Consider the following 61506-nt stretch of genomic DNA (forward strand, 5'->3'; position numbering starts at 1 on the left):
AAACAACAACAAACATTTTAAGCTTTTATCAGTAGAGCTTTATAAAGCTGCCTTGCAGTTAGTGGCAAAAAATGACAATATAATTTACTAGGCAGGAAACAGCAGGCATTTTTTCTACGAGAACTGTAACATGCGAAGCATTTAAGGAACACATTGGGCTATAATAATACTAAGTCAAATCTGTTTTCTCTTCGAAAATTTTATGAAACTTTTATTGTAACATAATTATAAAAAATCTGAACCTAAACCTTGTTCTCTTTCCACCATTTCCTTTGTTTTTAGACTTGCTGAGGATTTTCCATCAGGGCTTTTTCATTGAAATATGTGGTTTCCGCAAAGTCAACATTTTCCGCTGGAAATTGTTGGGATTTGCCTACAACTGTTCAGGTCTTGCATGTGGAAAAGCCAAACACAAATTTCAGATCAGTTAACATCTGAGCTCCATTTGTGCTGTTACTGCATCCCTAGCACTTGAAGGACCTTTTGACTCTGACAGCACCAATGTTCTCCTTTTTTACTCACGTCCTGGGAAACTTTTCTTCTTTTAATGAAATATTCATGCTCACGTACGGTAACACGGTCTGCAGTATTTGTTTGGGAAGCATAATTGACCATAATTTGTAACTATTTACTTGTCAGTGGTCTTTGAGGTTTGCTGGTAGAACTGGCTAAAAGATTTTACTGTAGTGTAGTTTATTAATATGGTGAGCTGGAGCACAATGTACTTCATATGTCAACAGAGAAGTGACCTAATACTCATTTGCAAAATCAGAGGCCAATACTAAATCAGCAAGAATGTGCTTGATTTTGGGTGGTATGCTATGAAATACCATCAGCAAGAAAGAATTGTTCATTTTCCACCTAACCAGTATATTGACATTTCCACAACTGTAAGCAAGGAACACAGCAATGATGATTTGATAACGCTGGTAGCCAGCAGACGTCCTGAGCACACCGACCATGAAGCTGGGAGAGTAGACAGTGCCAGGAAGTCTTTGTTAGGACATGAGTGAGCTCCTTCTACCCAGTATTTCCTGCCTTTATTTGCAAAAGAGGGAGCCAAGGAGAAAGAAGGAGAGCAGGGAGGCTGAGGTGATTTCATATACTTATCTTAAAAGAAATGTCCCTGTTATTTCGATAGACAGATCAAAGGCTATTTTGGTGTGTTTTTTGAAAAAAATAAAAAAAAAAAAAAGAAAGTAGGGAAACCCTCCCTCACACATCTTGGCAACCTCACTAGTGGAAAAATACATTCTATCCCTGATTTTCCAGCTTTAGATCTTGACTTCCTATTTCAATTTCCACTTGTACCTACAGTTTAAATGAGTTTTTCTGTACGAAACTTCTTTGGATGAGAAGCTCTGGGAGGATATGTTGCTATCTATGTTTTTGGAATGTTATTGTTATTAGAATGGAAGAAGTAAAATTGATATGTAATAACAATATTGCCCTTCTAATAACAGCAAAAAAGCACTGATTTTTCATATGAGACAGAAAATTAGAAAGCAGTTGCAGCACACTCTGAATGTGGTAGGAACTGACAGAGTATACATATAACAGTATACAGCATGCCATACAACACAGATGTAAAATGATAGAAGGGAACTGAAATAATACTGCGTGAGTAGATTTAAGTAACAAACAAAACATTATTCTGGAATGGCTCTCAGGTCTGTCTCTCATGTTAACAGATCTGAGGTCAAGTGGAAAGCCTGTGTTGCAATCACCTTAGATGTATGGAAATGAAAATGCTCGTTGGCAGCTAAGGTATAATAAACAAAGTGATAGATAAAATAAACACAAGTGAAGCCAGACAGGTTGGCAGGAGAAAATAATAATTAGAAAAATGTAATGGAAAAGCAAATAAAAAAAATTCCTTGGCTACACATACAGTCTTTACCACACTAATTAATCCTCTGTAACACATGTAAGATTTCTGAATGGTGTATATATAGCATTCACCTACTGCACATAAAAGCTGGCAATGCTACTGAAGCTGGCAATATATGAAGAGGAAAAAATCACTATGGATAATACCACATCCCCTTGAAGTTGCAGTTCTTTTCAGCTAGTGAAAATGGAAAAACTGCACAATGTGAAACAAATAGTGCCTTTGCCAGTGAAAACCAGTTGTCATCTTTTTATGCTGCTTTTTCCTTCAGTTGTGCTTTTTCCTTCCAGTTGCCAGTCCATATTCTATCTGAACTCTCTATACACTAATTAAACAGTCTTCCCACTTCTAGTTCATTGATGAATCTTTTCAACAGTGGTCCAGTACAATGTCACAATTATTTTTTATCATTTTTCTCCCTTTCTGTTTATTGCTGAATTTCCAGTCAGTGGCAAGACTGTACATCTCTTCCCATGATTGCATGGTTTATAGATTTGTTAATCATAAATATTTTGGAAATTCAGGAGAATTTGTCAGCTTTGTTCTTGATACATTGCTGGCCTTTCTAAAGAAGTGTTTAGAAGTCAGGGTTTATACTATTGTACTACATCTACTTTAATATTTTTTAGTTCTTTAATTACAACACTGCTAAGTACTGAAACACTAGTAATGTAAGACCTAGTAATGAAATGGTGAAAATCATTCTGACTGCAGCTTTTCAGCTTTTCAGAACAATGCCTGAATTTAGTGCAACTGATTTGTGGAAAGACTACTTCAAGGTTTTCAATGTGGGAAAATTCCAAAGCAGGCAAGACCAATCATCTTAACAAACTAAACTGGATTAATATTTGTATATTAGGATTCTGTATATATACAAATTCATTTAGCTTCACAGACAGTAGAGGTTTTTGTTTTTTTTTAAGGTTTTAAGCATGCTCTTGTCAAAATAAAAGCTGGGACAGATCTCAAAGACACTTGCTCAGAAAGAGCAACTGCATCCTCCCCTTTTATTTAGTCGATATTTTGACTTGATTTATGTGGGGCATGATCTTCAGGTAGTATCCAGCTAAGAAAAGATTCATGTTACTTCTGCAGACATATATCATAGTAGTCTCATTATAGAATATCCCGAGTCGAAAAGGACCTGCCAGGCTCCACACAGCATCATCCAAATCCAATGTTTGAGAGCAGTGTCCAAAGACTCCTTGAACTTCAGCACTCAGGGCCGTGCCCACAGCCCTGGGCAGCCCGTTCCATGCCCACCGCCCTCTGGTGCAGAACCATTCCCTGACCCCAGCTGCCCCTCCCCTGACACAGCTCCATGCCGTTCCCTCGGGCCCTGTCGCTGTCACACAGAGCAGAGCTCAGCACTGCCCCTCTGCTCCCTGTGAGGAGCTTGTATTCCAGCCTTTCACCGTGTTCGTAGTCCTCTTCTGAATACTCTTTAATGTCTTTCTTAAAATGTGGTGCCCAGACTGTACCCAGTGCTGGAGCTGAGGCCGCACAGAGCAGAGCAGACAACCCCTCCCTGACCTGCTGGCAGTGCTGAGCCTGGTGCACACCAGGGCACGGTTGGCCCTTTGGCTGCCAGGGCACACTGCTGGCTCACATTCACCTTGCCATCATCCAGAGCCCCCAGATCCCTTTCTGCAGGACTGCCCTCCAGCCTCTCGTCCTCCAGTCCATGCATGTAATCTGGGGCTACCCCATTCCTAGTGCCAAATCAAGCACTTGCTCTTGTTAAACTTCAAGTAGTTGGTGGTTCTCCAGCCCACTAATTTGCCAAGCTCTGTCTGCAAGATCTCTCTTTCAAGGGAGTCAATAGCTCCTCCCTGTTTTGTATAATCTGCAAATTCAGTTAGTATGCATTAGACTCTTGCATCCAGATAGTTTATAAAATCATTAAAGAGAACTTGTCCTAAAGTAGAGCCCTGGGAAACTCCACTAATGACTGGCTGCGAGCCTAATATAATCCCATTTACTAAAATCCTTAAAGCCTAAGCAGTCAACCCATTGTTTTAATATGGTCAGGATGCTACCAACTCTTCAAAAAAGGAATTGATGTATCAACATATTGGAAGATGGCTGCTGTCTAGGCATTTTCCTATTTTGTGACCTTGGAAGTTACTAAAATAGGACCTAAGGTGCCAAGAACAGTTTAGCTACAAGAATTGTGTTGTGAATGTAAAAGAGATTTTGTTCAGGTTCTTCAGTATTGGTTTTAAATCACAAGTTATTCTACCATGATCCACAGTCGAAGAAAACATAGGGCTGTCACCTGGAAGAATATTAACACCTTTTCCAGATGACATGGATGATCTGCATGCTTCTGTGATCACTGAGAATAGTTTTACTTTGGAAATATCTCCAGGGGATCCAAACAGTGAGTGAAAGGAAGCAGGAGTCTGAAGATGCCGAAAGTTCAGTTTTCACTTGGCTATTGCTGTCTGACTACCAGCTGCAGGTAAATCCATCAGTTCAGATTGGTGAATTTGAAATTAAGAAACTGCATTTTAAGGCAAGGAAATTATGCTTATGTGAAAGGAAGTTCATATAGTCAGAAATAAAGTCCACGATAGGAAAGAGGAAAAAGTAATATGTACTTACAATTGATCAACTGAGTTGCTGCTATGCTAAGGTCATTAATATATGGTAGATATTAAGAACAGAAAACCACATACGCGTTGTGTGTGTTTTAAATATTTTGAATCACTAAATATTTTGAACTGTGACCCAACTGCATGAAAGTCAAGTTGGAAGAGAAAGGAATTTAATTGCCAGCTGGACAAGCATGAACATTTGGGCAACTTTTTTTTGAGAACAGATGAGACAGTCACACACATGGAATACTTTTTCTATAATATACATACGAACTTCTGTCTTCTCACACAATATATCTTTACTGGGGAATTTGTAGAGGATATATAGGAAAATACAATATTTGAGGTATGGAAAGAAGTAAATTAACCATAGTATTTTTTTTTCTTCTGTATATTAATACATCTGTTGGTTTTCTGGTTGCAAATTGAAAATCACACTTAATTTTTTGTTCATTTTTCTTACCATCACTGTCAAAGCTTTTTTGCTTATGTTGATTAAATAGTGTGTGAAACATGTCATTTCTTTGGAAGTTAAATGATTTCTTTAACATTGTGTACTATGTGTATTTCACTGCACTACAGCTATGCGAAGTCCACCCTATGAACTCCTTAAGAATAGCAAGTTTGAAGACTAGCTCTTCTGCAGAGCAAGAAGAGTTGTTCTCTTTTTTCCTCCTTTCTCTTGCCTAAATTCCTGTTCATTTAGCCCTATCAGTTGTCCTTAATGATACAGCTCGACTCTAACTACTTTATGTTGTTAGTCCTTTCTTCTCTAAACTGTTCTCCAGTCTCATTTCTTTTCTGTGCCCATAACCTGGATGCCATCACCACTGGGTTTCAGCTCTCTGCTGGTTTTATTCTGCTGTATTCTGAATTCTTGCATGTAACTCACTCTTCTGCCTCTTACACTCCTCCTTCTGTTTTGGTACTCAGACACTGTCCTTCAGTGGATTCAATCTCCTCATAAATCAATCTTTCCAGCGTGAAATAATTTTTCTACTGATATTTTCAGCTTGTCTTTCTGTATTTCTCATGTAACCTTATCACAAAGGGAAATAAAATACAGCAACAGCTCCCTAGAGTGAGAGCCCTGCCAGGTGAGCTGAGGGTCACATTGCTGTGCTTGCAAGTGAACTCACTGTTCTCCTCCAGCCTCATTGGAAGTTACAATCACCATAACAAAGCAGAGAGGTGGGAAAATGTCTCAGTCTCACCTGATACAGCTCAGAACTGCCAGGAAATGTGGCCTGTGCCAATGATCCAAACTGTGGTTCAGGGCAGCAAAGTCATGGCCATTCTGTGGTGTTTTGCTGACTGCTGCCAGGACAGCCATCTCCACTATAGGCAAAGTAACAAGCAGAGGGATTGGCAATGGCTTAATCTGCTGCAGCTGTCTGCTTTCCCGAAGGTTAGTTGTAGTCCTCAGCTTTAGAAACAGAGTCTTCACTCTTAATTACTTAATTTTCCAATCTTAGATTTTTTCAAGTAGATAAAGAAAAGTTCTTTTGTTCCTTTATCCATTCTCTCATGTCTTTGTCCAACTTGCTGTTTTCTAAAATGTTTTTATAGAGTTGTAAAGGCAAAATATTTCTGAAAAGCAAAGCCTAAATTGAGATATTTTTAAAATAGTCAGAAATAAAAAACTTACAGGAAGCTGTGCTCACAGCTCATGGTTATTGAAGGTATTTTTATTCGTGTAGATCTCAAAATGTAAACAAAAGAAAAAGTGATATGAAATTTGTCATTGTTTTATAGGAGCAAAAATGTATTCGGTGTACTTAAATGATATTTTTCAAACCGTAGAACTGTTTTCTTCAATAACAATCTCAATTTAAAAAAAAAACATTTAAAGTTTTAGAACAGTTTAAGAGAAAGAACCTCAAATGTTTTCAATGTCAGATTTTCTTTGTGTAAGTTGATAGTGTAAGATTTCAATTTATAAACTGTGAAATGACCAGTGATAGTTGTAATATGAAAAATACAGGACCAGTTATTAGACATTTCAGAGGTCTGATGAAAGTATTCATTTCCAGCTAGATCATGTCTAAGAATTTAGCTGAACATCAATATTTATATTTAGGTAGTGCAGGAGTTTGAATCATACCTTCTTTCAAGTTCTAAATATGGACCGTGTTTACATTAGTGAATCATAAGCATAGGACTTAGAGCTGAAATAAAATCTTTTTTTCCAGTGGTGCTTAAATATGCATGACCCTGATCTTCAGTCATTGTGCATAGTTCTGAAGAGCTGTGCATTTGTAAACAAAAACAACAACAAAATCATCTGCACTTTCTACAGTTTTTTGTCCTGGGCAAACCTGAATATCATGCAGTGTAAAACTGCAGTGAATAAGTTAATCGCTTCTTATGTACAAAAAAGGGAACATTTCTGGCTTCACACTGCCTCATGAATTTACTACACAATTACTCTGTGTAAATCTTCTTCAGGATCTAATCCAAGGCTTATTTCTTGGCGGCTGTAATTTGTTTGCTTTTTTATATAGCCTAGTCTGATGCATAATTTTTTGGACTAAGCATACATTTTATTAAACACACAGTCCCAAGAAGCTGCTGAGGAAATGGCTGTTTGCTCTGAGTACAGTTGTTTTTTCATGTGTATGAAACATGTGGAAGTTCTCCTGAGGACGTACGCTGATCATCTTTGGTTGAAACATTAAGTGAAATCAAAACAACTTTACAAAGTTTTACTTGCAGATTAATCGTTGTGCAATGTCTCTACAACTATTCAGGAGCAACTACTGTGGACAGAGAATAGTGTGTTAAAAGAAGAGATGGAAGATGAGCAGGGAAGAAATTTAGTGTTTTCAGGGGTACGGCATGAAAATGTTTGTGATGACAGAAGCCCTTCTGGAAACTTGATTGAGAAAAAGCATATATTTTCTGGCCTTCATACTCCTACCTGAAGAATGCATCTTTGCTTTGAGATAAAATAACGGCAGAGTTTGGGGGAAAGTATGGTACAATGTGGATCAGTATGTTTTTCAGAAGAAGGAGGGAAGTTGCTGATTAGTTCCAGCTGTGAGTGAAGAAAAAGCTTCATAAGGATCAGACATGGATTGGCGTTGGATTGTAATACTTGTGCTGAGTGGCTCTTTTGCATGCTGTGTCCGAGGGTATGGTCTAGCAGTCAAAGCAGGGAAGCATCTTATTAACACTGATAGCACTGTTCTGTTTGGTATTGGATGGAGCCTGGTTTTCAAGTTTTGTTGTCAAGGGTAGTTTCTTTTGAGCATGTTATAAGTCACTGCCTTTTACTATGGAAATGGTACTTTAGATTAGTTTCCTCTGTTTTCTCTATCTGCTTGATTGATTTTAAACTGTAATATAGAACCTCATTAAGCTGAACCAGTCTGTGAATGTGCCCTAGTTTTATATGGAAAAATGTAGTTGCAGAGTAGAAGTTTTAGAAGTCTTAACTATAAGTAGCTCAAAGTAGAAGCAAACGCTACTTTTGTTTTAGTGTTTCTTTGATGTTTCACATACATCGTCAGAACACTGCATGTGATTGCATGGACTTTACAACTGTAATGCTTCACAGTACACATTTCCACAAGGAACCATAATTGCTAGCCAGAGGTTTTTAGGTGAGACCTGAAGGAAAACTGATCTGTGAGAGAGAGCTAGTAGGTAGCACTGGTACACAGTTCAAGTTGATAACTGTATCTTGGAAGGAAAAATAGAAATATATAGCTACAGCGTTGAAATGTTTTTATCAAATTATACAACATGAATAGAAATCAGTAAAACAATAATAGCAAATTCTCATGAAGCGGGCCTTCTGTTTATTGTGCCGAAGACTTGACTTCACATTGAAACTGCAGAATTTCAGGGTTGCCGTGCACTCTTTCTCATCCGCTTGTGTCAGGATAGCATGTAGCATTGTGTGGAAGTTGTTCACAATCTCCTTTAGTCAGAAAAAAAGTCCTGGAATAGCACAAGGGAGGCGTAGTCTGCTTTTTAAAGTTTGCATTATCCTTGAGAACGTAGTATTTCATATGATTTATATATTCAGTAAAGATGTTATCTTTATAGCAAGTAAACTAGCATCAAAGAAATGTGGCCGTTTTCTGTTCTTATTTATTAAGGTGTTTCTTCTTTATTATTATAATTATTCCTTTAGATTCATTGTAACAGTCACTGATGTGATAGTTTTTCCTGTCATCCATGTCATCAAGGTTGACCTGTTCTACATAATCTTAAACATCACAACATTTTCCAAAACACTTCATTTTTATGGTAGGTAAGGTTATCACTGTTCAAATAACTTTTGGTTTCTGACTATAACTTTAGTAATATTGATTCTTTGGGGAAAAATGTCAGATCAAAATGTAAAATATTCAGGTTCTGATGGGCAAATACTTGAAAACAGGAGCAACTGAAAGCAGTAGCTACAATTCTAAGTGTGGCAGTTGCTGTGATTCCCACTGTATTGCATAGTTTCCATTTCAGAAGAAAAAGCATTATATAACCATTTTTCACCTGTTTAAGAGATGTTACAGATCCTGTAGGCTTTTTGAAATGGAAAAGAACTTAAAGAGCTCTGAATCTAGGAAGAGAAATGAATTTTGGATTATAACAGAGATTTTTTTAAGCCCTAGGAGAATGAACTTTCTAACTTCCTTTGATTTCAAGACTTCAGAGTTTCTGGGAGGGTCATAAATTATTTTGTTGTTAAGATTGAGCCTTTTGTCACAACAAAGTTTAATAAATCTATTGGCCAATCCATGCATGAACTGGAGAAACTACAAAGAGAAGGAAAGGAGGCAAGACGTGACAGGTGGTTGGTAAGCCAAATCGTTTGAGCACTGCGTTCCTCAATCTCGGTCGTGAATTCCACAATAAATTAAACATTCCTAGGATAATTTGGAGCACGTATGAAAGGGAGTAAGCATGAAAGGGATCCAGTAACTAAGTCAGCTTCCAGAGTTCCTCTGAAGGGAATGGCAATAGCTTAATGTCATGCACCTTGAATAGATGTACTGGAAGATGCTTATTTTGCGTATTTGATTCATAGGACTGCTTAGTATACTGAAGAAACTTCTATTGAGGAGGAGTGGAATGATGTTCTTTCTTACTTTAGGCAACTTATTTTTTTTCCTAGCCATAATAATTGTAATTTCAGCTAATGTGCAAAGCAGTCAATATTTTCATGTGTATAACTGCATCCATGGTTTACTAGATGCATATGTTGTGTGTATGAAAAGGTATAGCCTATGGAATTGTTTCATCACCATTTATATATGTTAAAATTATATAGAAAAATTATATTCAATCTATTTGCATCATGCTGATTGAGTCAGGCTATAAATAGTAGCCTCTGCTTTGTCTTTCATGAACTTTTCTGATGCCAGATAACATGACTCCTAATATTTCCAGGCTTTGCTCTCTGTACATGATACTGTTGCTCAGAAGAACTACGATCCTGTCTTGCCTCCCATGCCTGATGATATTGATGAGGAAGAAGATTCAGTTAAAATAATCAGACTTGTCAAAAACAGGGAACCATTGGTAAGTTTTCCTCTGTATTGTTGTTTTTTTTTTCTGTGCGTGCAGAGCGTTCACTTTATAAATGAGTTATAACATTATTAATGTGAATGGACATTGTTCACATTTATTCATGACATTCAGTAGTATACTTGTGAATTCCATTCTCAGTTATAGTAAAGTTACAGTAAAGTACGTGAAATGAATAGTAAGAATTTGCTCATTCATGGTGTTTTAGCATTATATAGGTGTGGGCCAGCCTGAGCCCTTGTATATGTAATATATTCATCCTTTCTCTTGAATTTGAATCATGAACTTGTTTCAAAATGAGAGAGGGAGAATGAATCCCCAAAGAAATCTTGACCTTGGTTATGAACTGTGCCTGTGTTTAAAAAAATAAAAATAAAAATAAATGACCTTTTGATACACTGAAAGGAAAGCATAAAAACATATTTTAAAATGCTTGAATTGAAATCTGGGCAAATTTAAGATGTCTGTTGTTGTACTTTGGATTATGAATACTAGAAAGTTAATATCTTCAAGGGGATATCTGGAAAAATGCAAGGACTAAAACTAGATTGTATTACAAGTATATTAAAATGTTCTACTTATTTGGTTGTTTTTATTTGCTGTAGTGTGGGAGTAATCTTGAATAAAATTTACCTGTGTTCTTGTTTCCTGCAAATCAGAAGGGCTTTGCTTTGTATTATACTGGGTATTTGTTTCAATGGATTGCAATCTTGAAGAGATACCTGCAAAATTACTTTGAGAAAGCCACAATTCTGCTCTTGAAATGATACAGACAGTGATTTCTCTGTTAGATATACAGGGATAGCATGTCAGTAGATCTTACCATCATACCTGATGGATTTCTGGCATCAGTAAAAAAGAAAAAAGTTTTATTTTTGATTGACTGTGGATGCCCGTGGACATAATTAAAAGTTTGACCATATGGAAAGTTTTTGTTTTTTAAACATTTTTGTTTTTTTAACATTTTAAACATTCTTTTTTTCTTTCCCCTCAAAATATTTAAATCATAGCTTCAATAACTTCAAGCATTTTTTTTATCTAAGAAATTATTTGAATAATAATAAACTTGCTTTAGTGTCAGAATATTTATTCTGAAAGATGTGAAGAAATCAGAAAATACAATATGGAATGAGCACATGGGAGAGCTCAGTTCCTCTCTTATCAGATATCCTCTATTCTCATGTTAACATGATAACAGCCTTGTAATGGCATCCGTAACTTCTACTTTGTTATGTCTGTAGAAAGAAGCTAATTGTAGCCCACAGCTACTTGAGAGTAAGAAGTATTCGAGAGCATTAGAGCCAAACTCTTCTTACCTGTGAAAGATGCCAGGACATGAGGCAGCGACCACAAGATGCATCCCTGGGATGTTTACTGAGTATTACGAAAAATTCCTAAATTTCTTTCAGTGGGAAATGCAGCACTGGAGGAGGCTGGCCAGAGACTTTGTAGCATCTTCAGCCTGTTGTCATAAGGCAATGGCTGACCTCATCTTGCATTGACAGTAGTAGTCCTGCTCTGAGCAGGAGGTTTGCAGGAAGCTGGCCTGAACGACTTCTAAAGCTTCCTTTCAGTTAATGTTTCTAAAGTTGAACATTAACTGCATGAGAAAGGAGCACTTCTGAACTCTCCAAATCCCTAACCTATCTTGCTGTTTTATTTTTGTTGGAGAACAGCTTGTGGTGAGTTCTGTTTTACATGTCCTTATTCTCCAAGAAGACTTCTAAGAGGATACTGTCCTCCTCCTCCTCTTCAATAATTCCCCTTCGTTCCATTTTTATATTAATGTTGATGTCTGATGCTAATTTATGTGATGCAGATTTATGCTCATTTATTGTTTTGATAGCGTTACATACAATACATACCAAACTTGTTTGTTGTTTTGGTCTTCACCAGATTATTATTTTTTTCTTAAGTATGGGTGAGAAGCAATATGTTGCGATTAAGGTTTTAACAGAATATGGCATGGCAGAATAATTGAATACAGGTTTTTACTAGGTGTATTAGAACCACTGCATTTATGTTTCCTGTAGTTGCTTTACTAAAGAATGGATATGCCATGATATGCCCTTATTAGACTATTTAAAATTTTGTTTTCTATTTAATTGCTATTTTTAATTGCTTTTCCTTCAGAGCTTGTTTTGAAGTCTTGCGCATTCCTGGCTGAGTACAGATCAATGAGTCTCTGCTTCTTCAATTTAGCTAGTCACACTTTTCCAGTCATGAAGGCAACTTTCACTTGCATAAATATATCAGAATTCTTGCTGCTGAACTTGAGTGCGACCATACAATATTTTTTCTGGGATGGAAATTACCTGATTTCTTGATTAGGAGATACTGAGCTCTTTGAACTTACTTTCACCTCGGATACATTCTCATTCTCTGTTTGTAAGCAAGTTGCAGAGATTGTTTTTCTGCAATGGAGTAAGCTTTACATCAGCTGCAAGTCCTGGAAGTTCTTGACTTTGAATATCTCCTTTGGATTACTTTCAGCAGTGCTCTGTGAAGTGAATTAGGCACTCTTTGAACTTCTTTGGAGTACATCTAGTGACCTTTTTATGTAAAGCCGAACCACATTTCCTCTGTGCTTTTCTCTGAGTTTAGCAACCCACCAGTGTTAATCACATATTAATGAAGACTGAGTCCCCCGAAGTAATCATCTCACAAGAGAGGGAAACAGGTTTTGTGGGAGGGCCTTGCGTTTGCCAGATTTCTTCAGGTCAGAAGTCATTGCTTAACTTTTCTTCACTTCTTTTGTGAGAGGTGAGGTGAGATCGTGTGTTAGGAGATTTTGTCTGAACAAAGTAATTTTAGAATCTCTCAGAATCTTATATATAGAGAAGTAGATATATCTTTTTTCCCAGAGATTGTCCAAAAATCACCAGATTGCAATTAGGCTTTTTGTCAGCTAGTGTGGAAGATTTTTACTTACGCCAAAGTCCACTTCTCTAGGACTATATTCTACAGTCAAGAGAAAAACAGTCAGTTTCAGAGAATAAATCATTCCTTCTATTTAAGATACATGTCCTAATGAAGGAATGATTAATTCATTCTTTGGAGCTGCCTATTTGTTTTCATTAACTATAGCAATAGCCTTGACACCTAGCTTGAGCTAGATATCTGATTTCCATAGCTGAACTTGAGTGAAACAAACTGTAGTGATTAGAAATTATCACATACATGTTTGATGCAAATTCCCCAGCTTTTCCTCTGTGCCTTTTCCTCTAAGCCCCTACAGTTCAGTTCTTGTTATTGAATCAACCCAGTCATGTTATAGGTAATATTAGTTTGGGTGCAGGGACAGCCTTGGTGTGCATAGTCCAGTGTTCATGGGCATCAACTTTTAAATAAGTGTGCACTATCAGGTGGGTAACTGATGTCTTCATTTACATTCTAAATGAAGAATGAATTAAAATAGACCTTATTGAAGTACTTCTTTACACTCAACATCTGCATACGTTTTTGTTTAACAGAAAAGTATGCAAAAAAACCTGATACTTCATACTCTTTTATTAGTAAGTTACTTTGTAGAGTAGTCTTTTTTTTTTCTTGAAAAATAGAGGCTTCTATTCTGGAACCATCAGATAAATGGCTTAATTGTTAAAGCTCACGTTTGTGAAACTCCTGAGTGATGCTCATCGATCAGTGCTTCTACATTAAAAACAATCTTCCCTGCTGAAGGACCTTGTATTATTTTTAGTGCTTTTGCATAGTATACCTTTAAACGTTTTCTCAGTCTGATCACCATACGGCTCCCTAACTCCTTATTTTTCCTTTTAAAAGTATTTTAAACTGAGCTATGCTATTACATCTGTATATGTCTCATTTAGGGTAACTTACACTTTTGGCAAGCAACGCTGAAAATATTTTCCAGCTCTCAAGGTCCAGCCTAACCTTCTTCCATTTCTGAAGCTCTAAATGAGGAGCTGCACTGCATATGTAACTGCAAGTACTGGGGCTGAACATCTCATAAGGAGAAATTCCTGCCAGATTATATATACCTCATAATTTAAGTAGGCCTGGCAGCAGCATAATGGAAGCTGCTTTTTCAAAATAACAACTCTTCAAGTGCTCAACAAGAAATCCATTTGTTTGGTGATTTCTTTTTAAGTATTCCAAATTTGGAATGAAGAGGAGGTTAAACAACTCCCTTTTTTCTTTCAGTTCTGTAGGTACAGCAAACATACAAGAACTCAGGCAGTGCAATGGGTCTAACCATTCACTTTGAGATTGCCGTAAAGGAATCTTAACAGTTATGTAGTCAGGATTAAATAATTTCTGGCTTGACTTTGTGCTTGGTTTGAAAATCCCAAATTACCTTTTACTTTTACTGGGACATCTTTCAAATCAGTCAATCTGTGTCAGTATATTCTCCAGAGGAGGGCTGCAGAGGTGTTCTGAGGCCTGGAGCACCTCTCCTATGAAGACAGGCTGACAGAGCTGGACTTTTTCAACCTGGAGCAGAGAAGACTGTGGGGAGATCTCACTGCAGTTTTCCCTCATTTAAAAGGGGTTTATAAACAGGAGGGAAATCAACTTTTTACACAGGTACATAGTTGAAGTTAAACACAGATGAAGTTTAACAGTATCAACTTCCAAGAGAATAGTGTGGAGTCTCTGTTCAGTGCTTTTTAACTGATGAATGAGGGAGCCTCTGCTTTGTGTGGACAATATAGTGTAGAAGTTCTGTTTACATTTGGTTGTTGCATCCTAATGCTCTTTTCTTTTTGATGGATATAATAAAAAGAAAAATGTAGATTTGAACAGGTGCAGCTTTACAGGCTTTTAATAATAAACTAAATTAATTGCTGTTGCTGCAAAGTCAGAGCTTAATATTGAGGCATAGGCTAGTGGGGCTAATGCTGTGTTTATACATTCATAATACTGCTCCATTCGTTTTACTCAAAGTCTAATAATGAATTTTTACAGTGAGAATAGCTGCAGCCACATCTTACTTTTTCTAAAGCGCCGTCTAATTGAAAATGGAGATCATAGTAAGGCATACAAACAAATGCCTACGAATACCAACACTATATGCAGGGCATAAGAATAAGCTTGACAAATTGCAGGATTACTTTGCTTACTGATGAAATTTCATACAAAACAACTTTGGATGTAAAATAAAATGCACAGAGTTGGCGTGTAAACGTTGCTTTGAAGTGTTGGCTATTTGTAAAGCTTCAACAAAAGATAATGATTTAGTGACGATATCAACTTTTCTGAGGCAGTTTTTTCCTATTTGCAGTAAATGCAGCTTGCGTATATTAAGAATAAATTGGTCTCCCATTTTTCATGTAGTGTGTCATGTTTACATCTTAGAGGCAGAGGGGAAGGAAGATTTTCTTTTTACAGTTGGTAAAAGTGTTAACTGTAGTAAGATGTCATCCCCATTACTTGTACATATTTCAGCTTTATGTTCATGAAATACTTTAAAAATGAAATAATTCTAGATGTAATACCCATGTTTAATCAAATATAGAAAGCTACGTAGAAAAGCAGTTTATTTAGTCAAAGAACTTGAAATACTTGTTCGCCTTATTTCGATCATAACCCTCCTTTGATGGAAGAAATGCTGATCAGTGATGGCAGTGTACACATAGGACTGCTGTGCTCAGAGTTCAAGTAGTACTAATCAGTGAATTCATTATAAACATTTGTTGATGAATAATGTTAGAGCTGTTGCTGACTACATTAACATGGCAAGTGATCATGTGCAGATACAAAACTGGTGGCCAGGTGCTTTTTTGGTGTTGCTTTTGAAAAACCTAGATCAGGTAACCGTCTTGGAAGTGATTATACAGTATGACTTCTACAGCCACAATCATCTGCTTCATTCTGGAGATTCTGCCCTGCAGAGTAGGGCCACTATCTGTTCACTTCACAGCCTCTGCTGTGCTTCAAAGAAGTGCCACTGCCTGTTAAACAGCAGTTCCACGCTCTGGTGTCCTGCATGGGCAGTTCTGACTGTGAAGTCAACTATTAGGAGCACAGACAAACATTTTGTAACCATAGTAGGTAAGAAGCCCCTTACTACAGGCACAGCTTGTCACTTCTCAGCAATAGTTTAGCACAATTTTAGCAGACTCAAATAGCCTACAGTTACAGTTAACATTGAATTGATAAGTGAACTTTTTATATCATTTGTGCTTTTTAAAAACAGTTTGCATAATGAATTCACCACTAAAATAAAGAATGGACACATTTTAATAGGTTGGTAACAGAGCAACATATTTTGTAATTCTTTACATGAGTGAGTATCATTTATGGCTTATTCATGCATAGATATTGTATCAACTTTTTGCATTTTTGCATAGCAAGTATTTTTCACTGCAGGGAGTTTAAATTATGATTGAGCTAACCGAGCAACCTTTTTCTTTTAAAGGGGGCTACGATTAAGAGGGATGAACATACTGGTGCAATTGTGGTGGCAAGGATAATGCGTGGAGGAGCTGCAGATAGAAGTGGTAAGATGTTGCTTCTTGGCACAAGCCATTCCAGTTATAAAATGTAGAAGGTGTGGTAAAATGGGATTATTTTGTTCCCATTAAATACATCGCTATCAAAAGAATTTGAGACTTGGATAATTTTTCAAAGTGATACTGGTGAAAGTATTTGTGCAGATTTTTTTTCCTGAATTCTCTCGCAATTAGGTGTCTGAGTTAGAAGATGGAGAAAGTTGGTGGGTTTTTTGGGGTGTTGTTTGCTTGCTTGGAGATTTATCATGGTTTGTTTTCTGTTGAAGAATTCCTTTTAGAAGTGTTGTGACAAGCGAATATTACAACCTCTGATGGAGGAACTCAGGATGGCTGCATTATTTATATTAGTGCACCCTTTTGAAGTAATTATCAAAATACCACCTCTGGATCCAGTGTTTATCTTCAGGTCCTCAAAATCTTCAAGAACTCAAGCAGGAGATCCTGTATTATACTCCTAATATATCTCTTTTCATTTAGGAGAGCCTGAGTGGGATAGTGGAGTAAATCTGTATAAATATCATTAAGTTAGGAAACATTTGTACCACAAATTAGCACTCACATCTTAAGTCATCTTTGCAGTACTTGCAGCTCTGTAGCAACAAGTAGTATGAGTAGAAAAAGAATTGGCACGGGTGTTTTTCAAACATCTGCATAGAAGTCTGGAAAGGTCATAGAGGAATCATACTAATTTTTGGGAGGAAGGAAGGGAAGTGAATAAATCAACAGTCTCAAGCTTATCTATGGGGACAGTGTTATACGTGACTACCGTTTAACAACTCATTTTTGCCTTCTGTAGGTCTTATTCATGTTGGTGATGAACTCAGGGAAGTCAATGGGATTCCTGTAGATGATAAAAAACCTGAAGAAATAATACATATTTTGGTAAATAAACATTTTAAAATTAATTCAGGAGAGTCAAGTGATTATACTTAAAATTTCTGATGTGTTTCTTAGTAAATAGTTTATGTTACAATAGGGCATTTTCTTCTAGTATAATCGTTTACAAACCTCTGTTTCTCTTAAAAAAAATATCAAATATGAGCAATAACAAATGACTTGTGAGGAGTTAGTGATGACCACGTGGCTGTAAGTATGTTGCAGACCTCAGTGTATCACCTGAAGTTTATAAGACACATAATGCTCTGTTGGATTCAAATGTTTAAATTTACTAATTTCTAATTCATTAACTGCAAGAGAAGATGAATTCATAATATGTATACTTGATAGAAAAATAAAGTGTATTAAGAGTATGCTTTGTAAATCATACTCTTAAGATTTATGTATGATATATGTGAACATAGCCTCTCAAGCCAACCTGTTTACTCACTTAAGGATCACTACTGCAAATTAAGTAATTTTGATTCTTCCAGAAATATTTAGTATTTTTACACCAAATAAACTGATGAGGGTCATGGTAGCTCTTTATGGTGTACCCATTTCTATATACATTAATACGTTGCTGTCCTACTGCATTGAATGGCAGTTTCTTGTGATTCAGTAACCAAGATGATCCATTTCAAGTGTTAGCTCAGTGACATTCGTATTTGCTTTATGGTTTTGCATTCCCTACAGAAACATATTTTCCTGCAAAAATTAATATTTAAAAATCTCTAGAAATACAATAGCACTACAAAAGGTGTGAACAATTTCCCCATTTACCTCCTTGAGGTACAATATAAACATCAAAAGCTAGTTACAGCTTGTTTCAAAAGTAACAGAATTATTGATTCCAGCCCTGTGGCTGGTGAAATAAGAACTTGGCTGCTGTTTGCCAAACAGTGAGCTCTTGGATCGCAGACATGCAGGCAGAAGTATGTCTCACTTGGTAGTGGACAGGCCTGTTTCCATTTTGCTTAAATCGTTGGCTGTCTGTTGCACTCTGTGAGTTTTATGAAACTTGTCGGCTGCATGCAATAGTAGCAGAGTCTCCAGCTGATTAGCACTTCCTTCAATGGCAAAATGTCACGGAGGCAGTGGGAATATATTGTGGTTAATAAGTAGAATGTAGCCAGACACACTTAAAGAGGGATACAGGGAAAGATGAATGGATGAGGTGGTTGATGATGGCTAACTTGTTTTAAGATTTATAGTGGAGGGGTTTTTTTCCATTTAGTACGTGTAGCCTATTCAAAAATATTTTTCTTTTCTAGTTTCTTTTACTTGCCAAAAGCATAAATCCCCCCAATAGTTTTATATGATAAATATGGCACAAACGTATCTGAATTTTTCTATCAGATTTTTCTGAAAAATGAAATGTTAGTTAGATTTTTCCAGAGATGTTCAAACTGTGCCAGGAGTCCAGCAGTAGCTTCTAATGTGTGTATATTTTAGCTGTAGCATTTGCTCCTGCTTTCTGTGAAGAAGTGGAATCTCCAAAACATGCAGGTGCCAGTCTTTAGCAGACCAATTCTGCCCATCTGTGGACACTTGGAATTTTTGCAATTCCAAATTCTGTATGGTGAAGCTGTCAAATTTCATCAGTAATATTTGGAAAGAGGAAAGACTCATTGTATTTTGAGTATTTTTTAATTAATTTGAATTTTCTTTTCCTTTAAGTTTTCTTTGAAAAATGCCGTGTTAATTCTTTGTGCATTATCTTTTAAAATGTTCAACAGGCTCAGTCTCAAGGAGCAATTACATTTAAAATTATACCCAGTGTAAAGGAAGAAACACCATCAAAGGAAGGCAAGGTAGGCAAGTATTAAAGAATATTTCAGAAGGTAAATGCAGTAAACATCATTTCTGAGGATCAGCATTGTTTGCTTAGGTGGCAGAACCAAAAACGTCTCTTATGCCACAGTCATCAGTTTTTCTAATGTGATACTAATATGCTAGATTTACAGGTGAGTGCAACAAGGTTCTTAAGCCCTAACTCTGCAGCGATGAAGTTGGCATAGGTAATTCTCAATCTTCTGTGAGCACCTGGCTTCCCTCTCAGTATTCCTCCTATCATACAGTGGGCAAAAGGGGCACTTCATTGTACCTTAGTTCAAAAGTGTCTTCTCCTGCTCACATGAGCACACTGTTCCCTGGAAAGTCTGAAGTTCTCTTTGATTTGGGGAGTTGGATCTTGCAACCTTTACTACATAGGGATTGTGTTTGTAGGAGCAATGAATAAAACATTTCTTTATTAACTTCTGATGTTAAACTTCCATGAGGATGGTTTACAGCAGTAAATTTTTATTGCTTTACGTTATTTAGTGGAATGTTTTTGAACAGTGAAAGCAAAAACAGAAGATACCTTTGGATTACATGTTAATACTTCAATTCTAAGGAAAAAGCACTGTTTGTTTCAGATGTTTATCAGAGCCCTATTTGACTATGATCCTAATGAGGATAAAGCAATTCCTTGTAAAGAAGCTGGACTTGCTTTCAGAAAAGGAGATATACTTCAGATCATGAGCCAGGATGATGCAACCTGGTGGCAGGCCAAGCACGAAGGTGATGCCAATCCCAGAGCAGGCTTGATCCCTTCAAAGCATTTCCAGGAGAGGTGAGCTACTGAGAAGAATAGTTTCATTATCTTTTATGGTAAGAAATAACTTATTTTCCGAGTGGTTAAGTTAGCATAGTTGTCATATGTATGGTCATAGATTACAAGGTCATGATAAACCTGCATCTGTAGCAAGACAATTGAACTTGGAAACCTGTTGTTGAAATACTTTGGATTTCCTTATTAGTCTGGCTACAACTAATAATGACAAAAACTGGTAGGATAACACTGCTCCAGATTGAAAGAAAAAACATATGGAAAATAGCACATCAGTATCTGTATTCACACTGATGTACTATGCAGAAATAAGAACTGCACAGATTTTGGAGAGGTTACAAAAACTTGAGGCTCAGAATTTAATTTTTACACTGTAAGTAGATTGCATTGTTTAAAGTTAATTTCTTATGAAGTCTTCTGGATATTTTGCAATAGCCTCATGATGTTAAGTGTTTATTAATCCCAAATTTGCAGTGAAAACTAAGGAGTTTGTGTCTTTACCCTACCACCTCCCATTTTATAGGAGATTTGCACTAAGAAGACCAGAAGTGCAGATTCAGCCACTGAAAATTTCCAACAGAAAATCATGTAAGTCTGTTAACCTGGAAAAGAAATCATACTCTTGATCTCTAACCTTATAAAATACCATTTTGTTTCAGTGTTGTGACTAGAGGATGCATTTCTCCAGGGCACAATAGCTACTTGATTGCATTGTATCAAAAGGAAAATAAATAACTATAACAGCTGAAATGAAAAGCTTTAACAGCAGCAACAATTATTCCTAAATCCTCTGACTTTGTTTTCAAAGCATTGAGCCCAATTAATGTTTTGACATATAAAATTTCAAAGGAAGAGTGTTCTTTTTCTGTTGAAATAGTGCAGAATTGGCTCAACAGTTTATATAATTTGGACTGCATTAATATGAAGAAATTTATAATGAAAGTGAGATAAAGGATTGGTTATTCTTTCTTTCCTTTCCCATAGAGTTAGTAATTTTTTGTCTTCTGAAGGAGCATAATTTTTTAAAAGGCAGGACTCAGTTCTTTTACAAGATTTTATGGAACAACTTCTTACTGTTTTTTAAACAAATTTAGTCTTAATAGTTTCTGCTTTTAAATACTGCAGTTGCACAGTGGAAGAAAAATAAACTGTAAGAAAGTGCATACATTGAAACAAATATTTTCTGTCCACTGGAATTTACATCAACATCTGTTTTAAGTATTATTGCATATTTTACTTGACCTGTTATTTCTTTCAGTTGTACAGATTCATAACAGAGTGAGTACAATGTTAGAAACTATCACACTTCAGTCGGATCTAAATGATAAATACAAACATGTTTGTGAGTTCAACTAGAAATATTCAAAAATACTCTAAAACGTCCAACTATCTTTTATTCTCTAACAATAACACAAGTACAGATACTATGGGAAACAGTTGATACTGGCACACTAAGTGCAAAGCTAAATGCACACAACCTTAAAACTCACTGGATTTTCTGTTGCAGTTTTTCTAACTCCTTTCTGTGGCTTTTGTGTTCTGGATTTTGATGGTCAATGTTAGTTTTCTAATCTTCTAATTTTCCATCTTTCATTCCATTTCACTATTTGATTGCATGCCCTAATGCTATTATTAACTTGAAAGCACTCAGTTTTGTAATTACAATAACTATAGCATTTGTAATTTACATAGGACAAAGAGGAGTTTCTCTGCTTTGTAGTAAATCTATTATTTCTCTAGATTCAAGGTCTGCTGTGCCCCAGTTTTGGAAAAGTGTCTGTTCCCAGTGTGTATATATTTATCTCTGCCCACTTTTCTTGAACCTGGATAAAACCCTCAATGAGATTCTACTATTAAGAGTGCAGTGGTGCTTATGAAGAGGTGAATCAGTTGCAGCAACACAGCATGATTTCCTTCAAAAGGGACTGCATCTTTTTATCGACCTTCAAGTGAAAGGTTTTACAAGATGTTTTTCACTCTTCTTGATTTGGAATTTACAAAATTAGAATCCAGATAAATCCTGCAGTATTATGGCTGCTATTGTTGTTCATGCTGATTTTCTTTGTCCTATCAACCTTAAACAAGAAAGGAGATTTTCTCTCTTCTTCCCCTTTCCTTTAAAACACAACAGAGTCTTTAAGTGAAACAGTATCCATGTTAGCATTCTCTTTCAGACTTTCTCTAAACAAAGCCAGATCCTTGCAACTGTCACCTAGAAGACAGAGGTGATTCTGTAAGAAGGAAAAACAGCATATTAATGGGGATTTGTCATTCTCTCCCTTCCTTAGTTCTTAGGACAATTTGCTGATAAATCTGCCAGAAGATTGGCAGTACTGTTCTAAGTAGAGTTCCATCTCTTTATTCAAGGATCAAACATGTTTTTAGTGTAGGGAGAGTATTTACATCCTGCATTGAGAAAGCATTCTAAGGACCATAATTCACTTGTAGAAAAATTTCATGATTAGAAAATTGCTTGAGTTGCTCTCAGGAAAACCTTCCACTTACTTGGCTTTTCAAGAAGATTCTATGAAAGCTGGGAGAATCTAAACAATCTAAAGTTGGGAAGGTTTTTCCAGTTACCAAGCACGGTCGTGGAACTGTGAGATATGGAGGTCTTGTCTATACTTGTGCACAGTGAGTACCATACCAGAATTGATGCTGGAAAGCAGCGCATTACTTGGCTGAACAAACAGCATATTGCCAATATCAGAAATGTGCAAGGAGATGTAGAGATTAGAAAACTGGAAAGGTCTGCTGTCATTTTTTCCCCCCCTTTTCTGTACTGGGCACATCCTCTAAAGTTTGTTTTAGCAAACTCCCCGGTAGAGAGGTAGGAAGTCCTTAATGCTTGATTTCATCTGATTTTTTTTTTGGAGTTCTGTGCTACAGGCTTTCAACTTGATGCAAGGCTCTTCATTGTTTGGAAGGCTGGTTGTGTGGGGAAAGTGATGTTCTGTAGATCTTTCTAGCTATACATGAAAAGGTTTGTTAATGTAGTAGGTCCCACACAATCATATAGCCTGAATTTCCATAGCAGCTTGGATAGAAAGAGAAATATCTTATAGCTTCCAAAAGACAAACATCTGTTGCTTTCAGCAGATCTGCTAATAGAAGTTCATTTCCTGGGAGAACTGAGACATGTACTAGGAAGCTTTCTTGAGACATGGAAAGTAGCGCAGGATTCCAGCCTGCTCCGTTTAATCAACTCACTCCCCACATCCCACATTATTTAATGAGGAGTGAATCTAGATAGATGGCATTGTTTTTAACAGGGAGAATTGAAGATAATGATTCTGTTTTCTTGAATACCAAGATGATGTAAATCAGCTCTGGTTTCCTAGGTGAGCTTCCAGAGAAGTAGTGTCCTTCTACTTCAAAGTTAACCTAAAAACGAATCAAAATTGTATGCAACATATATGTTAGAACTTTTTTTTCTGTCTCTCCTCAAGGCAGTGTTGGGAACTGGGAAGGGCTGTTGTATTTAACCAGAAGAGCTCTCTGAAATATAGTCGACAGCTATTCACAGTAATATTAACATCTATCAGGATCTGCTTTGTTAATTAAGTATGTTTCAAATCCTGCAGGCAGCTAGATTAAATTACTTTTGGGGAGATCTCTTTCTATTTCACTTTTAGTTTTAAAATAAGGGTAGAAGTATAGAAATGAAATTTGAGAATTGAGGATGAAGAAAAGGAAAAATATAAGGTGATGGGGAAAAGAAACAAGGACAGGGAAAAATGGGTGGACAAAAGCTGCCCATCAACTTCATAGAAAACCCCATAAAGGGTGGGCTCTGAAGCGATCAAATAAGTGCAACTAACAGTATTATGCAAGAGCATTGCAATAGTCAATATTTATACTGTAATTCAATTGATTCTTGATTCAGTTTAAACCCAACACAAACATATTTGTTTTGTTAAAGTTTTTGAAACAGCGAATGCAAAAATTGCTAATATGAACTCTGACCCATTTCAGTTTTTTATTAATGGTTAGAAAGCCCTTATAGTAATGTCAGTAAGATTTAAAGAGTTTTAAAAACCTGAGATAAGTGGCAGTTAGATGTACTGACCTGCTGATCAAATTGATAGCATTATTTCCAAGTGCAAAAATGATGAAAGGATAACAAATCTCTCGAGCCTTTTCAGCATTTCTCTCACTACTTAGCAGCAGTGAATTTTCAGCCAAAAGCAGTGTTGCTTGTGCATTAATCCTGTGGGAAAATTGCATTGGAAAAAATAGTGAGAAGAAACAGCATAAATGGAATGAAAGTAAAGGAACAGAGATGCATGAGATTGTGTGAGCAGGACTAACCCTGCTGTGCTGGAAGAGTGCACCTGCCATACACCTGACACGAGGCATCAAGTGTTCTTTGGGATGTAGAAGGGAGGGGGCAGTGCTGGCTGCATGAAATCCACTGAAGTGTGTCTGAGCTTGTTAGCCATGGCTGAAGGCCAGCTCAGATGGAATCTGCTGCTATGGTATTCCTGAATAGTGCTTAACAGAATTCCTGGCTTTAGGAACTTAACTTGGGCACAACTTTGCAGCCAGAGTTGGCACTGTGAATTCTCCTTTCACTGTATCCAGTCCAAGGAGTGCCAAGAGATTTTGCACAGAGAATTCATTTAATAGTTCCCAGTCTGCTAACTTGAATACAAAGAGTAATCATGCTCTTACTGTAATAGTCACTGCCAGGGAACATGGCAATTTTTACATTTGTAGCTTACTTTAATTTTTACCTTAATTTGCAGATAAAACATTGACCAACTGTTGTCTTGGTTTTTTTGAGGGGAGGGGAATGGAGGAAGGAAGGGAGGGAGGGAAGTAAATTTCTTTGGATAATAACCAAATAATTCAGTTGCTATTCTGCAGTTATGAACTACAGTAATCAGCCAAGATATTATATCCCTTCAGGCATAATTTTGCTTTCATAGCAGTTGTTGTTAAGTATATATGTGTCGTCTCTGGTGTGAAAATTAGTGGCAACTTTGTATTTTATGCTAGTGTAGTCAGTAACGTCTGATAATTTACGCAATGCATGCATGGGTGTATACTTACGAAATACAAATCCATGCTTTGTGTGTACATATGGGTATGTAGGAAGCACGTAAGACAGAGCTGTTTGGAGATGATTTTTTCTTGAAAATATATTTGTTCTGTATATGTAATGCTAAATGTAAATGCTTACTGCGGAGAAGTCATCATATATTTTTTCAAGAACTTAAAACCTATTTTACGTTCAATTTTGATTTACCATATGTGATTGGCATTGTATGAGCAAGAGGAAAGATTTAACTGCAGCCAAATGGTATTCATTCAAACAAGATGTAACCCAGTTTATCCATGGATGAGTGTCTTGTGAATTGAAGATCGTGTTCTGCCAACAAAAGAATTTAAACATGGCAAAAGAATGAATGCTTTGTACCACTTGTATTGAAAACCAAACATTTAGGATAAGTGTGTAGTAGGACTCCTTTGCTTGTTATAATCGCTGCACGAGCTCAACTGTGCCTTTCTTCTCAGTATTTTTCTGTGTTCCTATTTGATACTTGATTGGCCACCTGCAAGTAGTTAGGATTAAGAACAAAAAATACACCAGACCTTTAGAGTTCAATTAGCACATTAGCATCTTTGTTCAGAAGTCTTCTGTCCTTACAAATACTAACTACCTACTACCACAGAGAAATTAAAGAAACCTGGAGCTGGATGGCATTTGAACCAAGGTCAGATGAGACAGAAGTGGAAATGGATCTCATAAACTCTCTGTTCTTCACCACAAGACTATCTTTCTTCATTTTCCAAATTACAGAGATACTGTTGTCTGACAATGTTATGAGATAATTAAATTAGATCACCTTAAATTTTCGATAACATGAACATGTGTGTGTCATTTGACCTATAGAATCCTATAGGATAAAAACTGCAAAACAATATAAATATCAGTTGCTGTGTGGTGCATCACTAAAAAATCAACTGTTTAATGTATTTGTTGTAATGTAGGTCATTGTATTACACTGTTTCTTACACAATTTCTTGTCTAGTACAGAAATAGAATTTCAGGGATTATGTAATGTGAACAGAGCTATGGGTATTAATTTCAGACTGAGAAGCATTCAGATGAGATTCTTTGATGAAATATGATTGAAATTCAGCAAGAGTAAAAAATTTTAATCTGGTGCTGAACTGTTTCCAATGAAGTTTCTGAAATGGCACAGGTTGTGAGTTTCTGAAGTAATATAGTCTACATGAGGCCCCCACATCTATCTAAATAAATTTCAGTTAAAATACATACAAAATACAATGTATGTAACTACTATTTTGCATTGTTGCAGTGTAGCATATTGGCTATCCTGAAATCTTTCTAAAGCAAATAAAACCACTTCTATCCTAAGCTTTCATTGCACTTGTGTTTCCTATTTCTTTTTCTCATTTATATCATGGTGCTACTTCATTGTTGTTTCATGAGCTCCTTCCATGAATATTTTCTTTGTAACTTCTGCCTTATCACACTACATTTAATTAATAGTATTTCTTCTTTTCTCAGTGTTTTATTCGTTCTGTGTTGTCTTGTGTTGTTTTTTTTTGTTGTTTTTATTTTCCTATTTCCCATCAGATCTCTTCCTCCTTATTCTATATCCTCTTTTAGTCTGTTATTTTTTCCTTTCAGATGAAGATCTCTGCTTCTATTCCCACACCGCTTCAATTTAGTGAAGCTTCCTGAGAAGTCCTATCCTAATTTTCCATCTCTCCAAGTTTTTGAATTTTTGACGTGTATCTGCAAATATCTGCTGTATACATACAATTGATTCACAGAGAGCTCTGTTAGTTATAAAGTTTACTGGCAAATAATCTCTGACTTTAATGCAGACAGACAATAGCCCTAGTAAAATTCCTGGTAAAATTTGAATTGGGATGTATGTGGTGATGGCTGTTTCATAGCTGCATTAAGCTGTGAAAACCCACTTATTTCCCACAGTTTTTCATTATGGAGTGTTACTTTCAACCTTTGGAGTAGCACAAGAAAACCAAGAGCAGTACTAAGAAGGAAATCTTATAACAAAACACAAAGTGAATTTCAAAACTTCATCTCAGAATTAAACCTCAACTTGTAGACATTTTGGCTTCTGCTTTCTGGCATCAGCTGGCTCACTTGGAAATCTTAACATCTTTAATTTATAGCATTAAATTACGAATTAAACCAATGAATTAAGACCATTGCCTTTCCTACCACAAGCCTGGGCTCTTTTCAACTGTCTTAGCTCAGCTGCTGTAGCTCCATCATCTCCCAACCATGCAAGCAGAGTTGTATGAGTGCATACCTATGTGCACATACCTCTTTTTCTCCCACCCCAGCCTACTGAAACCATATGGTCACCTTGAGTAGCAATAAATTGTAAATATTATTTGAAGAAGTCTTTTGAATTAATATTTTTTTTTTAGAATAAGCCCTCAAGCAGAAAATCCTTTTGTATTCGTTTCATGAGATGAAGTGAGAAACCTCTTCTCTACTCTGATAGAGACGAGACTTTTGACCTAGCCTTTGCTTGAAATGTCAGCCATGCATGAAAGATTTTAAAGTATCTCTTGAATATTCATGTTCTGAGGGCAGACCAGCTTCATGGAAACTTTGAAGTGTGTATATTTCAGACTTATTTATCCAAGCTTCAAAGGAAATTTAAATAATATCTAGATTGTAAAATCTCCATATAAATCTAGACTTCAATATGTAATATCTCTGTGTACAAAAATCCATTATGTATACGTTACTTTTCTGTGTTAGCCCTAAAATGATTGTAAAAATGTAAATTTTCCACTGTTCAGGAGGCAGAAATGTATTGATTTAGTATGGGTAAACAGAAAGTCTTAAGGAGATCTATTATATTAGTGTGGTGTCAGAGAAATAACGACAGAGTATATGAATTCTTTCAGCGTTATTTAAGCTACAGCTATAGACATTCCAAAAAATACAAAAGAAACCTCCAAAACCCAGCTGCAAGGCAGTAGCAACTGTTATTTAAAGTGCAGAAAAATACTGAGATCACATTTATGGTTCTGATTCTTAGAAATTCTAGGTTAAACGGAATTAACAAACTCTGCCTTTAATACAAAAGAGATCTTCCATGACAACTGGGCAAGAGCACTGCTACCAGAAGAAGATCTCCTATAGGAAGCTTACAGCACACACTCCATATTTCAATTTCTTTTCAGGTCCTTTTCTGACTTTGAATGTAGTTAAACATTTAAGTGAAACGCGGTGCCAGTATGATGGTAAATATCTCAATATAATAGGTGTCTGTTGAGGATTTTAGAGTAGCTTACATAGCTACATTTTCTTTCTATTTATGAAGTATTAAACAATAATACTTTGTTTTTTTGGCTGTTCTAAGATGAGGAAGCGGTTGAGTGTGGTAGGTGCATTTTTCTTCTTAGATTTAACTTTTCTTTCTTAAGTTATGCTTTGTCTCCGTTTAATGATTTCCTTTCCTATTTTTCCTTTGTGCTTCTCAGAGGAAATTGAAGGTACATGTACAAAAGTTTCCCTGCATAGCCCAATAATTTTATTTAGAGAACATGTGTTTAGAATTAAATTGAAAAAAGTGAAATGTTTCTAAGAGGTGTTGTACATATAATGCTTCTATATTGCCACCAGATAGACTGAATCGTTTTTAAAGTAGATAAAAGTACCAAAATGCTCTTGGTTGCTTCATGCAAAGATCTATTATTTGAACTGTTGTTTTTAACTGCTTTCCCTCTTTCTTGAACTGTTGGAAGATGTGTAAAGAAAAGTATCATAAAAAAACAGTGCAAAACTTGGGTGGGCTGGGTTGGAAGGTGGTTCTGACTTAATTGCGTGTCCAAGAGAGCTCTTGCATTTCTAATTAATAGTAAAGAAGTATTTCTCTAAGGCGGTAGAAAGTTCATCCACGTAGTATCATCTTTACTGTTTTCCCTCCGAGTGTAGCCGGTTACTGTTATGCTTGCAGCATATGTTAAAGTAATAGCAGCTGATCTCTTGTATTTCTTTTTTTAACTTAAGAGGCCTTTGTTTATAAAGCATTAGAAGTCGTAGCTCATATTTTTGATCAAAGGGCCTCCGGTACATAAAAATATACATGATAGTTATTTCATATCAAATGAGAGGATGTGTTTTTGATCAAAAACCTTTCTGTCTAATCCAGTGAGCCAAAACTTAAAGCTGAAGTCTGATAATGTATAATTTACAAAAAAGCTTGATTTACATCAAATACATTTTGCTTTCTCTTAAGTGGCATCATATTTTCTATCAACTGATAAGCGTGAATAATACATCGTGAGAATTCTGTGTAGAATGTTTGCTGTCATCAAAATTTCCGCTTGAGAAGTTAAAAAGATCAGTGTGCATGCTGCAAAATTCCAGAGCACCTTCACCTAAAATATAAAACAATAAGCGTTGTTTTATGTTTTTAAGAAAATGGCTTTTATTGAAGGCTTTCTAATGCTATGCTTTGTACAGTTGTCATTTTAAAGTACTTCTGTATTTTTTGCTGGGCTTCTAACAATTCTGCTTTATTTCTTGGCTCTTATTCTGTATGCTTTTACCCTTCGTCCAGAAGATGCTGAATGTGCTGGTCACAACAGTGGATCCTATCTAGGTGAGCAATTGGTTACAAAAGACAATTTTTTCTTTTCTTTCAGCTCCTTTTCCCTGGAACTACTGTGTCCACTTTGCTTTTGGGGGTAATCTGCATACAAATGTCTGTACTGTGCATGAGAAAAGCATGAATATGAAGGTTTTAAAAATGGCTCATTGGATTTGACATAAAGGATTTATGTAGTGTGGTATGCCACTATCTGGTTAATAATAAGGTACTAAAATACTGTTTAAATAAAAAACATAAATTTGGGAGAAATACTGACTTTTTAGACATGTTATGTCAGCAATGTATTTAACACAACAAAAAGGTTACTATATCACGAAAAGACTTGAAAGGCACAGTTTCAAGGTTTTATCCAAGTTTTGCTTACCTTCTCTTTCTTTGAACATGTCTATCTACCAATTTTGTGAGCACAGAATTGTACAGTAAGAATACAAAGCAAATTTGTAGTCACTGTTGTTTTTTTTTCCACGTTACAAAATAATTCTTAGCAACCCAACAGCTTAAATTTAGCTTTAAAGCTAGCCTGAGCTCAGTGTATCATTGCAAGGAGTGGGGAAGAGGGAAAGGAGTCCTTTGGCTTCAGCATTTCAAATTTCAAACAAAAGTAACATTTTAAAAAGGTGAATGTTCCATTATATGTTTCAGCTTTTTAATTTGTGCCATTTTAAAAGCTATGTAAAAATATTTTAGTTGAAACTGTCCAGAATTCCTGCCAGCTGAAGGCTGGCTGGAGTGGATTTTGTGGCAACCAGCCCTTTTCCCAAAGCTTTCATCCTCCTACTGCAAGCGGAAGAGGAAGAAACATGTCAGAGTGCTTGAGTACATCCAAGTGATCGGGCTCACTGAAGAACCTTAAACCAGGACTGTAAATCAGAGACGGTTTTCATATTGTAGTGTGCTGTTTTTAAATGTGGAATATAAACAGCACTGGGAACACACTAACTATCTAACTGAAAGAACTTTAATCTCTTTTCAAAATCTTAGCAGAGTATAATTTTATCATGCATTCACATAATAACTAATGGTGATCTGATTGTGCTGAAAATAAAATTTTAGATTTGTTAGTAAATCAACTACATTAATATTGAATTGCAACTGCATGGAGATATTGAGGCATACCTGGAAAATAGTGCTTTGGACTTTGGATGTGATTCTGGCTGCATTACATTTTCGTTGTTAGATATTTTCTTTGAAGAAGAAAAGATTTTTTTCATCTTTTCTCTCTGAATGCAAATACAGGTAGCGTGAATTTTCAGGATCATAGTTTTGTAATCAGATCTTAGTGGGTTGCCCGTTGATATGAGTAGGAAGGCTGCAAAACAAAATCTGTTGTCTTAATGCTATTTCCCATTCAGTGAAATGTTGGGGTCTGTAGTTGCCAAATGGTCCATCACCTAGAAAGGCAATGTCTTGAGAAAGAAACTACTGTTGTTCTCAGTGCAAAGAACAAAAATCTTAATAAGTATTACTGGAGAACAACTGCACAATGCAGGTAATGGCTTACTCTTCTGAGAGCTGCCATGTGTTGGAGAGCTGCCAGCAGTCCACAGGCAGCCCTGCAGCCTACTCGTGCTGGGTCTGCACTGTTGGAAATGAGGTGACAGATGGGAGCTGGAAGACAGAACAATATACAGAAAATAGACCTATCTAAGGCTAGGACCAGTTCTGGGGTAGAGACACAAGAACTCTTTACTCTCCAAGAAAGGATCAGGCTTCCTCACAGTGAATCTGTCTGATTTTGAAAACAGTGTATTCTGAATGTCCATCCATGTTTTGTAGTACTGTTTTTTGGAGCTTATCCTGAGCATTCTTGAAAGATGGCAAGCATTTATGGCTCTCCTGGCTTACTAAGTAATTAAATTTCTAGGCAAGCTTTTAGTATTATAATGTAAAGTCTCAAAAAAAAAAGTCTAAAATGCAGTCGCTGAAGGACTTGAGTCACACCAACAAGGTTGGGATGTTTTTGTGACACCCGAGTTAACGGCCTGTCGGTGTGCTATAACCTGTCACAAGAACAAGGCAGTCCAAATTCCCTTCGCCAGTGATGAAGGAGCAGAGCTGTATTACCTCGTGTTTAGGGCTGATTATAATCATAATCAGTTATTATCAGCTAAGTATGGTGAATTTTTTGCACATCTAAATTTTAGAAATAGTTTTCAAAGTATAGGTGCACTGACAGCTTCCTAAAATCAAAATAGTAAGTCGTACTTCATGCTGCTTTTGGTATTGCATAACCACACCAAACGATCCACAACAATTCTATTTTTTTGTCCTTGATTTTTAATTCGATGTTATGGCTCGTTGTGGGTTTTGAGCTCTGTATGCGTTCACATTCCAATCCGTGAACCAGGATGCTCTCTGAATATCCAGACTCCTCTAAAAGGATACATACTTCAGACACACGAGGTGGTCACGAAGAGTGATAGAACAGTCATCTTTCAGAAGGCGTTATGTTCAGGGTTATCAGATCTGTTATGTTCAGGGCTATCATACTATTAATTTGAACTCTCCCCTCTAAAGTGACTCAAATAAATTTCACAATTTTTCACTGAATTCTAATACTTAAGTTACAGTGTAGTATCAGATGTTTCTGCTGTAATTTCCTGAGGAATTGCTGGGGAGAACATTAGGACCATGTCTGTGCCAAGCTTAAAATGCAGTTACATTGCTTGAACCTTTATCAACATACAGTAAGTATAGATGAATATCATCTGTTTACTAGTCTCAATTTTGTCTTAAAAATCCAGACATAATCTAAATTTTTATTAACCCTGCCTAAATGTGCAAGCTGGGAATCAGTCCAGAAGCAGGCAGAGTAAGAGGTCTGCTCTGTGTTTGTGCAGTTCCTGTGTAACAATAGAAATACTCAGTATACGAGTGAGTATTAAAAAATGCCAATATTTTGAAGGGGAAAAAGAATATCCAGAAGTATCTCGTAAAAAATTGCACCTTGGTAATGACCAGGGTGCCACAGTTATTTTTGTCACTAACATGCCATGTGAATACCAAAAGTACTTGTAAATTCATTTACAGATAAGCACCATTTGTTCACTACAAGTTGTGTAAGTTTAGACTCAATTCCATGAAGAATACACAAAGTTAATGCAAATTTTAACCTTGTTTTACTGAATGAAAATGAACGAAGCATGTGTACGTGCCTTATAGCATTCTGGAGCCTTACTGGTGAATGTAGCATAAGTGAATGTAAATCATAGTACTTCCTTTTAGCACAGTTTCTCTTTGAGAAATCAGCTTTCTAGCTTTGTACACATACTTAAATCCAAATTTACTCAACATAGTCACAATTTTTGTTCCCTTCTTTAGGATTATTAAATCTAAAGAAATGCAACACTTTCCATTGTTGTCCTTTAGAAGTGTTTTAGGACTGGATATGTTTGTGCATTGCCAGTTTTCAGTCTGGATTTCTGCATGAAGCCCAGGTGGCTTTCTCTGTGCAGATGTAAGGATGTAATTGCCAGTGATTAGAAGACGAATCAGGCTTTTATTCTAGACTTTTTTTTTTGTTTGTGTGTTTACATTCCTAATCTTAGAGAGATAAGTAGTTTCTCTTGGATTGTTGTTGGCCCTTATCTAAGTATTAATAACAGCTGATGATTTTAGTTTCATGTTGAGGAGTGCCATACGGTTTGGAGGCATTTGAAGCTGGTTCTTATTTCCTTCCCAGCAGCTATTTCACCAAACCTGTTACATTCCAGGGGCAGTTTATGGGTTAGTATGTTCAGTAGCTTCTAGTCATGTAGCTGAAACCAAGAAACTGGTGCAAGCTTCTTAATGCTCACAATTTTATGTTGCTGTAGTCACAAAGTTTTCCCCTTTTTATATTATAGTCTGCATTCTTGGCAGCTAAGATTAATTTTTGCTGATATCCATATTCTGCAGACAGTATAGGTCGCAACTCCTTTTGTATTCACTGAGTTTTATTTGATCAAATATCTCAGGCAAGTAATTCTTTTTCCCTCTGTTCTATTTTAGACGTTTACTTTCAAGCTTAATCATCTTATAGAAACTTTATTTTTGTATTGCGAATCAATCTTCCTTTTGTTTTTCCACAGTGATTTTCACTATATTTTTAATAATGTTCTGTAATTAATTTAAATGTATTAAGTTTGATTTTCATCTTTCCTAAATTGAGAAATATGCAAACACTATGAGAGTGCTTTTTTGCTTGCACATGAATGTTCTCCTGCCTTGTGAGTATAATGTAGTTTCAGTTCAGCTTAATCTTTTCAGTCATAGCTGCCCAACATATATTATAAATGCAGAGTTTAATAGAAAATATTTATTAACATTTCTTTGTAAAACAGCTTCTGAAGGTCACAGTGCAGTTAAGCCACAAACATGAGGGTATATAATCACAGATTTGAGAGGGGAAGAGACGTATTTCAAGGAATGCAGTAGCAGTACCATAAAAATGGGGGATGTATTGAAAACACTGAAAAAATCCCTTGTCTCTGCACTGTCTCTGCACATTTTCCTTACTTTTGAAAGTATCTTAAAGCAAGCTTTTTCCAAAAAATTCCAGGTATTTAAGCTGAAGTTAAGGAGCTGTTGGTAAATGTGCTGCTGTGAGACAGCTGCTCAGAGGCATGGAACTCTTGGTGTTTGTAAGCCTAAAACCAAAGTGGTACAGAGGGGATTGGTTTGGCTTCATTTGCTGCCCACCCTCATTCTCAACAGTGGAGTGGGGAGATGCTGGTCCTCTAGCACAGAACAGAAACTTCTGTAGATACGCAGATGCTGTATGCTGTGACAAAGCTCTTTATTCTGTCAACTGTTAGAAGTAAATGGTAAAGAATTATCATTTTTTCTGTAGATATTTATACAGTACAATTTTCAAAACAATTTTTAACTTGTTTTTAGAGCAGTTTTTTGATCTGGAGCCTTCTATGAAATTTACAGCCCCCTTTTGTAGCTGCTGTTACTTTTAACCTTTCTTTGTACAGTTGTGTCTGCAGTTAAATGTGGTGATGTAGCATCAGAGAATCAGAATTGTAGTGGTCAGAAGGCACTTCTAGAGATCATCAGTCCAGCCCCTCTGCTAAAGCAGGTTCCTACACCATTCTTACATCCTGATGGATTTTCACACTATTCTGGACAGGATCGCCTGGGCTTTCTCTTGGATGTGTTTACAGTTACCAGCATTTTGACAAAACTTTCCTCACTGCAGTCACTTCAGTGTTAGTGTTGTTTATTTGCAGAAGAAAATAGCATAATTCAGTATATTTTGGTTCGTGTTCCTGTCTCGTATTTTCGTCATTCTTCAATCTCAGCCCAACACTTAAAAATACCGGTGTCCTGTTCTGTGGATGTTTGCTCTTCATCAATTTTTATTTTACTTATTCATATTTTGAATTTTTATTTGCATGCATGCATGTATTGTGAATTGCCATCGATATAGAGATTTACAGCAGCAAAATTAGTTGGTTAACATTATTTTTGATCCAGATTCTGCAAAGATTTATGCTAAATGGAACTGTGCAGAACATGCTAAGCCTGTAACTAAGCTCTATAAGATTTCGCTTCTAAGTATTTGCAGAAGTTAGTGTTGAATTTGCCAGATACTGCCTTTGAAGATGAAACTGTAATATGACTACTTCTTAAACACCTAAACATACGGGTTTTTACAAGTTTATGAAAATATATTGCTGAAAAATTTGGGGTCACCAAAAGTTTACGTATGTTTACTGTCCTACAGAATGTTCCTGGGCGGAAAATGGTGTCAGGATTTTTTCAATAATTTTAAAGTGTACTTTGAATTTTACTTTACTGTTCACAAATAATGGAATCAGTTTTGCAATCCATCTAGAACAAAAGTAGTGCAATAGAGATACCGGTAAAATTAATGTCAAGGATTTACTGAAGAACTGTAAGGTAACCATTAACAAATGAATCAAATTAGTTTTTAAAATACAGTGTTAGGAGCCTTTTTTATACTGCTCTGTTTGAAAACGCCTGTGATAATCTCCTTTGTGATTATTTGAAATACCCGGTCTTGCAGATAGATGCTGGAGATGTGATGTTGACACAATTGGAAATTGTAAATGCAAGTTTAATAGGAATATTAACTTTCAGTTTAATGCTAACATATCCATCATACGGCAACTGTATTGTCTAACATGTTTCATGGTGTTTTGGCATTTAACTAACAGTGTTTGGTTTTATTCTTAAACATCTTCAGGAAAGGTTCTGTGCGCTTTTTTATGGTGTTAGCATGGAGTCAAGCACAAAAAGTTATTCAAGGAATTAATTTTCATTAATCCTTTCAACCACCAGATGTGTTCTTGTGTTGTATTTGATGTGTCTGTATGCCATGATGATTTAATAGAAATGTATTGTGTGGTATGAGAGTCTGTACTGCATGAATGTTTTCTTTGTGTATGCATACTAATGTGTAAGATACTCAAATTATCTAAATATGTTAACAATTTACTGTAATTATTTTTACAACTTGTTGCAAATGTCATGGTCTAATTGGTAATCCTAATTCTTCAGTTTAAGTAGGCATCTGATACAGTTCAAAACTGTGGCAAAAAATCATTCTAGTGCCATGGCTTATTTAACATACAATATGTTCTTTTATTTCACGCACCGGTCCTTGAGTGTTTGGAAGAGACTGTTTACAGCTTTGGATAGACTTGCTTTCTTATTTTGAAAAAATCCTGTTCTTATTGCAGCTGGTTTTAGAAGAAGCTTTCGCCTTAGCAGAAAAGATAAAAAAACAAACAAATCTATGTATGAGTGCAAGAAGAGTGATCAGTACGATACAGCAGATATCCCAACATATGAAGAAGTTGCAAAATATAGACGACAACCTAATGACAAATACAGGCTTGTAGTTTTGGTTGGTAAGTTGTTTTCCTTATTTTTAACCTGGTAAAACATAGGACTGCTGATTAGCGCAGTGCTTACCACAGAATAATTCAGACTGGAGTAGATCTTAGTAGGTCAGCTTGTCCAGCTTCCCAGTCAAAGCAGCAGCAATTCTGAATTCAGAGCAGGTTTCTGACGACAGCACCGTTGGGAACTTGTCTTCCTACTATGTCTTCTCTTTTGTTCCCACCATTCACCTCAGTGAAGAGGCAGGGTACATCATCTCAATAAGTTTTAGAAGGGTGGTGGTGGGTCTCCCGGAAGTAGTCTCTCCTCCAAGGCCTGTTCCCTCAGCTTGTCTCACATGTAGGTTATTCTTCATCTTCCTGTAATCTTAGAAACTCTTTGCTGACCTTGCTCCAGTTTATCAGCATCTTTCTTCTAATAAAGGCCCCAGTATGGACTTACCATTTCTTGGAGTGTCTAATTAATGGGAAGAGTCACCTCCATTCAGTGGCTATCCCTTTGCTGATTTAGCTCAGGGTAGCACTCCTCACTGCCAGTGTCCCTGTGGTCACATGCTTAGCTCAGTTGCTGCTTGTTCCTTCAGGTCCATTTCATCTAATCTGCTGCACGGACAATCAGTCTTCATCTTGTACTGCAGTCTGTTGTATGTGCAGAACTTTGCGTTTGTCTTCATCAAATTTTCCAAAGATCTGCCAGCCCATTCATGTAACTTGCTGAGGTCCCTCTGTATTGCGCCCTATCCTCAGACAAGTCATCTAAACCAACCAGTTTGGCATCTGCAAACTCAACAGGGGGCTATTCTGTGTCGTCCTCCATTTTTCTTAATGAAGGTATGAAATGGTACATCCCACAGTAGACCCCTGAGGAGCTCCACTTCCAGTGAGTTACCCGGTATAGTACAGACCAATAACCCCTACTCTTCAAGCATGATTATCCATTCACTTTTCACCTGTCTTGTAGACCACCAATTTAGATACAGTATCTCAAGTAGTATGTAAGGGTGCTTTTGGAGACAATGACTATAGCCTTGTTAAAATAAAAAGGGATAATATTTAAATATAGCTACCATGGTGACTAATCTGAACCAGGCTGTCAATCGGTACTGAAACTCAAAAGAATTAAGGTAGTGCTCTGCTCTTTTAGGAGATCAGTCAATATAGCAGAGTAGAAAAAGACAAAAAAAAAGTGAAATAAGTACTTGTGGTTGGTCAAAGCAGAAAATATACATGGAGAGCAACAAAACCTACTGTGTTAGAACAAGTAAATAAGCAGATTGAGAGAAAGGTGGGTGAGAGGTGGGCTTCTGTGTGCCAAGAGCAGATGTAAACATAGCTGCAGAAGACTTAAGATGTCATCCTCAGCTTTTTGTTCCTCCGTAACCTCACTGCCATAGTAGTATTTATCATCTAATCAAAATGCATTGCTTCAGTCTTCAAAAAAAAACCAGGAAGTATATTATCTTAACTGTTTCAAAGGTAGCCATTGGAGCCCCAGTGAGAGTAACCATTACCACCAACGAATAATGTCTCATTAGTTATTGTTTCTTTTGCAGTAGCACATAGGCTGTTGTGTCATTAGTAAAGTTTCCTCCATTCTGAAAACAGCAGAGAAATACGACCCTCTATCAGGGTCTGTTTTGTACTGTTGAGTAGCTATGTAGCTATGTTTTTCTGTCAGTCACATCCAAGGGAACATTAAGTTTAGTTTTTAATAAACAGCTTTGTCACTTTCCAGAACTAAAATTCAGCCACCTACTAGCGTGATCATTGTGAGATTGTGGGCTATATACAACCAGTAATAACATGGTTGAGTTGATTTTACACTTACATCAACAATATGTGGTGCAAAAGTGTGATAAGTAGACTTTTTATAACAAATTGCATATGTCTGATCTAAAGAATACCTAGAGATTTCATTTGATTTTTGTGGTAATAAATCAAATGAAGAAAGAGTGCTTTTTTAGTAACAAAAGCAGCTCAGAAATTTATTGCAGACTTCAGTAATTCTAATATTTTTCTCTGGATATTAAGAGCAGTTTAAGTCTGGCCAATTCCATAAAAATGTCTTGGGCAAAATGTGGAAAAAGTCGCAGAGCTAAGCAACACAGGTACAGTAGGAGTGAATGCATTCAACAAGCTTTTGTGTGCCGGTAGCAGCATAGAGTATAATGTGTCAAATAAAAGGTGGATACTGTTATCAGGAAACAAAGGGACAGATAATGACCTTTAATTGGTGGGGACACTGAATATCTGCTGTGTTATGCTAATGCCTAATGCATAATTTACTGTTGGAAGGCTTTGGGGGTTTTGTTATGTCCTTTTTGTCAGAGAGTTTGACAACTGAGAAGGAGAAATTTCTTTTGGCCTCATTTTAAATTGATCTGCTCTAATTTACAGAATGCAAATTGCACACACAGTGATTTTTAGTGCCCTGTAATGTGATAGAGTATTAGTCTCAACCACAGCTAGATGTATTAGTTTGTCAAGCTTTCACCCTCTCTGCAAATGTACGCTTATGAAAAAAGCCCTGTATATCCTTAGGGCTAAAATAATAGATAATCTGGAATGATAATGTTACAGATACTTCTACTGTGCTGTCTCTCAGATATTATGAATGTGATGAGTCTGCTAAAAGTGAAATGATCTAGTACCATGTGACCACTGTTCTTCTGATAACTTACCATTCCTAGGCCACAGAAAATCCTTAAGGTCTTCAAAAATATTGTCTGCATCCTAACTGTGATACTTTGCAGCCTTACCAAGCTGAGGCAGAATGTTTTGATATGAAACATACTATTTAGGCAGTAGAATTTTCATTTACATTAACAAGGAAAAAATCCTTCTCACAAACGCTTCTGCTTCAGTAATAATGAAGGCCAAACTATATGACTATGCTATACCACGTGAACCATTTGGATAACAAAGAAGACGACTTAGAATTGATATCTTCATTAAACCTTTCTGGCTGAACGCTCAGAAATCTACGTTGGCTAGTCTTAGCAGTCAGAAAACCAGTGTAAACTCCCAATCCTGCTTCAGTGAGCAGTCAGTCTAGAAGTACCTTCCCACTGCTAGTTACAGTTTACTGAAAAACAGAAAAATGGTATTCTATTTTCCTGCTTCACATGTCATCATGTCATGATTGGACATACATATGCAGTCACTGCATTACGCTGATCCATTTTACTAGAGAAGGAATAGTTGAGCCACAGAACCTCTGTCAGTGCACATTTTCTACAGGGTCTTTATGGTCTCGGCAGAGGCGGTAGCATCTAACTCCCAGAATCTTTTCTGAAAGACCACTTTCAAATGCACCAACTAGAGATCTAGGAGATCCCTTTGTGCCTGCTGCTGAAGAATAACTGATGGGATTAATCATCCTGAGACCTGAACTTATTCTATTAAACAGTTTTTCCAGATTTCTTGAGGCATGTCTGAATAGTACAAAGCTTCATGCACATTTTAGTGATTGCTGGTCTAATTCTGCAGGTGACTGTCAATGAGAAGAGTTAGGTGTTGCAGTTTGTTTGTGCAAGATACTATGATTACTTGGTTGACATGACTAAATATGGAACAGCAAGTAAAGTAAATGTTGCTTTAGAAAAATAAGCAAAGTATTACTAAATGTGTCACTGTACCACTTAATATTGCTGCCGGGGGTGAGTTACAGTAAACTAAAATAATGCTACAACTATGTATCCCACTTGCTTGGCATTCTGCACTGAGAATCTGGATTGTCCTTCTCAATCCTAGTGTTTTATTCTCATCTCTAGGTCAAATCAGATTCAGATTCTAATTATTAAAACCTAGCATCTTTGTAGCATCAACATGAAAATAAGAATCAGAATAGAAGTAATCTTTACACTGAGGAGATGTAGTGCAAAACGAAGCACAATGGATGGCATTACTGATCAGGAATCAGTCTTCAGTATCCATATGCTGCAGTTAAGAGAGTTCTGTGAAAACAGTGCTGAAAAAGAGGAATCTACACCTTCCAGTAGTTAAATTTAAAGATGAATTTAAAATGGTAATCTGGAAGGGGAGACAGCATAATAATGAGGTTTAGATCTTAAAACAGATCTGATCTAAGTTTCTAAAGCATCCACCACAGTAAGTAAAGCCTGGATTATTTATATATAAATAGAGCGGAAAGCATGTTGATTTGACAGTGTATAGTCTAAGGACATAATATTTGTGTAGATACGATGGGAAAAAAATTTTGCTTGAAAGGAATTTAATGATTCTTTTTACTTGAATTCCACTCGTTTCATTCAATGTTAATAGAATCTATTGAGAATTTTAACTACTTTTCTGAAAAAAAAAAAGGTATTTGTTTAAATAGCTGTGCCATTAAGAGAGGAAAAAAATAGAAAGTACAAAAGTAATGTCATTATCTGCGTGACACATTGCTTTTCTCTGCAGACATGCACCAGTAGAGGCTGCTGTACACCATATTAAATAAACATTTATACTTACTGATAGATTAATTTACTGGCAGGTCAGAGATGGAACTTGAAATGTAGTTGTGTGTTTAACTTATGTAAACATATAAAATTATAAATGCAGAAACTCTAGGACTTTACAGAGGAGACATAGTCTGGGGATAGTAGGAGATGCTTGCTTTTCATCGTCATGTGTTTCTAACCACACAGGGTGGGTACAAATAGGCACCTGAAGGTGCTGAAGCATCAGTTGTTGCTTTTTGATGCCAGACTCTCATTAGTAATTAACCAGTATATCACTATTTCATTAACATGCTTATTACATTTTGTATTTCTAGCCTCTAAAATGCCTTTATTAGAAAGAACTGAATGCATGGTTGTATCACTTTTCATACAACAGTAAGAATTTTCCATAATATGTATTATTCTCGTATCATTTGGGATATGATTCAAATGATTCTCTTCTACATTTTGCTCTTGACCTGACTTCATAGAAACAAAGACAGTACTCCATCAGAAACCCATGAACCCCCAGCTGGGCTTCTTCATGCACATACCAGCATGCATCTCCCTGCAACACGAAATAGGGTTCCTGGGGGTAGGAAGTGGTTGCCCCATTAAGCATTTGGGATTCCATAGGATAGAGTACCCTTGTAGAAACCTTAAGAACCATTATCAGATGGCTAAGAGTTGGGGGTACATGAAAAATCAAAACCAATGCTTCCTTAGTAATTTCTAGCACAGCAATACTCAAGTGGAGGTGGACGGGGTGGGTCAGAAAACAACCATGCAGTCTTTGTTTCTTCCTGCCAGCCTCTTTCCGAGAGTGGTCTCCCTTGGCAGCTGCATGAAGAAAGAAACATTTATTTTGGACAAGTTCAGACAGCAGACAGCAGACAGCATACAAGCAGGGTTTAAAAGAAAACCAACAACAAAGAAGGAAACAGAAGCACCCCCAATGGGTTGTGACCAAGAGCACCAAGTGCATGGAGAGGAGCTGCCCTTCCTTCCTCTCCTCACTCATTCCTGACCTGACCCCTCGAAAAGGAGGAGTAGAACGGCCTTCACATGCTGGCTGGGAGGCTCTGCTCCAGGAGTTTGAGATATTCTGGCAAAATAAATAGTCATGCCAATTTTGATTAAGGTTAAGGTGCCACGTCTGTGGTTGGGCCAAGGATGGGGATATGATGTGTTGGGGGTAGTGGAGAAATTGCTTTGCTTTGGATTAGATGACCTTGAAGGGTCCCTTTCAACTCAAACGATTCTATGATTCAGCTTTTTCCGTGTTTTTTTTTTCCTCAGTGGTAGAGTCAGGCCAGAAAAACTACCGGCTGCCCCCTCATGTTTGTCAGCATTGTATATCCTAGGAGAGGCTATACCCGTAGACATTTCTAAATGGTTAGGAGATAGTATGTGTTATAGCTGTGTGCCCTTTGGACTTACCTCAGAGAGCACTTGTGCCTGAAGATGAGAGACCTGGCTGCTGGGAAACAGCACTGTTTCTTTTTTTTAGGACCAGTGGGGGTTGGACTGAATGAGCTCAAACGAAAATTGCTGATCAGTGACACCCAGCATTACGGCGTAACAGTGCCACGTAAGTAGAAACACGCTTCTATTCTCTTGATGCTACACTCGGTTCCCTTTATTATTGCATTAACTTAAGGCACTTTTAAATTTGAGTCTCTAAATGCATGCTTGGCATCCAGATTACTCTTCTAATTTTTGAAAGTGCTGCTGCAGTGGTATTTTAAGTAGCATTGATTAAATTGATAGGACGTTTTGGCTCAGAGGCACTGCAGTAGATTTTTACTACAAGTTTAGCGTGATTGATGTCAGCGGTGTTTGGTAAATGAAACTCAGCTAAAGAACACGCTGGATTTAGCTGCAAAGCAGTGAAAAGTACTCTGTTAGCAGTGCTTGCTTTCAGCAAAATGCCCTTTTACATTAAGGCTGAAAAATAAAGATGGATGATAAACAATTTCGAACCTCGATGAATAAATGATTTTAATCCTTTGATTAGCTTTAGAAAAGTTATTTGGGGATTTTTCTCCCCTCTTTCCCCTGCCTGACTCTGTCTTGTAATTTGAACGATGATGAATAACATTGTTCTGAACTAAATTCTACAGTACTTTATTGGGTTTTCTTTCATGTGGAGGGCTTGATATTGTTAGCTGCTCTTCCATTTCTTTGTCTGTTTGTACTTGTAATTTTGCCTCCTATAGGGATCCTTCAAATTAAGGGTCCAGCACTGAATTCAGGAATTCATGTTTTTCTTTGTAAGTACAGGTATTCAATAAAAATACATATGAATGAATTTTCTAGGTAGAGAAATGAATACATTTGTTTTCAGCAAGTCATTTCATTTGCAAATATTTTCCTCAGCTGGGTATTGAAAACTGCAACAAAAAAGCCAGATGTTCCCAAATATTTAACACACTGCATATGCAGTCATTCGCCCAGAAGCATTTCTCTAAAAATTGCCAGGATTCATCAAGTTGCCTTTTCTCTTTTCTCTTCCAAATTTGTGGTTATAATTTAAAACAAACAAGTAAAGAAATCCTTCTCCCTGAAATTCAATAAGTCAGGATTTGCGTGGAGAAATGGCGTTCTTGGAAATGTTTCTCTTTGTGTCAACCTAAGAAAAGCGAGACATCAAATGGCATTCCAGGCTGTGCTTCTGCAAGCAGGTTGTGTGTGTTCACATACGATGAAGAATATGTGATGCTGTAATATGCATCTTGTATTAAATATGATTTTTAAGTGTGCTGATTACCCATAAGTGGCAATTCCACAAGTTTGTAAGCAAAACCTTTATGCCTAGAGCTTGAAGGCAAGTAAAGATAATGCAAAACCATTGGAAGAAAAAGGAATCAGCAGGAAACGAAAAGAACTAAATCATAAAATTCACACCCCGTTTCTTTACTGTCATACTCCATATACCATAGCTGCAGTCATTGCTAATGAATGCAACGTTTTATAAATCAGGTTGGTGAACTTTGTTTCCCTTTATGGTCTTGTATGCTAATAAGTTTAACGAGTGGCAAAGTTGGGGTAATTGTTATGAACTGCTGCTCATTTTATTATTCAGCTGTCCTCATTTTATTGGATTTTTCCGCCAGTTAATAAAAATGATAATCTGACACTTGTCCAGTAGTTTTTTTCCCTGTGCGTGCTTTTAAACTCACTCCTGTCTCGTGCTGAGTGCCGCCTCGTGTCGCTCAGGAGCGAGGAACCGCTGTGCTGAGTATTGCACAGGGGCTGTGGGCTTCTGAATATTTCCTGAACTGGTTTGCGTTATATTGTTTTGTGCATCCTTTCTTTTTTTTTCCTTTTAATGAAACTGCAGACACCACCCGAGCAAGAAGAAGCCAAGAAAGCGATGGTGTTGAATACATTTTCATTTCCAAGCACTTGTTTGAGACAGACGTACAGAATAACAAGTATGTTGAAGAGGTTTTAACTAGAACCACAGTTAAACAATGGCTGCGTTATAAAATGGGGCTGGTTGTAATTTTAGATAGTAATTCGAAGTGGATATAAGCCGTAGTGATTTGAAGATGTTAGATTTACATTTTGATACATAAGCAGTTCAAAGAAGCTGAAGAAACAAAAAAACAGCAGTATATGCAGACTGAAATGCTTCTGTGCTTCCAAGTAGTTTCAGCGCTTCAGCTCATTAATAAGACCCTGTAATTGGAGGTGTTGAGGAGGGGGAGCTCTCTTTCATGGGGCATTATCCTTGATGGCAGTGAAGCCTTGCAGCACTGGGAGAGGGGGGCCTGGAAGTGCTGCAGACGTGCTTGAATCAATGTTTGCGTAGTTCTGCACTCTTTCAGGACAGGCACTTCCTGTGCTTTTGAATGTGGAGACCTACAGAGAAGCCCTTGTCTGTAAACACTCCAGAAATTAAATTAAAATGAAGACAATGGTAGCATCGTGCTCTCTAGCAGCCTGTAAAATCCTGCAGCTTGAAATTCTGTCCCAGTGTTTCAGGGGGCAAAAGTGTATTAGACACAAAGCTGTGGGTTTTATGGAAACTTCAAACTGTGCTTTGCTTTTTTGGCAAATTGTACTTGTGCTTTTATAGCACATAAGCAGCCGCCTTGCTTCCATTAGCACTGTCGTAGCTCCTCCTCCTCTTCTGAGATGGAATTTGGATATTCTGCAGTGTGCAATGAAATTTCAGTAGTTTCTATTGTTTAGCTTATCCACTGTTTTATTGCATTGCATTAGTTCAGAAAAAGAGGTGATGGAAAACATTAGTGGGCTGTTGGACTACAGTGCTTTTTTCTCTTTAACTGTAATACAAGCAGGTGTTACTGATTTGAACGTGGTAAAATAGAAGATTTCTTAAAATTGACATGTTGAAGTACTTGACAGCATTTCCTTTATAAAACATGGTAAAACTCGCATGTAAAGTAACATATATTTGCTCCTGAATTAGATCTCATAAACCAAACCGATAAGTTTTTGCTGGAGAAAATGGAAATGATTCTAATGTTTTCACCCACTGCCATAGGTTTATCGAGTACGGCGAGTATAAGAACAACTACTATGGCACAAGCTTAGACTCTGTTCGGTCAGTCCTTGCTAAAAACAAAGTCTGTCTGTTGGATGTGCAGCCCCATGTAAGTAAGCATATCTTTTGGAATCCTGTAGTTCTCCGTGTTCTATATTAGGATTCTAGAAACTTAACTGTTCTAACAAACATATTTAATTCCATCCTGAATTACTATCAAGTGGGCTTGATAGGTGGGTGACTTTATCACGTCAAGACTTGCTGGAAGGAGGAGAAGGAAACTCCAATACATATTGCTAGTATTCAGCTCAGGAATTATTGTATTGAAAGCCCCCAGCATAATACCAAAGACATTATGAAATGCTTCCAAATTTTCATTCATCTTTTTGCTGTTTTGTTAAGAGGTTCTCTCTGAAACTTAAATTTCAGAATGGCTTTGAGCTGCCACACAGCCCAGCTGCTGTCCTCCGTTTAGTGGGTCTATTCATGCAAAGAGTTTCCACGTAAGGCAGACACAAGTTAAGGAACATGCTTGGTGTATTGTTGGCCAGATAATTGTTAAGAACGTTCCTGTCTAAGCCATTTGTTATTGCCCTGTCTGTGTCTTTCAACCCAACTGAACAGCTCCTCTGGGAATTTTTATTCTCCTAATAACTGCAGTGCTTCCAGGAGCTGGACCAGTTTGTTTAAACAGAGCCAAAGTATTTCTTCTCCAAGGGTGGCCAGCCTGTGGCTTCTAAACCCCAGCAGTTTGTGAGCAGTTCCCGGTGCATTTTTGGATGCGGGGCTTTGCCTTAAAGCAGCAGCAAGTGGGCTGTGCCAGCACAGGAGCAGCTGGGGAAGCCAAGCTCACACCAGGAGAGCTAGGCCGGGGCTTCTGGGGCTCAGTGAGAACACTGTGTGTCCAGTGCAGCCCAGTTTTTCAGTGAACCACTAAATTCTCCAGAGGACCTGATCTTTTGAGCCCTTCTGGGATTATGTTCTCTGTCATGTTGTTTTCTTGTGGGCCCTGGCAATACAAAGATGACCGAAAGCTGGCTGGCCATCCCTGCTCCACGCTGTGCTGCAGTCAGAGTTGTAGACCTCTAGTTTCATAGGTAGGATACTTCACTTTCTCAAGAACAGTAACAGCAGGGAGTTGTTTAGTAAGTACACAGCACTGAAGAGAAGAAACAGGTGACCTCCTGTGATTGTGGCACAGGCTCTTGCACACACTGCTTTTCAGAAGATGTTACTGTTAAAATGTGTAGAACTTTTCCACTCCTGCAGAACTCCCTGCCCTGCCTTCCATCCTCCTTCTGCCTTTGGGCTCTACATTTGTGGAGACAAAGAGTTACCTTACCCTTCACATGAAAACTCTCCTTGTAGGAATCAGTGCTGATCAACACAATGGGATGGCAGTAACTAAAAGACAGACTTCTAGAAGTGCTTTATGGGTTCAGTCTGGTTAGCAGAGGGTTTCTTTTACTATGGTAAATTTCACTGTGAAAAATAAGCTAATTAAAATTTTTCCTCTTATCAGACAGTGAAACACTTACGGACATACGAGTTTAAGCCCTTTGTTATATTTATAAAACCTCCACCACTTGACCGCTTGAGAGAGACTAGAAAAAATGCCAAGATTATTTCAAGTAAAGATGATAGGGGAACTGCAAAGCCCTTTACAGTAAGTATATTTAAACATGGTAAAGTATGAGAACTTGTTAAGAGTTTGTATTGTTTTACCTTGGAAATAAAGATTATTGCTAGGTCTCTATCCATAGTACTTATCAGGGCTTAGACTCAACCTACACATTATTTCTCAATATCTGTCACCCTAAACTTGCTGTGATGTTCTCATTGTTTGCTGTGCTCGTAGATATTCACATGTCCATGGTCCTCAGTGTGAGTTTATGTAATTGAAGAATGCTGAGGATTTCCTTTAAAAAAAAACATTTGCATGTGGGCTTAGATGTTTCTATTTACGCATATAAATTTCCTTGTATTATTTCTATTTTTGAGTCTTAAATTTAGAGGAAACCTCAAACATCAAGCACCAATTGAGACAGTAAATGCTGCCTTAATAAAAAAACCGTATTTGTGGATAAGACACACAATTAAAAAATGTTACAGGGAAATGAATATTCTAAGAATATGAAATATCTAAGGAAGCAAAAGGTACAAGTGCTGCATCTTGTCAATAATCAGGGGAAAAAATATTAGTCATTACCCATTAGTAACTTACTTACTTCCTGGAAATACAGTGAAAAAATATTTTAATTGAAGCTAAATGAAAGCCAACCATTGTTACACTTTGTTATCTACGTGTACTGTGTGTATGATTTTCCTGTACTCAGATATAAGTTGTTATTTAGGAATTGCTAGATTGTGTTTTTAAGCTGAGTCACGAACAGAGTCATGGGGATGAATAGTTTAGATAGAGCAGGTCTAGATACATATTGCCTCTTTATTTTTGTGACTGTGTCTTTGTAGGATATGTTTTTGACATAGTTTGGAAATAATGTATTATAACAATGCTTCCTGTCATATATAAAATGTAAGAGGAGTTCATTCTTAAGAGCAATCTTCAGGACATTGTTTAGTTAGGACCGTTTTACTCATAGTTGTGTCATCAATTAAATTCCTAAGATTTGTTCCCTACCCAAACATATAGAAGTACACCCAACCAGGCCCAAGCAAGACTAACAAGGCACAGGAAGACAGCTCCTGCCAAGCTTTTAAAAGAAAAAGGCTGCCTCGTAATATATCATGTGCTAATAGCAAGCTGAGACTTAAGTAATGAAACTTTAAAAGCATCATCAAAATAAACAGCTAGACATGTTTTCCACTAGTGCTGCTAACAGAAAATGGCTCTGAAATTGCCATGCAATGACCAAGTGTGTTATTGCAAGGGGAAGGATGAAAGGATTGTCTGTTGAGCAAACTCTGCTTGTAAGAGTGTTCCCTGAGATTATCAGGAGAGGTAGTTTCTGTATTTTTTTTTTTTAATAAAAAGCCCAGTTTCTACTTCCATAAGCAAGTAGTTTCGCATTCACCACAGAATTCGGTGACGTGTTTCTGTGGACTGACTGTTCCCTGTACTGATCTCATTAGGAAGAAGATTTTCAAGAGATGATTAAGTCTGCCCAGTTGATGGAGAGCCAGTACGGCCACCTCTTCGATAAGGTGATCATCAATGATGACCTCGCAACAGCCTACAGTGAGCTTAAGGCAACCTTTGACAGACTGGAGACTGAGACCTTCTGGGTTCCCGTCAGCTGGTTGCACTCGTAGCGTTTCCTGTACACAAGGCAGCCAATGCATCCCGATCCAAATGTGTGCGTGGTTAGGCAATACTTAAGGGGCATTTTCTTGGGAGGAGGGCTTTCTAACTCTACCTGAGCAGCAAGTGCACTCTTCACATACGTGGCACTGGTCTTGTTTCCTGTGTCTTCATCCTCCTGTTCACAATTCTGGGACAGTCATGTGGAACCGAAGTCTTACTAAGCTTAGTAAAGCGAGCAAATACTCATGTAACAAAACTGCCAAATGTCTCTCTCTCACTTGTACGTCGATTTCCAAGGTAAGCTTTTTTAATGGAGAGTCTGCAGAAGATAGTAATTAATACTGGAGATCAGCACTTTGGTGGTTGTAAGTCTAACTACTCTCATAAAAAGCACATCACAGCACTTGGAAGTTATTATCCCTTAAGTGCTCGAGAGAACTGAAATAGGCAAAAGTGACCAACATTTTTATGGGGAGGACTTCCTATGCGCAGCAAGATAAGTGTTTTTACTTTTATAGATGTGAGCCTTGTCTTACATGTACAGAATGATTGCAGTATTCCTTTGCACTTACGTAGTCATGAAAAGAAAAATGTATTCAGTGGCTTAGTTGTGAAAATCCCTGCTGTGAGCATGCACAGATTGAAGGTATTTTCATGCATGCTTTGTGGCACAACGAAGAGAACTCATGGGCATATTTATTTAAATAGAGTTACTATGTATATAAGTTCAAAGTCTTTAGGATTAATCTTCTGTAAAATGGTTGACGAAGCAGTGTGAATAGCAACCAAGGAAAGAGTAAATTTTTTTTTTCCTTTAAATTGATATCAATAATTTTTAGCATCCCTTAGAACAGTTTTCCCTTCAGAATTTTTCAAATGATTGGTGAGGATGCTGTGGAGACCTGGGAAGCAGTTGCAATAAGTCAGTTCTTTCCATTGTTTGGTATGTAGCGGTACTTGTTTTGATAGTGTAACAGATGTCTTGTCTCCATCCAAAAACAAATTAATGCTGTAGTCCTCATTACGAAAACATCTCCGTCAGTGGTCCGATACAGTTGGAAACCTCATCTTGAATTTGATGTGGCAGTGTAAGCATATGTATCATAGATGATGTATTTTAATATAGATAATTTGGTATTTTTCTTTCTTTACTACTGATATGCAGGAAATGAGTACATCTGTAAAGACCAAGGAACACCTGTGTGTTGTGTTGTGAATGTGTCTGTAAGTAAAGAACGTGTATAGGAGCTTGTAAATTCAGGTCATCACATCTGTGGCATTCAAACAGGAAACAGTTATTTCATGTTAATCTGTAAAGAGAATATAGACGTCTTGTTTCAGGGAAAAAGAATTTAGTGAAACTTTATATATTTATGAAAGGGTTGAAAAGGGATGTTAAGTTTTTAAATTTCTTGTCAATGTGTTCATTTATTAAACATTACAAAGACTGTAATTCGAAACACTGTCTCTGTAAATTGAGCTCAACATTCCATGTAAATATTTTATTTCAATTCATGTGCTGATAAAGCCATCAGATTCTGCAGTTTAATTCTAAATGCGTATTTAATTTGTGGGTCACTGCACGTAGCTTAGAGTTGTGTAAAACAAATGAAATGCAAGCAACAGCAGCAAAATCCCTCCAAGTCTGGAAATGTTTATGTGGGAGTCACAGATGTACAGAATCTCAGTATCGTAAATGCTCTGTTTGAAGCACTGTAATGTAACTTTTGTCAAACTTCACCATTTTTCAGGGGGAAAATTTTTTGTAACATAAATTGAGATTTGTTGATTAAGTTAATTGCATGCGGGTTATGTGGGTTGAGAAAATGTTTTCTATTATTTTTAATTACTGAAAATCAAACTGTTTTTCTGGGGATCTGGAATTGGGTGCCTGCTTGCATTTGCCTGCAAAGAACCAAGCACCCTCGCCACTTCTTCCAACCAACAGCTCGGAGAGGGGACTCTGCGTCCCTTGATACCTGGCCATTTCCTGCCTTAATGAGCAACTCAACGCTGCTTCTGACATGTATCAGAACATCAGTGTAGAATAGCACTCCCACAAGGGACCTGCTTTTCTCTTTAAGAAAGAGGTGCTGGAATATTCTGCAGAGTCTGTCCAGAGCAGTCCTGCATGCTGTCTGTCTTGTCCTTTTGAAAAAGATTGCAGTTCCCATTCCTGGGTCGGTGCAGTCTCAGAGGACGTTCTGCAGCACGCTGTGCTGGGCAGTCAAGGGCAGCGCTGTGCTCTGCTGCCTTCATGGAGACACTGCTGCTGGTCCCTGGTGCAGCCCTGCAGGCGCTTTGGAGGCAAAGAGGCGGATGGCTGCCTGCCCTGTCTGTGGGCCGGGAGCCGAGTCCTGAGTTGTAACACCTGCAAAGGAGGGGAATCACAAAAACATAAATCCTGCGGAGCAAAATGTGCACACAGTGAGAGGTGGCGTTAGCTAAATCACTAGATTGCTCTTGAAAATCAATGTTATTGCAGTGGTTGCTTCCAAAAATAAAAAAAATAGAAGCCTCTGGGCTCTGCAAGGCAGGCAGGGATGATGTAAGTTCAAGGCAGAAAGATGTCTCAGCCCATCAGTTCTGACAGCACAGGACCTGCTCTGAATGCACGTGCCAAATTGTTCTGAGGTTCCGTGGGGAGGGCTGTGTGCTTCTTCTGACTCCGAACATTTGGGAACGAAGATGACTCAAGGTGGTTTCAATATTCTACATATTCAAGTTGTGCTGTGTGGGCTTTTAGGGAACTGTGTGTTTTGACAGATGTTTTTGTTGTGTTCTAGCTGTTTGCCATAGTCAAAAAAAGGGTTAGTATTTTTTCATATTGTACTAAGCTCTGTACTTGAATTTGCCATCAGGTCATTGGTTGATGTCTTCCCTGCACTCTGATCTTACCTTCTTTATGCAAAACAATAAATTATTGATATATCACAGCAGGTGTTTTCTTCTCCATTGTAATTTGCGCCATAAAATGTAGGGACTTAAAAATGTGCTGACTGTAAAAGAAAAACTGCCTAAGAAGTTATTTTGTAGGTCTGTTACTGACTGTCATCCCCCAATTATTTTTAAATGGGAGCATAAAGCAACCTAGATCAAAGACTGAAATGCTTAATTTTTCATTTCCGTTGGTGAATTGTCCTTCAAAACCACCAGATCCTTTCCTGCACATGCCCCACTAACCTGTTTGCTCTCCAAGGCGGGCGTCACACAGGAGGTCAGGCAGACACTGCCATGCTTGCAGAGTGCATGGAGTGACAGCTGAGCTGTCGGCTGCGTGTGCTCCTGGTGTGCTCACAGGTCATGGGGGAGGCTGTGCTCATTTCTACCACTTATGAAAGGTAATACTTCAACTAAGTTGCTTTTTGTACTGCGTTACATCTTTTCCAGGAATAAAAGCCCAACACATGCTAGGATTAGAGAGAACACTTTTAAGCCCCTTCTGTTTTGTTTCAGTACAGTATTCTGCATTTCCCACATGTATTTGAGTTCAGGTTTCTCCTGTGCATGCAGAATTCTTTCCTCAGTAAAGCTAGTATTGATTTTTTGTGCATTGTTTTGAAGGATGAATTGTTTCTTCAGAGATTTACAATTAAAATTATAATCTGAGTGCATTTTTGCTACTGTGGTTTCAACAATCATTCCCCACAGGAGTAAGAGTTTTCTGTTTATCAGTGTGTAGAATAACTTGTACTGGCAATTTATCCAAGATGCTCTCAAAGTCATTAAGTATTTATCATGTATTACCATGATCAATGTGTGACAACAAGCATTCAACAGAAAAATGTTAGAAAGCAAAGTTAAAGGAGCACAGTATGCGTTGGTTGTTTGAGAGTTCTAGCACATGCTAACGGCTGAAGGTTTCAGCAGAAGCATACACAAAAACATTTGGAAACAGTTAAAGTCTGGTCTTTAATTTTGTCTTATTTTAAATGACAGTACAAATGAGAGCATTTGGAACTCTGGGCAGCTGGGTGCTTTTTCCCTCTTGGTGTCTTTGTCTGAAATACAAGTTGGATATTTGGAAGACTGCATGGAATGAGTTTGCATCTTGATAATAAAATACTGCACCATTTGGTGTAGCTGACATCCAGCGCTTTAACAAAGAGGGTGAACCGTGATTATCAGCACTTTGTTTGGCATCTGTATTAGTGGGACACATATGTCTGTTTAAACAAACACTTAAAGATCTGTTGGCACAAAGCTGCCAGCTACACATTTCAATGCAAGAATAAATATCTTCAGAGTTCTCAAGAGGGTTTCAACAGCATAAGAACACCTGAAAACTTCTTGATAAGAAATAAAATTAAGCTACAATTTCTTTTATAACTATTCTTTTAGGAGTCATACTGATGTTCAGGAGGTGACTATGTTAAAGAAACAGAAGGCCTGCTATAATTTTCCTCCAGTGAATTTAGATTTGTGGTTTAACAAAGATGTCACAAGTGTCTGATAGGATCAGATTCAGACTTCTGGTAGCAGAGTTTGAGGGATTCACTGCATGTTTTAAAGGCAGCAGGTCTGTGGTATGGTAGAGAGAGAGTCTGGGAATGTTACAGATGAGAGCACAGTGCCGAGAACCATCTCTGTTTTGTCAGTCACTGGACTGGAGGAGTTTAGCAAGCAGGCTGCTAATGCTCTGTGGTTTCTATTCCCTCTTTGGTAAATATAAACAAGTGCCAGTAAATCTTTACTGGTAAGCAAAGCCAAAATTAGTTTGGAGGAATTGAAATGTAGTACCCAGAAGGAGTACTGTTGGTCGATGCGGCAGTTGCTGTTTTCTTCTCAGTTTGTTAACTTTTACAGAAAGAGTACAAAGAGCACAGCTTTAACAGAAACTCACCAAACTATGCTTAGCCGTAGCAATGGCATTCTGTTTTTCCTCACGGCCTTGTACAGATTCAGTTGAATAATCTCAGTAATTTATTCTTCCTTTGAAACAGTGAAGCACCAACAGTTGGACATTTCTGTCAAGGGACATTTTTTTACTGATCTCCCAGTGGACACGGCGGTGTGTTTCTGACCCAAAAAGGTGAAGAGCTTGATCCAGGCGGAGAGCATGTGAGCAGTGTTTTGTCCCATGGAGATACAACAGCTCTGGATTCATAAGAGCAGTGTGGGATGAAACAGACCACAAGCACTTTACATTTATGCAGACAGTTCTGGCTATAGGAGTCCACGTTTAAGAGAATGGCAGCTTGGAGCAGTTGTATTTGTTGTGTGTGTGACGTTTCACAATTGCCCACCCTCTCCTAGACATACGTTGATTGCCTGTTCTTAAGAAATGATGGCTTCCTGAATTGCAGCTCGTGCTGGGAGTAGTCACCATGTTTCATGATCAAAAACTTCCACTTTTATGATGTGGAAATCACACAGATGGGAAGCGTGGGTTGAGACCACTCCACAGAGCCCTTCCCTCTTCCTGAGAACTCTGTGCACTACTTATGGGTGATGCTTTCCCATTAAACCTACTGTGATGCAGCTTCCAGAGGCCTGCTCCCAAATGAAGACTGGCCTGTGTTAGGCACTGTATGAACGTGGGAACAAAAGGCAGGCCCTGGTTCAGTGAACTCACTAAAACAGAGACAACCAATTCATGGGGGCCAGCAAGAGGCTTCAAAGTGATGCAGTGGATGCAGCCCTTCACCAAGATGGCTCCAGAGGCTGTGTTGGTGCAATGGGGCAGGCAGGTGGGATCCAGCACCTCACAGAGAGTCAGAGGGCTGGGGGCTTTTGCAGGGCTTCAATGCTGAGTACAGCCCAGGCATGGTTGGGTTGGCAAGGCTGTGGGCTGGGCTGGGGAGAAAGCTTGGCTGCATTTGTGAGGGCTGTGTTGGGCCGGGCTCCTTCAGAGCCACAGCTCTGGGCCAAAGCCACTTTCCATTGCTGGTGCAGATGGAGTCCCATTTGCAGCCCTGGCTGCTACAGGACTAAAGCGCAACATTTTTTGTGCTTTTTTGTTTATTTTTCTTGTTACTGAAGACTGGCCTGAACGTTTTGTTATTACCGGTGCTATCTGGATAGTATGGAAGAGCAGCCTCAGTTATTGGCCCTACTGGAGCATTACTCCAGATGTTTTTCTTTACACAGCTGTTAAGCAGGAAGTAGAACCAAAACCAAAGATTGATTTGAACCATTGTTTTGTCAAAAAACAGAAATGAAACCGAATTATTATCTTCTTGTGACTTCATTGAATTCAGATCATCATTGGCCACAGCTGGATCCAACCCAAACTCAAAGCAAATCAAGAAGCGCACAGACTTGCACCGCATTTCTGAAGAGGTGAGACTTTGAGGGCCATGAGCCTGCATCTTGTAATGAGTGCAGCAAACATTGCCCGTATACCAACATCAACTCAATTTTATTGTGTGTTGTACATGTGTGCATACATATGCACATGTGTATTTATCAAGAGCTGCAGTGTATACTAAATCACTCTGATGGAAAAGGCAGGTTTTCAAAAAACTGCTTATTACTTAATTGGAAGGTTAACAGAAGAAAGACATCTATTTGATAAAATACTGAAATTTCAGCAAATAGATCAGCAGTTCTACTCACTCAGACCTTGCCCATATCCCAGGCAGCATAGATTTTTACATTTCAACTCCACTGTTTTTCCCCTATTTTGTGAAAGTCAAAAGAGTTTGATTGAATGCAGACTACAAACGTATTTGCTACAAACCTAGTTAAACATGAAATCTTGCTGGGATTAGTTTAATTGTTCTCTAAATAAAAAGGCAGCTTCGTACATTGACCACAATTTTGTGCTTGCCAGATAGAGAAATGTGAAGCTGTCAGAAGATGCAGGACCTGTTGGTGTAGGATTATCGCTGGGCTGCCTGTTGCCTTTCACATGATGCTGTGGTGTAAAACACCACCCCACAGGTTTCGTTTTACAGCAAATAGTCTCTGTGGTGGCATCCTGTGGGAACAGAGGTATCAGGTTCTATTTTCCCTTCAAATGTCCAACTAACATGTATACCCTCCTGAGCTGCACTTCCTATTGCCATGGGCCAAGCTCAGGCCAGGGGTGCTGCAGCCCTGGGGCCAGGACGGGAGCCAGGGAGCCATGGGCTGTGCCTGTGTTCAGGAGTGGAGATACTGTTTCAGATAAGAGTAGAAAATAACTAAGTAAGAGGAAAATACTATTTCATTTTTAATCTTCTGAAGTTTATTTGACACTTCTGATTTTCAGACACTACTAATATGATTGCAAACTCTTTTTCTTCTGGCTGCTTGAAGGAAAGAGTTATCTTATGGAATTTATTCTTTGTATAAATGTCATCCCAAAAGTTCCCATCACCCAAAGCTACCAAACAAGTAAAGACATTTCTACAACTTTTCAAGGATCAGGACCTGCCTTCTACTACAGTCAGGCCACTGGGTCCTAGGAAATGCATGGTTGTGCCCATGTCGCTGACTGGACAGCTGCATCCTTAGCCCTGAGCTTCCCTCATGCTCACAAGCAGACTTTCTGTTGGAACTCTTGGGTCGCTCTCAGTGACAGGCACTGTCTATCACAGCGCCCAAGGAAAACACATGAGGCCAGATTGTCCCTAAATCTTAGATCTGTCATACTGAGCAAAGGGAAGCAACCGTGCTATGCTGCTCCCTGTGCAGCTCAGCTCCAGCAGTGGTTCTTTGGCTCAGGTTCACTGGTGTCATGTAAAATCCTTATGGATCCTCACAGTTTCAGTGCTCAGAATTGATGAGTCTTCCTTCTCTTTCAGCATCTTGAGAATAACTTAGATTTTTTTTTTTCATGCTAATGCAACTCCCTCTCTTCCTGGTAAATTGCCTCATTTTGTGTTATTGGAAAGTGCTTAGTCTGAATTGCTTCACTGCTCATATCTAATGGCTGCTGCTGCTGCTTTCTGTATTAGGGGTGTGGGACAGGGGTGAAATATCGGCAGATACCTGACACCACTTCAAGCCTTAAATGAGCAACAGTAGGAACTTCTCCTATAGTCGGGCTCATCTGCACCACTCAGAAACACAGGGCTGGTTACGCACTTAAGTGCAAAACGGAGAAGATGGCGGAGGATAAGAAGAGCGGTGCTATTGAACTAAGTTGGAAAGTTTCATTTTGATTTTAACAGAATCAGGATTTTACCTCTGGTCTTCCTGTGCCTGGGAAATGAGGAGCGATCTTTGCTTAGAAGCCGCTGTAATCTCTTGCCAGGGCTGGCTGATGTACTGCCCGGCTTTGTGCTTGCTGTGTGGTCGCTATGATCACCGCCCACGATGGGCTGCAGCTGAGGGCTCCCCCGGGTGCAGGGACTGGCACTGGGACCAGCAGCAACGATGGTCAATAGTTGGGTAAGCCAACAGATGTTGGAAGCTGCTTGGTTATTATCTTTGGATCACTGCCTGGCATTCAGTTGTGGGTATCGCATCCCTGCAAGTGCTCAGAGCTGAGCTGGATGAGGCCCTGGGCAGACTCATCTGATGGGGGCAGTTTTGCCGATGGCAGGAGCTTGGAACTGGGTGGGCTTTAAGGTCCCTCCCAAGCTAAGCCATTCTATGATTAGAATCTGGGAGTGAATTTGAATTCAAATAAATCCTAATATGAAAACAATAATGAATTTGCCGACAAACCTATTGAGTCTTTGTCTGCACTACCCAGCGTAAATTGCAGCGTTGAACTAAGTGGGCTGACATGCCCTGTGCTTCTCAGCTCCTCCAGTGTCACATTTTCCTTACACCTATGATATGTTCCTGCCCTACCTTCTCAAGTGCTCCCATGCACTCCCATGACAAAGGCCGCAATTCATCCGCATCACTGAGCACCCTGTGCAGAACTCTCCAAAACAGAATTTCAGAACAATTAACCTTAATTAACCTTAACCCTTTTGTGGCTGTGCACACCTGCGAGCCATTGCACACAAGTTGTGACCCCAGTGCTGTTGGCTGTCCCTGTGAACGCACGCAGCACACTCTGCCCGCCGGCTGGGCTCAGCTCCAAGGGCACGGCACTTTAGAGTTCAACTTGTAAATCACGTATCTTGTTTTTTCGTTATATTTCTGCGTAATACTTTCCAAACTCTTTTTTATTGTATTCCACAGTTAAAAAGCCACCTGGATATTCCTGCTCTCTTTTTTTTTGAAGCTATCTCTAAGCCTTTCTGCATGTTTTTGCAATGCGTAAGGCAGAGCCAGACGACAGCGGCTTCAGAAGACTTGTACAGCTGGTGGCTTTTTGATGATTTCATTTCACAACACTTTTGGAATAAACGTGGGTATTAACGAGAACAATGAGCAACATGTCAGCTGTACTAAATAGAAGTGATCTGTTTTAGAGAAATATTAACGCTTTTGTCAGTGCGGTTTCACCTGTGCATTATTCTGTTACAGCAGAGTAAAAACCAGAGCCCAACAGATGTATGGTAAGTACACAAGTGGGGTGAAGCAAGGAAATATCCTAAATCCTCTGCACAAGAACATTCTGTAAATGTTTTAAAGAGTAGCAGATGGGAATATATCCAGGTGTTCTTCAAGCCCTGCTGGCTGGTTATAGGGAGCAGTGAGGAGCTGAAGTGACAGCACTGAGATCTGTGAAGATGGACACATGTGGCTGGGATTACACAGAAGGAGCACAAAAGGAACAAACTCCTCGTTTGTGGAAAGGCAGAGGACAGAGGCTGTGAATCCTTATAGCATTCTCCAAGTAGCAGTGGTTGTAGGGAATCTTCATAAATACCGTGTTACACAAGAAGTAAAATCTTATTTATCAGAAGTAAAACAGTCCCTGCTCTGCTCTGCTGAATGCAAAAGGAGAGACAGCGTGAGCTGACGGCACGCAGCACACCTGCCAGCTCTCAGCAGCACTGAGGGTTGTCACCAACTGCAAAACGTGGAGTGCTCAGAGAGGGTAATCAGTTTTATGCATTTTTCAATTAATACGAAATGCTGCTTTCCCACTTTTGCTGTGCAGCCCGGGCTTTAGAATGTCAAGAAATTATTTGACATTTACAAGAGACTGCAGGCACTCATACAAATCATTTTTATCCATTTATCCATCATAGCCACCATGCAGAGTGAATAGTTGGCTCTGTGCAATTAGTCTTCACGCTCTCTGACAATTTTGCCACAGATTATCAGGAATTCTATTAATACTGCAAGGTGGAAGCACTGTTCACCAAGTCTGTTATTTTACTTCTGAAAATACATCTCATTTCTTATAAATCTGATATAAATAGGCCAGCTGACAAGCATCCCAGAAGAACAGAATACACTCGGAATAGCGAGATCTGAACTGACGTATTTTTGGCCCCCAAAAAAGTTATCCAGGCTGTATTTGTCTGAAAGTTTAAAAATAGGAGCCTTTGTCATCTGTGGCAGGAGAGGCCAGGTTGAGCCATGATTGATGACACACGAAAGAACACTGTAAGCTTAGAGAATGACATCAGAATCATCAGAATTTAGGGAGATTTAGAGCGTTCCCCAAAGCCAGAGTGCTGGGATTCTGGATGAGACGCTGCGGATGATACACAGCGTGCTGCCAGACAGCAGCTGTACAGAAGCCAGGAGCCACGGTGCTTTCAGATTACATTTATAAATGATTGGTATAATTTGTTTCAGAAACATCCACTTTTAGTTAAACGTGTATTTTGAACTATTTGCAGCATTTCGGATTTGCTGCTAGCCTTGCTTTCCCATCACAGCAGCCCATTACTCCCTGACCTCTCGCAGATGCCTGCTTACACACCACGGTTTGCAGTCAGACTGCAGCATGTGTGTGTTAGAAGTATTCCTCCCAGCTCCCAGGCTAAACCCAAGCTGTCTGTTAGCCTGCTAACATGGGAGTAACCAAGCAGAGAAGGTGCATGGATTGCACTGTGTGCAAATAACCCTTAAATGGCACGGCGCTGCCTGGGCTATCTGTGATGGAATGGCCAAGCACAGCACGTGCCGTACAGAGCAGTGAACCCCTTTGGAAATTTTGCACTTTTCTCCTTTGATTTCCCACCTATGGCAATTCTTTTCTCTTTGGATTACTTTGGATTCGTTTAGACCTGTTTTGCTCTGAAATAGCTTTTAAGTGCAAAGAAAGCATACTGTGTGTCCTATTTCCAAGAAATACATTTGTACTTATTACAGTTAGAAGCGGCATCATTCGTTACTAAAAATGATAGGTATTAGTAAGAAAGGAATTGTGGAGCTGCTCAGCTCCATGCCTCTGACAGAGCTTTGTGCAAAATCAGCTTTCACACTACAATGAGTTTGTTCCAGGAAAAAATAATTGTGCAAGCTTCTCCGCAAGTAAAGCTTGCTTGTTTGCTGCTTGTTTGCACATGGCTCTACCAGTAGCTGCCATTGAGCTGTGCACACTGTGCTCATTCCTGCTCCAAGCCCAGGAAGTAACCATGGGAGGACCTCCTTGCACCATGCTCCTGCCGGGAGAAGAGGTAGCAAAAGGGGAGAGGATGCTGGAGGGCTGTGAGCGGCGAGGGGGAAGGAAGTGTCTCAAACTTGTCCTTCCTTGACCAAAAACTAGAACAGAATATCAGGCTAAATACAGAGAGAGCATTTGTGTTTAAGTTACTTCTGTTTAAGTTACTTCTGTTAACCTGAGGATTGGAAATCTTGCTGTTCAGCACGTGTCTGGCCTTGCAGCACGCCGCTTTTTTAAGCTTTCAAATGGAGATATTATATCACAGCCCCAACACTCACTGACGCCATTAATGAATCAGTACTGTGAGTACATGTCTATTTTTACTGCCTATATGCAAAGCAATTGTTAGGGATTCAAGGGACGCTGTATATTCCTCCCCCCCCCCAGTCTTAACACTGTACAGCAGGAAGAGAACACTAAAAATACTGCACTGCTCTGCTGGTGAAAGTTGAAAAAGATACATCAGACACTTTACTGAAAATACGTCTAGAAGTGATGCATGACCCTTCTGTTTACTCTCAAAATAAAACAGGATGGTTTATGTAATGATGTGATCTATCTCATACATCACAAATTAAAGGAAAAATGTATAGCAGTTATATACACAGCTAGCCATATATCAAGAGGAGAAAGAAAAAAAAGCCACAGATTTCATGCAAAGAAAATAAGATGAGACCAGGAAAGCATGCAACTTTGCAGATTTCTGTTGTATAAATATCTTGTCAGCTTAAATATACTTTGTCTGTCACTCCTCAATCTTACATGCTCTAATCAAATGCCATAGGGAATTATGATTTCTTATAAACATGCCATTTATTTACTTTGTTTACCATATTTTATTTGCTTGCATCAGAAACAGTGTTGCCAGCAGGAGCAGAGAGGTGATTGTTCCCCTGTACTCAGCACTAGTGAGGCCGCACCTCGAGTACTGAGTCCAGTTTTGGGCCCCTCACTGCAAGAAAGACATTGAGGCCCTGGAACGTGTTCAAAGGAGGGCAACAAAGCTGGTGAGGGGTCTGGAACACAGGCCATATGAGGAGAGGCTGAAGGAGCTGGGAATGTTCAGCCTGGAGAAGACGGGGCTCAGGGGAGACCTCATTGCTCTCTATAACTTCCTGAAGGGAGGTTGTAGTGAGCTGGGGGTCGGCCTCTTCTCTCGTGTCATTAGTGATAGGACCAGAGGGAATGGTTTCAAGCTACGGCAGGGGAGATTCAAGCTGGACATTAGGAAGTATTACTTTTCAGAAAGGGTGGTCAGGCACTGGAATGGACTGCCCAGAGAGGTGGTGGAGTCGCCGACCCTGGGGGTGTTCAAGGAAAGACAGGATGTTGTGTTGAGGGACAGTTGGTTTAGGTGGGAGCTATTGGTAATAGGCGAACGGTTGGACTGGATGATTCTTT

The 61506-nt window shown here is 38.2% G+C and overlaps 1 protein-coding gene across 3 annotated transcripts; it reads left to right on the forward strand.

Moving 5' to 3' along the window:
- The first annotated feature begins 8633 nt into the window (after nt 1-8633).
- Nucleotides 8634-51646, forward strand: MPP7 (membrane palmitoylated protein 7). Of its 3 annotated transcripts, none has more exons than XM_031553876.1 (14): nt 8634-8748; nt 9889-10020; nt 16409-16490; nt 17299-17384; nt 19118-19192; nt 19799-19995; nt 20516-20580; nt 29583-29621; nt 36323-36493; nt 42440-42520; nt 44273-44366; nt 45446-45554; nt 46968-47111; nt 48539-51646. In XM_031553876.1, exons 1-14 carry the CDS (start codon nt 8746-8748, stop codon nt 48716-48718), a joined length of 1458 nt encoding a protein of 485 aa, XP_031409736.1. In that variant the 5' UTR covers nt 8634-8745; the 3' UTR covers nt 48719-51646. The 3 variants fall into 3 exon arrangements, with proteins under 3 accessions (XP_031409736.1, XP_019471857.1, XP_031409737.1); XM_019616312.2 differs by lacking the exon at nt 29583-29621 and adding an exon at nt 29665-29706; XM_031553877.1 differs by lacking the exon at nt 29583-29621 and having other exon boundaries at nt 8636-8748.
- Nucleotides 51647-61506: the final 9860 nt, after the last annotated feature.

Source organism: Meleagris gallopavo, chromosome 6 (genome assembly GCF_000146605.3).
Source record: "Meleagris gallopavo isolate NT-WF06-2002-E0010 breed Aviagen turkey brand Nicholas breeding stock chromosome 6, Turkey_5.1, whole genome shotgun sequence".
Taxonomy (NCBI): Eukaryota; Metazoa; Chordata; class Aves; order Galliformes; family Phasianidae; genus Meleagris; species Meleagris gallopavo.

Coding starts and splice junctions, on each gene's coding strand:
- MPP7 (XM_019616312.2), top strand. Junction 29,707..36,322: donor TGTCCACTTTGCTTTTGGGG/GTAATCTGCATA, acceptor TTCTTATTGCAG/CTGGTTTTAGAAGAAGCTTT. Junction 42,521..44,272: donor TTACGGCGTAACAGTGCCAC/GTAAGTAGAAAC, acceptor ATGAAACTGCAG/ACACCACCCGAGCAAGAAGA.